Source organism: Aplidium turbinatum, chromosome 15 (genome assembly GCF_918807975.1).
Source record: "Aplidium turbinatum chromosome 15, kaAplTurb1.1, whole genome shotgun sequence".
Lineage (NCBI taxonomy): Eukaryota > Metazoa > Chordata > Ascidiacea > Aplousobranchia > Polyclinidae > Aplidium > Aplidium turbinatum.
The window spans coordinates 7,194,496-7,266,584 of record NC_137486.1 but is presented as its reverse complement, the minus strand read 5'-3'; the positions used below and the strand labels follow the sequence as shown (position 1 = coordinate 7,266,584).

Sequence of the window (72,089 nt, the reverse complement as noted above, 5' to 3'; positions counted from 1 at the left end):
TGAAAAGGATCTATTCGTAGTGGTTTGTTTTTTGACCGAAATAACTTTCTTCTTTCTTTCTGAATGTCTAGTTTGACCATGCTCCTCAGTATTCTATGATCACTTCCAGTATTTACTTTGTTAAGAGTTTGAACGTTTTGGAAGATTTCAGGTTTGTTGGTAATTATGTAGTCTATTTCATTATGTGTTTCATGATTTGGGCTTCTCCATGTCCACTTTTGGTGCGGTTTCTTTTGGAACATGGTGTTTGTGATGCTGAAGTTGTTGCTCAAACAGAAATTGATTAAGTTTTCTCCACGTTCATTTCTTGTTCCGTATGGAAATTTCCCAAAGCAACTTTCTTTTCCTGTACCAATTTTTGCGTTAAAATCTTCCATGATTACATTAAATTGAGTTTTTTGACAGTCTAGAGTTCTTTGCAAATCATCATAAAAAGCCTCAATCTCCTCCTGAGAGCTGAATGTTGTTGGGGCATATACTTGGATAATCCTGAGATCATATCGTTTCGAAATTTTTATAGTTACACTGGCTACCCTGTCCGACTCGCCATGAAATTCTTTTACATTATTGACCAGATTTTTGTGGATAAGAAATCCTACGCCACTCTGCTTAACGTTTTCTCTTCCTTTGTGGTAGAGCAGATGGCCATCCTTGATATTCATTAGTTTTTCTCCTTTTCTTCTGATTTCACAAAGACCAATCACATGCCACTTGATAGTTTTTATTTCTTCCATTAACCTACAACTTATAATGTACGGTATGTATAATATAAGACTAAGTCTGACTAACCTACCATACTCAGCTTGCATTGATGATATTTTGTTTGTTTACAACAGCTGGGTTAATCAATTAGATAGATTTTGTTTTTAAAACTAACAGTAGGCCTATGATACAACAATCTTAACATCTCACATTATAAATATATATAATATTTAAAGTGATCTAAGTAATTTGATTTAATTCACTCTGCTTTGCTTTTTTGCTTAGCATTGAGCACTTTTTGTAGTATTAATAGTTTTTATTGTTTTTAATATTTTAAGTAGATGACATAATTGGCTTATTCAATAGGGTGGCTCGTTTTAGAACTTTATTTTTTTTAATTCTCTTGGGGTAGTGGGGAAATGGTGCCAATGAGTGAGAAAACAATCATGACAAAATTTGAGATTCGTAACACATTGTCTTCAGCCTTCTCATGGGGCCCAAAAATCGAAAATGGGTCAAAAACGCAATTTTTTCCAAAAATATTTTAAATTTGGGTAGATACAATATTGTTTAGATAACTAATTAACCTAAGAAAAAAAATTGGAGTCATTTGAACTATTCCTTCAGCTTCTGAAAATTTCCATTTTGCTAAAAATTTTGCATTTTTGTTTGTGGTTACTGGTTACATAATACATAATTGCATTAGACATTTTGCAAACTACAAAACGTCATTGTGTTTCTCTTGATAGACCTGCCCTGAGCTGTTGCGTCATTTTTTAATGAAATTGGGTTAATTTGGTAGGAAAAAGTTACGTCTTTTGTTTGAAATTACGTCACTGACGAAGTTTGTAGTTATGTAACCACAAACAAAAATGCAAAATTTTCAGCAAAATGGAAATTTTCAGAAGCTGTGAGGAAGCTGAAGGAATAGTTCAAATGACTTCAATTTTTTTTTAGGTTAATTAGATATATATATATATCTAAACAATATTGTAGCCTATCTACCCAAATTTAAAATATTTAAAAAAAATTGCGTTTTTAACCCCATTTTTCGATTTTTAGGCCCCATGAGGAGGCTGAAGACAACTTGTTACGAATCTCAAATTTTGTCATGATTGTTTTCTCACTCATTGACACCATTTCCCCACTACCCCGAGAGAATTAAAAAAAAAGTTCAAAAACGAGCCACCCTATTATTCAATCCAGTTGAACTACCTGTATTGAGGACCATGTTTAGTGGTGTATGCAGGATTTAGTTACTCAAGAGCACCTAACTGACCGGGCATTGCAGCTAAATATCCTGATGTTACGCTGTATACACCTGTTTTTTTTTTTTTTGCTGAGACTTTTCGGTCATTTGTCCAAAATGACTTGAAAAAATTCTGTCATTTTGTATTTATTTCGGTCATTTTTTCTGATGAAAATCTTTCCTTTCAAGTAGGTGACAAACCAAAATTTGCACTTTCTGACTAGCTACAACATTAAGTTTCGCTGAGAAACGTTGTCATGTTTTATCTGAGAAGAGAGGAACTGGGTTGTGAGTTGGCAGTTACCGGTACTTGACATTCTCTAAATTTTCATTCAGTGTCCCAAGCGAGACAAAGGGGCCCTCCTCCCCAAAGTCAAGGACCTCAGCTGTTTGAAGACACGAGTCAAGCTCCCCCTCCTCCTGGTGGGTATGGAGGTCCGCAACCACCAATTCAACAAGGTGTGTATATGCAACCAGGAGGCAATTTCCCTGGCGCTAACCTTATAAACGACCCTGTGATGGCTAATATGGCTATGCAATATGGACAATCATTAGCTGGTCAAGGAAAAGAAATGTTGGAAAAAAATGTAAGTTTTGATTTGTTCGCTTTAATGCATCATTGTTGTCGGCAATGTATTAATGTGATTGAGAAACCTTCTAAAGATATATTTAATTCCATAAAATAGCCATAACTTTTTTTTACAAAATTCAATTACACAGAAGAATAATTACTTACAATTTTACACATTAAAAGCTTGTTGTTGAATTTTTTGTATATATACCAAGTTTTTTAATATGCAGCATTCTGTGCTTATTAAACTTGTTAATAAGGTCTGGTGTTGTTCATAGAAAAGAAATGATCTCTCGTTGCAGTTGTCTGTGCTAATGTGTTACTAACCTTTTCTTGTTTTACCATTGTATATCATATATAATGCTTTCTGCAAAATAATGTTTGGTAGCATATGCTATTTTTCGATGTAATATTTTCAACCTTATTTTTGCTTCCAGGTGGACAAGTACATCTCTGTGTCCAAGTTAAAGTATTACTTTGCAGTTGATACAAATTACGTAGCTAAGAAGCTTGCTCTTATTTCTTTTCCATTTACACATCAGGTGAGATTCTTTTCCTTGTTTACACTGTCACATCGACAGGTTATCATGTCCAATAGGAATGGAGAGATTTTGTGTGTGTGGCGAGTGTTTTGCCAACATAATGATATATATATACCCACTGCAATGTTAAGTTTTAATACTGTTGAGATCTTGAAAGAGGAAAGCTGGCTCAATTTTTTTCCATAAGCTGCACAGTGCACATAACTTTGAGACAATCTGTTCACATATTCACCCTCAGTTCATAGTTGAGATATTTCTCGCTTTTTACTGATTTAAAGCTAATTCATTCTGGGACATTGGCTACAATTAAACACTGTACCGGTATTATTATTGCAGGAGTGGAGTGTAAGTTACCACCAAGATTCCCCTGTTGCTCCAAGGTTTGACGTGAATGCCCCAGATTTGTATATTCCTTGTAAGTTTTTTTTTGTGTCACAAGTGTTTGACATGTATATATATATATATATATATGTTCAACAAAGCAAACTCTCTACCAAAGCTTTATATATACTATTACAACATGTAGCTCCACAGGAAGTTAAATTTGTATGACTTTTCACTCGTTTTATTTCTTTAAAAATAATGTCTAAAAAGACATTATTAAAAGTAACTACGGACAGTGGCCAGTGTTTCGATCTTCCGGTATATATTGTACAATGTACAATTGTACACAGTGCATCAAATATACATTATATAGGTTTTACTTTCTAAAACCTCTACTCTACAGCCTTTTCCACCCTAAAAAGGAGATCATCAGACGTCCTTATAATTATTCATATAGAATCTATTTTCCAATCTGATGATTCTCCTTTGGGGCGAAACAGGCTGTATAGGTTTTAGAAAGTAATAACTATGTTTGATGTAATTTGCTCTGCTTGGCATTGAGCACTTTTTGTAGTTTTAATAGCATTTATTGTTTATTGTACACAGTATTATATTGATCCTTTTTTAATGACAAATTGGACTTGTCATTATTTCGGGGTTCTTTGATAACAATAGAATGCAACAGTGGTAATTATGTCTCTTTTGAAAATAAGTCATCTTTCTAAAAATATTTTCATCATTTTATTAGCAGTAAAGTTAGTTATTATTTCAGCAGTTTTTTGCCCTCCACTTTATATATTTTGGTATAGTTGATAGTGCTCATTGTTATGTAGAAGTCTTCTACATTTAACATAAGGTTTGTTGCAGTGATGGCGTATGTGACATACATTCTACTATCTGGTATTTCTCTTGGATTGAAAGACAAGTAAGCCAATTCAGCATAGATATGACTTCATCTTAAAATAAGCTAATTGTATAGTGGCAGTTATTGTCTTCAACCATGAAGTGACAACTCATCAGATTGATTTTTGTTGTTGCGTGAGCTTTTTATATGTAATTTCTAAGAACTAAATTTGAATGACGAATTTGCTATGTTGGAATGATTTTTAGATAACCAATCAAACACATTGTCATTACAGTCAGGCGTAACCAACCAAGCTAGGTCATTGTATTTGATAACTATTTTTGTATTTCGACCTTAATTTGGCCATTGGTGATTCTCAAACTCTTATTTATCACAATCGAATGTTCCGCGAGCACAGAGTTGAATTACAATAGCATTTCTTTCTATAGGCCTACTATCAGAAAGGTTGAAACGATACGCTCTCGGGTTTTTTTGAAATTTGACAGAATTTCCATCACTTGGATGCAATTGGATTGCTTGAACTTGTTTCTATTACACACAGCTCCAGGCAGGGGTGAATCCAGCGTTGTTTATTGAGCGCAGTAGATCAAAAACTATAATATTGAACAAGAAATGTGGAGACGGGTCTCCGACGCATGTAAAAGCTCATAAATTTTATTTTATGAGTTTACGTCGGATGAGTTCACCGCTGCCCTACAATCTACTAAGACCCGTAAGGCCCCTGGTCCCGATAACATCTGCCCCGAACTTGTACTCCATGCTGGCACCGCCATGAAGTCTTGGCTGCGAAAATTCCTGTCTTCCTGCTTATGCCAACTCAAGATCCCCAAAATTTGGAGACGAGCCAAAGTAGTCGCGATCCCTAAGCCTCATAAGCCACAAGAGGATCCGAAGAGCTATCGACCTATATCTCTTCTCTGCATCCCTTTTAAAATCTTCGAACGTCTTATCTACACTCGAGTCGAACCAATTATAGACCCACTCTTGCCCCGGGAGCAAGCTGGTTTTCGACATGGAAGATCTACTGTGGACCAAGTCACTCTCTTGACTCAAGACATCGAAGACTGCTTTGAGGCAAAGAAGAAGGCTGGTGCTGTGTTTCTCGACCTCACAGCTGCATACGACACTGTATGGCACCAAGGCCTCACCTGCAAACTGCTCCGCCTGCTCCCGGACAGGCACATGGTCCGCATGATCATGGAGCTCGTTTACAACAGAAGCTTTACTCTCACCACCGGAAGTGGTAAACCAAGCAGGTTACGACGCCTTAAAAATGGCGTCCCTCAGGGATCTGTCCTGGCCCCCCTTCTGTTTAACATCTACACCCACGACTTGCCAATCACGGTATCCGCAAAGTATGCCTATGCCGATGATTTGGCCATTCTACACTTGTCGAATCATTGGGAAACATTAGAAGGGACTCTAAACCAGGACATGTCGACACTTTCGGCATACCTCCAGAGATGGAGACTGAAGCTCAGCGAAACCAAAACAGTGACGACAGCCTTCCACTTAAACAACCGGGAAGCAAAGCGTGAGCTCAAGATCAGCACCAATGGAAAAACCCTGCCCTTCTGCCCAAACCCTAAATATCTAGGGGTAGTCCTGGACAGGTCGCTCACTTACCGTCAACATTTGGAGTCACTACGCAAAAAGATCTCAACACGCACAGCTTTGCTAAGGCGTCTGGCCGGCTCTGGCTGGGGAGCCGGAGTTGATACCCTGCGCATTGCCACCATCGCGCTAGTTTACGCTCCAGCAGAATACTGTGCACCTGTCTGGAGCCGCAGTGCCCACTGCCATCAAATCGACACTGCCATAAACGACGCCCTGCGTATCGTGACAGGATGCCTGCGACCTACACCATCGGAAAATCTCCCTGTCCTTGCAGGCATCCAACCAGCTGAGCTTCGTCGTGAAGAAGCCATCCTGTCTCTCTCTCGTCGAGCTACGAACCCCAACCACTTACTCTACTCAAGTCTCTACGAGTCTGTGAACGAGAAACCTCGGCGACTGAAATCGAGACACCCATTTGTACGTGCCGCACAACTCCTGATGAAAAGTGCTGAAGACCAATCCATCAGTGCGGCAACCTGGGCGGACCACCAATGGAGCTCGGAGTGGAAAAAGAACTCCTCAAGACTCCAAAGTTTCATCTCCGACACCAGCCACCATCCAACCGGAATGCATTTGCCCAGGAAGGCCTGGGTGCGGCTCAACCGCCTTCGTACTGGCGTCGGACTATTTCGCTTCAACATGCACAAATGGGGGATGGCTCCATCCGCGATCTGTGAGTGTGGCATGGAGGAACAAACCGCAGACCACACCATCTGTAACTGCGCCATCTACCATGCGCCAAATGGTGTGCGTGGACTGCGTGAACTGGATGACGAATCAATTCAATGGCTGCTCGACACCTGCCCAAACATTTAAACCGCGTCGCCGCCACTGCCCAAGGGTGGTAAAAGGCAGAGCCCCTCGACCCTTGAAGTGGCGAAGAACAAGGTTCAAACGAAGAAGAAGAAGAAGAATTTTATTTTGTCGAAAATATTCTTATGTATGATACAAAGAATATTTACACGCGGTTTCCGCGCCACTCTTCTGGATCTTGCAACTGTTGCCAGATCACATTATTGTAGACCTGTTCTCAGACTGAATTGATATTTAATAGAAAAATCTTGTGCTCCCTCGATAGTTTACATTGGGTGTTTGGGATACATCGCCCCCTATTTAAGTATCATATATTGGAATATTTCAGAAATATACGCTGTGTCTGGTGAAGTCATTACACATTTTGTAGGAACTGTAACATGGATTTCAAAGCAGTAAAACGGCCTAGATCAAAATAGAAATACCGTATAAACCAATTTATTTGTAGAATACTGAAAACTACCTATATCCCCGCTTGGTCGCTACAGCGATTTCAAGTGAAGCAAATGAATAGAGATAATGCAGTCCGTGTCCGAATTGGCATATCTTATAAAATTTCAGGTTTACTCCCGAAGAGCTCGGCATACAAGCAAGCAGTGCCCTGGTGTGGTTGGCCATAGAAGTCGCCATCGTCATGTTCAGCTTGTACCTTGTCAACGCCCGCACCGACCTTTCAACGTTAGACGTCGTCGCTTATTCTGGTTACAAGTATGTGGGGTAAGTCGATGCACACTCGCACCTTACATGCAACTTCCCGCTGCAACAGAAAAATTTATCATTTTTAAAATGTATTTTCAAACGATTTATGATGAAGTGAATAAAAAGTAACAGTAACCTCTCAAGTACATGTAGCTCCACAGGAAGTTAAATTTGTATGACTTTTCACTCTTTTTATTTCTTTAAAAATAATGTCTAAAAAGACATTATTAAAAGTAACTACGGACAGTGGCCAGTGTTTCGATCTTCCGATCTCTTCAGCGCAGTAAAATGAAAGTAGAAAGTAGATTTATGATGAGTCTAGTTTTAGGGGTAATTTTTGTTTCCTGAAATTACCTCACGCTGGCCCAAGGATCAACATGTTCATCTCTGCTATGGCTGTTTATTTGTTTTCGCTATAAAGTTTATATGAATAAAAAGTATTTAGCGGGTATTTGAAGCCGTCCCCTATTGAACGTGATATCATTATTCTACCAATAACCTGGCAGATGAATAAAATATAGTTTGCAAAAGTTAATGTATCATCCTCATGCAAGTAATTGACCATTTAGATGACTACGTTTGTCTTGGTCAAGCATTAGCTTTTGATTTGTTGAAGCGTTTGGTGTCCTGCCGTGCACCTATTCACTGCTTAATGGATTGAAAATAATATTTTGTGGTATTATTAAAATGTATAACTAGAAAAAAAGAAAGAAAACACCATCGTGGTGTAGTTGTTTCAATTAGTTTATGAACAAGAACTGGGGTGTGCTGGAAAGATAATTTAAGGTCATTTATTGGCGGTTTTCTTACATTCTGACACAGTTTGATGATAAAATGTTTACAAGAAACGTTTCAAGATATCTAGAATTTAGCCTTTCACCGATCTTGTTTTCAACTCTGTCAATCTGTGTGCAGAATGATAGCGATCCTTTCCGGCGGCCTTTTCTTTAGCTCCACTGGCTATTGGATTGCTCTCGCTTACATGAGTGCCACTACTGGCTATTTCCTGGTGAGAAGTTTTTTTAAAATTATATGGTTAACTAGAGTTATGTATAGAGTATAGACTAACTTTGATTCAATATTCATTATCGTGTAATTGCGTCGTATATTTTGTGAGTTTTGTTCTGAAAAATTTACCAAAATTTTTTGAATGTAAAGCAATCACAGATAGCTTTTGAATTTGTGTATGTCTTTACTTTTCTTTGTATTTGAGTGCTAAAAAACATGTAAACTGGCCAAGTGCACACTTCGAACAGAATTATCAACCTTAAGCTTACTCACTGCTGCCACCTACGGGATGCGCATAGTTGGTGGAAACATTCGTGTGGTGTCGTCTTTTATCATTAATCTATGGTGTAATCTTTTCAGTAGTTTGGTTGATACACTCGCAGTAAGTTCTGACTCGGCCGACCTGACACGAGACATCTCATCGCGAGGCTATTTGACACGAATTCTACTTTGCCCGAAGAACATTTCTTGCATTGTAGAGATACTTTTGTTCACCGGTGTTTAATTTCCATAATTCCATCACAATCTTTTCACTTGATTCTTGCTGTGATGCAAAAATTATCCAACATATAGTTAAAACAAGAAAACACCAGCTACCAACACACTCGTGACTAAAGCATCAGCAATTCTAGTTCATGTTTGTTTGTGGCTTGTATTGTCTTGTTTATTTTGCGTCACAAGTGTCTAGTGCAACATTTTTTGATGACAATTCAACACTGGTAAACAAACTATTTGCACAATGCAAGAAAGGATAGAGTTTCCATCAAATAGTGTTGCGGTGATATTTACCCTGAAGTAAGATGTCTGCAGAAGGTCGGCCGCGGTCAGAATGTCATGTTTCTCGGCAGTGATAACCATGTTCTCTAAACAAAACAAAAATACACAGGGCCACCGTCATAGCGTTCTACAATACTCCGACGCTTTGTGGTGTCCCTGTCTAGATCGAAAAACTATCAATACCTATCCAGAAACTTACAGTGTTGCCAACAGAAGAAATTGATTTCATTTATATTTTACTTTTTGTATTACCAAAGAGATACCTACAGTTGAACAAATAGAGTAAAACGTAATCATGAAGTCTAAGAAGCACTTAACAAAATCTCAAAACTTTATACTACTTACGTAGCACGTATTGACAGCGTCTTACACGCAAAACGTGAAAATGTGTCGTTATGCGAAGCTACACTCTAGACATCTAGTGAAAAGGCGGTTTTGGTGAGAAAAATGCGGCTGCTTTAAGGTGGCAGATTGTGTTTAACTTACGGTGCAAAATTGTCGAGTGCATTCCACCACAGGAAATTGATTATCCAATTTGTTTCTTCAAACTTGTTCTTGTAACAGTCTAACAGATGTGTTGCGAACAGGATGCAATCAAGTTTTTGAAAGTGCTCAGCAAGTCGAATGGTCCAGCTGTAATAGTTAGATTGTTATCCAAGTTACTGTGAAAATATACATCAGTATGTGTATTGCTGGCATCTGGACTACTGGAGCAAAGTCTGGAATCATACCATTAGTTTTGTTCCAGTTCTAACGCGGCAGTCTTCCAGGAACTAATAGCTCATCTATTAGAGACGGTTCACTTTTCCTTGAAGCCATATGTTGTAAGCTTCACTTCTCGGTAACCGCTTCATGCTATCAATCATACAACTTTGTTGAAACGCTTGATGCTTTTGACATTTCCAGGTCAAAACGCTGCGTTTGAAAATCCTCCCACATTCATCCACGGATGGCTTCGGGCAAGGCAGCACCAGACGAATGTATTTGACAATCTTCATTGCGCTCGTACAACCTCTCTTCATGTTTTGGCTGACTCGCCATTTAGTCGGAGAAGAAGCGCAACCAAATTCAAGTGTTTCCAACTAAATTTCCCATAAAAAGCTATCACCGGTAACGTTTCGAACTACTTTTTCGGGCTCTTCAGATCACGCGGGAAAAACGTAGCAGATCAAAAAAGCACTTCAACTATCTTGTTGAGTATTAAATTTTACCAACGAATTTACATTTTACGCTCGTGTATTATAATATACCGTAGAACCATATGCGATCTAATCTTGAAACTTGCCTTTGTTGCAAATAGTATTAGCATAGATTATATGACAGCTCTTTTCGAAACGTTTGGTATTTTAGGCAATTCAGTAGCATCAACGTGGTCTAAAGCAGTTGAGCACTTGGCTTTGTCATTTCTCGTTACTATTTTGTTGCTAAGTTTTTACCTTGATTCAATGTGTTGCGATGTTGATTTTGTGAACAATTCTTTTAATAAAAACGTGATTTGCTTATGATATAAAGTGAAAGAGTTGCTCTCATAAAATATAAAAGTAATTTCACCAATACATTTTTGCCCCCTTAATAAATTTACTTTTCTTTCAAATTATATTTGGGCTATAAATGGTAATTTTTATGTTGGAAAATTAACCTCGCAGCAATGGGGTCAATAGATGTTTGTTCTGGTTTGCTAGTTTTAAAATTTCTTTGATTATAGTCGGCAACAAAATGCTTGAAACCTTTTTCGATTGTGTGTGAGCTTAAAATGGTTGCTGTTCAAGCATTCAACACATAATTTAGTGCAATGATGCATCATTTTAAATCAAAGACTTGTTTGAGTATTCAGTGTTTAACTTTTTGGTGGACTGAATACCAACAAGCCATCAAATAAATGTCCTATTATGTGGTTTTAAATGAGTTTGTAATGTCTTCTGTTTGTACAAATAAACCTGCTGCTTGCTACCAAATGTCTTATCCTACACGAAAGAACGACTAGCTTTGATGTTGCCACCTTATTTCCAATCAAGTTTTTGAACACTGTTTTGTTCGCAGCGTTTGATCTCCTAAAGAATGATCTATTACCGCGTTTATTATCCTGTTATATCCACCATTGGTTTGAAGGGTGGGATTGATGCAATGTAAGTTCCGCAATGCAATCGATATATTGAGCAAGAGGTCAAAATTTAGATTATAAAACTCTTATTTTTGTGAACGGTTGTTCTTACCAGCTTGGCGCAAAGCTACAAAGTACAATGTGAGACTGAATCATTCAAAATGACAAAATTTTCATCTTTAAATCACCATAAAAAAAACGATCAGATAAAAAGCTTTCATTTCATTACGCATTGCAGCGAATTGAAATTAAAGCCAAACCAAATTAAAGCACCAACGATACTTGTATCTTATGCGTTTGTGAGACTTTATAGCCTAAAACTGTATAATGCTTTGCTTAAAAACATTGTTTTGTGTACGGTAGTGTTAAAATTTCACCTATTAATTATTGTTACAGCGTCATTTTGAAAACTATTGGTATCTTTGTGGTGTCGCTGTAGCTACCGTAAGCTTGTTTGTAAATACAAAAAGCGTCGACATTGTATTTAGTTTTGTCAAATCATGTTGAAGTGAAAGTGCGCTGGATCATAACCCGGAGGTCTGGCGTTCGATTCCCCGTCCCAACAGTGCTCGTTATGTGAGCAAGATATCTTGCTGCTGTTTGAGCATCATGTGACCCCGTCTTTTTGCTTTTTTTCCCTCCCAAGGGCTTTATAACAGTAAAACTGTTCCTAAATTATCCACCGGCACGCGAAGTAGATTTGTTCATCGGATAATCTCCAATGGGTATGTGCGATAGCGTTGACAGGGGGTGATCAGGAGATACTTTTTGTCCTGTGCCCGAAATGATTTTAGGGGCCCGAAACTTAAAGAAACCACCGCGTATTTTTTTGGATACATTGCGTTCTTCTTGAAATTGTTTTGATGTAGAGCACAAGGATCTCGTTAGCAGCCTACCGGGCCCAAATTATCCTCTCAACGGCCTGGTATTCTGGATATATGATTCTTACTCTTCGGGAATTGTTTATGTCCGCAATTTGAAGCCAAGCCAGATCTTAAACGTCAACTAACGTTCCAAAGGTCCCACACTTTTTTTCATACCTCGCAATAGGCGACATCTACATGGTTTTATGAAGTAAAACACTTTCAAAGCAACGCGAAAAAGCCGTGATCTGTTGCAATCAACCAACGCAAATGAGTTTAAATTAACAGCTGATGTCTTATGATCGGTGTATTTGCATTCCAAGCAAAACACCAAATTTGTCATTGTCAAAAAGGAGCGATTTTCCTGGCGTCAGCACTACCTGACTAACTATAGAACAGCGAGTATTGTGTTTCGCTAACCATACCGGTGTAGCCTCCACACTAGCCATCAAGATCTTTCCAAAAACATGTGTTTCTCGGCAGTCGAGTGGAGCAAGAATTGGCAGCGATAGACACGTATTTCGCGTCTGGCAGCTGCTGCTGTGGAACGTGTTCTAATGCGGCAACGTGCACCCATGGCAAAAGGAATGCATGGCATGTTTAAATAAAGTATATATTTTTGATGTGTATCGTTAAATACTGTATGTCTTAGGTATTCCAATAGCCTCTGAGTCTTCATTAAAGTCGCCATTGCCAACACAAATTTCGAAAGGCATATTGAAAAACCTTTAGGTCCGCTGCTGTAGCCTACACTGGTAATTCTGTTTGAAGGAATAGTTTGCACTTGGGTGATTGAATTGTCAGATTGTCGCAATCTTCAACAAATTTAGCTTACGTCGTGTGATTTGTTTTCGAAATCAACCATCCAAGTGCTTTTCATGTCTGACTTAGAATTTCGCACTTTTTTAGCCGCTAGATGTCAGTAGAGGCCATCAATCAACCCCCATTCGGACCAAGCTGTTTTTGGGAGCTAATGGCCTGACGAGTGAACTTATTCCACCCACTGTCATTTTCTAATAACTTTTGATATAAAAACGTTACGAGGTTGCTTTTTTCACAAAGTTAGCGCAAAATTATTGACAAACTGGGTAAAATTTTAAGTGGACACACATAGCCTACTCTACCATTTTTTTTGCTAAAAGTAAATTTTTGCTAAAGGTATGAATGGAACCCGTCAGTCCGAATAGGGTTAATGGGAAAAAATATGTGCAAATGAGTTTTCCACTCTACTTTCGAAAGCAAAAATGTTTGTAGACAAAAAGCAATAACTTACCTATTTCTGCAAAAACGTTTTTCCTTTGTTTCAAAAAGATACGTTTTCAAATAATGGCTGAAGTGGCCTACTTTTCTACATTTAACAAGCTAAAAAAGCTGTTTTCTCCGCTTCCTCTCAATTATGCCCCTGTCAATAAGCTACTGATGAGTAGGCCTATATTTGACTATGCGTGGGCTGCATGAAATTAAATGTATGCTACAGTTTCATACCCATGTATGTTGTGCCTCCGTTATTGTGAGGAGTGGCCTAAGATAATACTTTTGCTGCACTCGAAAGATAAGTGCTTTGTTATTTAACCATTTTTTATCGCAAGTCTATTTCTTTGAACCGAGAAAACCTTCCTCTGAAGATTGGTTATTCTATTAAAGTTTTTCATGGATAAAAAGGGTTGTAGCAGCTAGGTTACTATTGATAGAAACTGGCGTAATTGGAAGTTTCCACTTACAAAATGTATGCATTTCCGGTTTATGTGAAACTTTGTGTGGCGGACTGGCGGTGCACTCAAAACAATTATTGTGTTTTTACATGCTTAGAACTACTGTGATACTTTTGTCTTTTTAAACACAAACTTACAACAGGGGATATGTTTTTTCTAGCAAGGTCAATCAATTCAACCACCAGTCAATCTTTTCAACCAACAAGCAGATCCAGAAAACAGGTTGATGCATAACCACATTTAAGTCTCATCAAATCGTATATAGACCGAATAGAGTAAGGTCATCAACGCAGTTGAAAAACGCAAGGAGTCGTGATCTATAGGCTATAGCAGGGGTTCCCAAACTTTCTGTTCATCAATACCCTTTGGTCAATTTATAGATTCGCTTGTGTACCCCCAAAATTTTCTCATATTTTTGGCTTTAGAAAGTTTAGATATTGCAACAAATTAACAGTAGAGCTGCATTAGAAGACTGCATGCATGATATTTTGTACCAATCAAAACACACAAAGTTATTCATAACAATGTAATCCAAGGTTAGACAAACACTACAATCAATCAAACAAACAATATATCGGCTGAATAAGCCCAGCAATCCTAGCTAATGTGATAGATCAGCCTGCTTTTTAGCAACAAGCTCATTAATACGAGGTGAAACATTAGCAATAGCACAATGAAGATCATGTTCAGGTGTTTTGAGCTGTGATCTGTTTTTTGATTTGATTCCAAGCAGCACTGAAAATGTTGACTTTTTGTAAACCTTTGTACGGTAATTACGGTTCTCATAGCAATCAATCAGCTGTTTTGTCTTGTGTGCTGTGATTGGACAAAATAAGTCATGTGAACTTGGTAGTTACTGTAGTTGTAGTTAAAGCTTCTACTGGGGTGAAAATGTGACTTACTAAGGAGTTCTTAATCTCAGGTCTTCAAAGGTGATAAAAAATATTTTAAGGCAGATTAGAAGTTATGGAAAGAATATCCTTATACTTAATCTAATGTACCCCTTGAAAAGTCGAAATGTACCCCTGGGGGTACATGTACCCCAGTTTGGGAACCCCTGGGCTATAGCCATGTCATGCAACTTAGTAGGTAACGAATAGACTACACTTTTTGGCTGAGTCTTCGCACATGTAGGTTGTGTAATGCAATCTCGGCATCCAATAGGCTACCTGAAGTTGTATTTTCACACAAACTCATAACAGGTTTTGCGATAATGTCAAGCAAAGTCAATTTTTATCCTTTAAAAATGAACAGATTAAGACTAAAAACTCAACTTGTAACCTGTCATGAATCTGAAATCATCATGCTTTTTTTTTCGGCCATCAAAGTAAAAAAAAAATATCAGTTGTCATAACATAGCCTAGCATGGGTCTGGAAAAAAGTAGAAGCGACAAAACGCGAGCGTTAAAGCGTGCTCGCGAGAGAAATGATTTACTAAATAGCTTACAAGGATTTTGGCACGGTCGCTATGGTGTAGAGATCCAAATTTCAGTCATAAAAGAGTATTGTGATCATATTAAAAAAAGAGCTAAATTTCACCCCGTTGCAATAAAAAAGCATTAGCCTAAATAGGCTACTTAACAACATCCTGTAAGATGGTCTTCGCTATGAACCTCATTATATCAAAGGACATGGTTTGCTTAAGCCAAATTTGTAATTACGTTTTGGCAACACATCGGTACCCACTTTTCGTATGTGAAGGACACGATCCTACCGATAGGCCTACTTGCTGCATAATTATCAGCTTATCATTACCGCTTGCACGGGATCTGTGTTGTTTGTCCATGGCCTGCAAGGTAGTTAGGCTGTGAATTTCACCGATTCTGTTTATAAGTCCCAATGACTTTCTTCTAATTTAAATTTTGTTTTGAAAATTCATTACAAAATTCTAAAATTTTCTCTGTTTGATACCACAGACAATGCAAAGCCAACATTTAAATCAGAGGTGACGAACCTGCGGCCAGCGGACCACATGCGGCCCGTCAAATAATTTTGTGCGGCCCGCAAAACAATTTGACAATCGCTCATGCATTAAAGACAAATAACATCTCAAAGTGCCTTCACTTTTATGCCTTCACTGGTGACGGCGTGTTCGCGTAAGACGACACCCAGCGGCGGGGGGTCTGGGGGGCCTCCCAGATAATTTTGAAAAATTACTTTGAATTTGGTGCATTCTGAGAGCATTTTCAACAAAAATGTGGGTATGAATATTTTTGTAAAATAGTGCTGTCCGGTGGCATAGCAAAAGGTTAAGATCATGCTTTTTTTGGCATTTTTCGGAAATAAAGCTAAGTCTCCATGTTTTCTTGTTGTTAATTCCTGGCTGAGATGTTTGGTATTGGCAAAACTCGCTCTTTTAATGCAGTTTCGCTTAAAATTAGGCAAACTTTCTTTTAGACTGAAAGCATCATTCTCAAGCATAAAGAGACTGAAAGCATTATTCTCAAGCATAAAGAGACTGAAAGCATCATTCTCAATATCGTGACGTCACATGCGTGCCAAAGATGGGGGGGGTTGTAACCCCCCCCCCCCCCTTGGCTACGCCACTGCATAGGCCTATGCTGCTTAAATGTTATTGGCAATAAACTGTTGTAGTGCGATTAGTTTTGAAACTTGCAAGTAAATATCAATATATAGCCTTGTGCTGCAACAGCAATAGAAACTTTACAATGTGTGGACGTTTATTAGGCCTTACATCAAATTGTGGCCGTTTCATTGAATTGTTTTCCTCACCATTCCTGACAAATTACTTTGATTCTAAACGTGATGACTCATGACAGTGGAAAACGAGACGAAATATGTCTGTGCTTATGATTTTTTATGATACAATGTTTCATGCAATACAATGTTTGTATGATACAATACCAGTCGCTATATTAGGTTTCTCAGAAGTCTTTTTATAACCTAAGTATAATTCGTTAATTAATGATTTTTGGCTGTGAGGATTTTCTGGTAATAGCCTATACGACGACTGGAAACAGGTTTCATGCTCACTATAGACGCAACATGAAATGCCAGAACCAGTAGCCTAATATAACCGCATGACTCATCAAAACCAATGAGATGTGATATGTCCGACGACAAGCGATACAATTTTGCAAAAGTAATAAACATGTTGCTTTCATATAGCTTGGTAACCCGCGTTAAATATAGATTTGGCTATCTAATACTAAGTAAATGTAATGCAATGCTTATAGCCTATACATAATCCGTCTAGGACTAGGTTATGTGTTTTTATATTATAGGCTACCGATGTGGTAGCAGTCGCGTTATTCTATCCTGGCACTGTTGGGGAGATGTGTCACCTATGGAACATTACTTCTAATAAAACATTTTTTTTTTCAAATTATAAATTAAAACAATTGCGCTGTAAAGTTTAGTTTCATAACAAGAAATCAAAACCGTAATTAATGTAATACTTTTTTATGCATTTTTGATTATTAGAAATCTTCACGCAACTTCTTAGGCTATAAGTTATCCTACATAGCCTAAGTGACCAATGAAACAAGGATGTATCCTTTGGTACACTTTGTTTCATATGGCAATGTGCTGTATAACGTATTGTGATAAAAGATAATGTCAACCTTCAACTTTTACTGTTTCGAGAACAATAGCCTACTTTGGCATGGCGCAGAGGATAAGATTCTCGCTTGCTGTAACTTATTACGAACTGGGTGTTGGAGTATTTGCAATAATACGCTGGAAACACTGCTGGTTGCAATCAACGCAAGAAATGTTTGATTCTGCCAAGCTACATTCTTGCACTGACTGCAACGTTTAAAACGTTTAGTGATTTCAGCTCAGGCTAAGCATGCTTTGGTTCACCCCTTTCTTGTTTCTCTCTTTTTGCTTTGCAATAAAAGTATTAAAACACTAGGTTCGACACCCTCTTTAAACAGGGTGTTGAAAAAACACTGCTCACCTCTACCCTGGGTGTAATAAATTGGGTGGGCGTAGTCCCTGATAGAAAGGCTCCTACTTTCGTTGGTAACGTAGGCTTAGTAGCCTATAGTGAAAACGTTACAGCACTATACAACTGATGATGAGCTAACCGCATCAAGAGTGTTTCCTTCATGACCATCAGCACTATCAATAACGCACCAAGGTTGATCAACATAGCAATTGTTTATATTTCGTTTTTTTTAATCATATAAGTTTTGAAAATTATACCAAGGCGTACTAATTGTTCTCTTCGTTTTCTAAAATAAATTGATACAAAGTTGGTCACAGCGGTAAACCATAATCTCTTCGTGGGAAAATTTTAACATAAAGTTCCCGAATCCGTTCGTCTGTATATAATGACCGAAGAAACACACACTTGAACTTCTTTTCAAACAGTGTATTTCTGTAAAATTAGCCCGCGGGTATCGAAATGGGGTGCAACGCGATACACCTCTAAAACTGTCACTACGATACAGATTACTTGGATAAAAGACGGAGAATTTGTCCAGCTAGCAAGCACCAAATAAACCAGTTAAATGTGCGACCGACTTCCAACAAACAACTTCGAGAATGAATCAGAAAAATTTGTGATAACTCAAAGGCACGCCAGCAGTAGCGCGACGCAACATTTCATGTTCAAACAGGTTTCAACTGAAACAGGTTTAAACCGGTTTGACAGGTCTTACGAACGATGGTGCAATTGTGGCTCATGTTTTAGGAATTTCCATGACGTAATATTCAGTAGACCCGAACGGTTTCTACATGACGTTTGACCAGGCGAACAACCGTCTGGAACATAGCGGCCCCTAGTTATGACAGTCTGACATGGCATAACTAAAAAAGAATTGACGACAATTGTGAGCCAATGAATAAAAACACAGGATACACAAATTGTTTGAATCACTCACGTTTAAGTTAATATGCAAATACAAAGGGCATGCAAAGAATGAACAGCAATAAGAATAAACACGACGATACATGAAATTGGTACCATAGGTAGTAGGTACACGCAAAAAATGATGCTATATACAATGATTGCGATAATAACCGACTGTTCTGGGCTCAGACAAGTGTCGGCCACCGCAGACAAAACCAGGCTCAAACCCTAACACTTAGGTGTTCTTTACGGGGGCGAGGCACGAAATATCCCTCAACACATAGTCTACTTTCACTTTCCCCGTACTCTCATCATGGTTGCAGACGGCAACTTTAGCTCTACGAACCACAGGCTTCCCTTTCCTAATTTGTGGAACTACCTCATGCACCCTCCCAAGTTGATACTTCCCACGTTTACCAATGTCCTGGAGAGAACCTACCACTACAAGTTGACCAGGCTCCAAATTCTCGGCCATTTTTAGCCATTTTTTCCGGCCCTGAAGACCTGGCAAGCAAAAATCGATCCATTTACTCCAAAACTGCTGAGAAAGTGACAAAGTGAACCGATAATCCCTTCTTAATTGGTCACGATCATGTGGTTGCCCAACAGCACAGTATGGGTTTAAGTATGGGGTCAAAAGTGAGGCAGGGGTGATTACAGTAAAATCCCTAGGATCGTCACTCAAAGGTACCAAAGGGCGTTCGTTCACGATCCGAACGGCACTACTGGTGTACGTAAGCAGTTCAATAAAATTGGGCTTACGAATTGAAGAGTCCAAAATGTGAAAAAATGCAATTTTAAATTGTTTTACCATTGCCTCCCAGGCGCCACCTTGATTCGAAGCATCACTAAACCCATGCAATTGATATGAAACAATATCATCCGGACTGCACACACCAGAGTTTGCAAAATACCATCTCGGTAACGAAAAATCCTTAAGCGGGTCCAAAGAGCGAAGCCACGACTCCCACTCTTTAACAAAGCTATCAGGGACCTCGGTGTCCCAATCAAACTTGTCTATCGCCAATTGCTGAAGTATAAGGCGTGCTTTTAGAAAAAATGGCGTTCCAAAGCCTAGCGGATCAAAATTTTGTCCAAGCTGACTGAGCATACTTCGGCGCGTGTGTTTAGCTAAGGGCTTTAAGGGAACATGCGATACGCATCTCGTCAGACTCGGTTTGCCACACACAACCCAATGTCTTCGCTGATGGCAAAGTCATATTTTCAGTCTGAAAGTCAATGTCACGAATCAAAGGTGAAAGCATCTCATTATCCAAATTTGACAAGACAATCATAGCCTCCTTGTTAGCACTCCACTTACCAAGTTTAAACCCACGGCTATCAAACAAAGCAATTGATTCATGAGTGATTTGCTGAGCTTCCTCTAAGCTATCAGCCGAAAATATAAAATCATCTATGTACATATTATTTGCAATATTGCAGAGAGTCAATTCACCAGCACTGCTGGGATTCTGCTCGATCATTTTCTTTATAGCCAAGCAAGCGATATACGGGCTACTCTTTATTCCCCAAGGGTGTACACAAAAACGAAATGGTACCATCCTACCATTTTCAAGGTCATCATCTTCAAACCACAATATACGAAACAAATCCCTTTGCGACTCAGGTAACTTTATTTGAAAGAAGCATTTAGTCACATCAGCCATGAGACCAAATCTACCAAGCCGAAATCTAGCCAAGACATCTACCAGAGGGTTTAACAAGTCAGGACCCGAAAACATTACATCATTAACACAAGTTCCTCGAAATTCAGACTTGCCATCGTAAACAATGCGCTTTTTTAATTGTGACGTAACAAAGTATGGTAAATACCATTCAAATCCCTTGACATTTCCTGCTTCACCAGTACGCTCAATATAGCCATTTGATTTAAGATCTTTCATGGTGTCAGTAAGGAAATCACGAAGTTCAGGTTGTTTTAAAGCCTTCTTCCTTAAAGCAGCAGCTCTATCTGACGCCAACACAAAATTGTTAGGTAGATCAATATCTTCCTTCAACGGAACAGGTATCTCAAATCGACCATCTTTCAACTCAATATTCGGTTCAACAAGTTCTCTAGCCAACTTATCATTGCGAGACAATTCACAGGTTTCATTTTGCAACGTCAAATCCTGAATGACTTTATTCAGGTCTGCTATTTCCATATCACGAGACTCAATTTTACGCTGAAAGCCAGAGATGACATCCGACTCTGAAGACGTCTGCACTCTGCACACTTTAGCAACGCTTTCTTCTAAGGGTGACTTACCACCACAAGCCAACCAACCGAGAGGAGTGAGTAAAGCATGCGGTTCACTACAATTTTCACCAACACGTTCTTCTTTTGCCCACATCAAATAAGCGTTGTCGTTGCCAATCAGTACATCTACAGTACTACAATCATTCAAATGAAACATATTCACGTCATGAAAATGACGGAAACCATTTAAATCTTGTTTATGCGGTAAAGTTTTAACATCGTCAGCCCAAGCTGGGTTAACCACCGAAGTTATATCACAAAACAGTTCATCCGTCTCTAACGACTGGATGTTGAGTTTGACAAGGTCAGCACAAGTAGCTTTCTGACCAGCCAGGGTATCCATTTTAAACGACGCTTTATCGTACGGTTTAAGATCAAGTTCACACACCAAATCACTCGAAACAAACGTCAACTGCGAACCAGGATCATGCTGACAATACACCAACTTCGATTTGCCAGTCATTGGATTCAAAACACGAGCAGCAGTAACGCGGTTAAAGGCTGCTTTAACATTTCCAATCTTAACATTACGCACAGGAACTCTGGCACGAGCATCATCTTTCCCAACCGAATCCAGAGAATCATGTGACGTCACATAAAAATCATGCAGAAGAAAATAGTGTTTCCTATCGTTGTTAGGCCCACACTTACGACAGTTATTTGCATGAACGCAATCCCTAACCATATGCTGGCGCAAACAATTCAAGCATTTGCCAGCTTTCACAATGACATCTCTCCGATCTTTAGGTGTCAAGCGCAAAAATTCTTTACAATTAGACAAAAAATGATATTCAACTTGACCACGTGACGAACAACAAATGCATGCCGGTAGGTTTTTACGTCTGGCTTCACCACCGCGCGGTGCGCTAACAACAGTCGAGTACTGCGAACTCCCTGACATCACATCATCATGGGGTTTTACGGACGTCTGCCTAACCGGACATGAAGGCAATTTTCCTTTGCCAAAGTTTTTAAATTGCTGCGACTCACCAGAATCGCCCATTAGCATAATGCTAAAATCAGTCGACTTACGCGTTTCCTCCCGTACTACAAATTCAAACAAACTCCGAAAAGTAGGCTCATCAGTGCCACCATACTGATCACCTAAAAAGTCAAGATAACGCTGCTTAGCGTCAAACGGGAGTCGCTTAGCCAAATCCAACACAAAACGTCCTTCCAATTTGTCACGCTGACCATAAGCTTGCGCGTAAAGCAAACACTGCGATAATTCATCTTTAAACTCTTTCAGATCACTGGAAGAGGTCGAAGTCAATTTGCTACCATAGCGATACTTTCTAATTTCCGGTTCTGCAAAAAGACCTCCACGAACCCCAAAACGCTGGGACAAGCGAGCTAACGACATTTCTATCCTGTCTTCCTCTGACAAGCCAGGGGTGTCAGAAACCAAATTAGCAATCGTTTGCGCAGCTGTCCTAACACAAGCTGCTTGTAACAAAGTCAAACGAGTCCCCTTAAAGGGCGAAGCTGCCATTAAGGCCGTAACACGATTTTTAAAGAAGATAAATGGCATATTATTACCATCGTAACCAATCAAGGCCGCCTTATCGAAAAACGTCCTACTATTTTGGTATTCAAAAAAGCAATCCTGCTGTTGAGAACTCGATTTAGCGGGAGAAGACAAGCTATATCCCTTAAGGGGCTGAGTGGGCTCAGTCACGTGCACAGCCCGATCACGATCCTTACACACGTTAAAATCAGGAGACGCGATACGCCTCTCACAACCACCCAAATTACGTGTAGCTGGGCGATCAAAACCTAGCGGCGCAGAAAACTGTGAAGGGGGCAAAGCATTACTACTAATGGCGGCCCCGTGACCTGTACGCTCTGGGGGAGGAGTTCGGTTGTAATTCGCAGACCTTGGCTCTACAGCATTCGGAAGACCCTTAGCCGCGGCCCCGAGACCTCCTGAAACAGCTGGAAAACGTGTGGATTGCCCTGGTCCACTCACAGGTTGAACGGGCGTTTGGAAAAGGTTATGTAAATTAAACTGCGATTGATGTTCATTTCTGGAATGCCTAGAAGAGCCCTTCTTAGAGCTACGCCGAGAGCCCACCTCTGATCGATATTCAGCTAAAACTACCTCTTTACGTTGTTCAGCCCTCAACTGAGCGTCTTTGAGTGCGAACTCAGCAGCTCTCGCGGCGGCCTCAGCTGCTCTCGCTTCGGCCTCAGCTCTCGCGGCAGCCTCAGCTCGAATGGCCTCAGCTCTCGCGGCAGCCTCAGCAGCTCTCGCTTCGGCCTCAGCTCTCGCGGCAGCCTCAGCTCGAATGGCCTCAGCTCTCGCGGCAGCCTCAGCAGCTCTCGCTTCGGCCTCAGCTTGTATCTGGAGCTCCTCTCGTCTTAGCTGCAGGTTAATTTGTGCCACTATCCGAGACGAAGTCCTAGACATCCTAGTGCTTACATTTGAGGCGCTATCCTCAGGATGTATGTCAGCATCCAACATATCTGAGAACTCACTTTCTTTTTGTTCAAAGTTATTTTTTAACGAGTTAAATTCGGGATCTACCCTATCACGAAGTTCTGCCAAGATTTCAGAGTTAAAGATTTTAGTCAAAAGAGCATGGAAATGCCGTAATTCCTCTTCTAAAGTAGATAACTTAGATCTAAAAATTAACAGTTCCTGCTTATCACTCAAAGAACCTAGGGCTACAGAAAGATCCCCAATTTGAGTCAAAATATCCCGTCTAAGATGCCGGGCCTCTCGAACTGACTTAGCCTCATCGTTAATGGGTCCCTCCCCAGAATGGCCTGCCCGACCGCAAAGAACATCATCAGGCTTAAACTCAGTCGAGTCTACGGCGGTCGAGTCCTTGTCGCCACCGAGTGTAGACATATTAAATGTTGGGGCTAAATTTAACAATTAAAAAAATTAAGTTACACAAACACACAAAATTATTAGGCTACAGTAGTTATAAAAAACTTAACTGCAAAGACCGTAAAAATACAAAAAAGAATTTAAATGCACGATACCGTAGCTGTACGAGTATGAAGTCCTAAAGTCCACAAAACTTGCTTGGATTCTTCCACTTGAATCTACAAGCACAGATGGATTGTCTTTTAATCTTCTTTCTTGCCAATGAATGTCAAAGTTATTTTTCTTCAGTACCAAACTGAGAAGAAATGTCTTTACTTTTCTTTGCTTCTGTAAGAGTGTAGACTACCAACCAACAAATCTTCTTTTATTATTTCTTGTACTTCTAAGTAGTTCTTCTGCACTAGCTGACAACAAACACGTCGTTTATTTTTATTTTTGCTTTAATTTCTTCTTGACCTACCAACTGACAAGAACTCGTCTTTTATTTTTCTTGCTTTAATTTCTTCTTGACCTACCAACTGACAAGAACTCGTCTTTTATTTTATTTTTTTGTGCTTCTAGTGCTTCTTGGCCTACCAGCTAACAAGAACTCGTCTTTTATTTTTTATGGTCACAGCGGTAAACCATAATCTCTTCGTGGGAAAATTTTAACATAAAGTTTCCGAATCCGTTCGTCTGTATATAATGACCGAAGAAACACACACTTGAACTTCTTTTCAAACAGTGTATTTCTGTAAAATTAGCCCGCGGGTATCGAAATGGGGTGCAACGCGATACACCTCTAAAACTGTCACTACGATACAGATTACTTGGATAAAAGACGGAGAATTTGTCCAGCTAGCAAGCACCAAATAAACCAGTTAAATGTGCGACCGACTTCCAACAAACAACTTCGAGAATGAATCAGAAAAATTTGTGATAACTCAAAGGCACGCCAGCAGTAGCGCGACGCAACATTTCATGTCCAAACAAGTTTCAACTGAAACAGGTTTAAACCGGTTTGACAGGTCTTACGAACGATGGTGCAATTTTGGCTCATGTTTTAGGAATTTCCATGACGTAATATTCAGTAGACCCGAACGGTTTCTACATGACGTTTGACCAGGCGAACAACCGTCTGGAACAAAAGTGTTGCGACCAGGGCTGTGGAGTCGCAATCAGAGAACAAAAACAGCGGAAGATTTGTGGAAACAATTGAGAGGTAATCTTCGACTCGAAGACTGCCCTTGATGCGTGCAACACGCTATTTGCCGTTAGGTGCGTAATCAAAGTAGGCCTACTCTGCAACTCGAGTTGCTGTGCATATTCTTATTGCGTATTTTTACTTTCAGTCTTTTTGTCGCATTGTTACTTTGTAGAGTGTTATAGAACCCGCAGCGCCATCAGCTTTTGTTTTGAAGTTTTTACTTCATTTCGTCGTTTTGACTGTTCCGGAGAAGTCAACATTGAACTGTTGTTTTCTGATGTAATCACATTATCATCGCATTATTTCTATCAGACTGCAATTGTCATTGGAAACAACGTTTCTCATTTTTTTTCACACGCTGCAGTATGCCCATTGCCCAATAGCAGCGTGGACGTCGCTATAACCATGCTAGGGCCTATATAGCCTAACACCATCTCAATTGAGGGCCAAACGCTAGGGCTCATCTTGCACGGCAAACAGGATTGACAGATTGACGGTTTAAACGCCAAATTTTAGAAGTTTAAGGGTTTTTTAGTGCGTTTGACAGGCTACTTTGAATTTAGCATTTTGATAACTTATATTTTTGGCGATTTTTACTCTGTTTTATCAATGCGCAGTAGCCTATTTACAAAACATGAGGTTTGAAAAGCCAAATTTTCCGAATCTTTATGATGCTTTTCATATTGCATCTTGGCCTGATTTTGTCAACAGCATGATTAGGCTACTACCATAGCCTAAGGTGTTGCGACCGTGCCATGTGTTAATCTGAAAATGTATTAAAAAAGCGTCAAGTTTTTAAAATCTGGCTTTAAAACTGTCAATATGGCAAACCTGTTTGCCGTGCAAGAGACCTAGCGTTTGGCTTCAAGTCCAGATGCAATTATAGCTACGTCCACGAATAGCACCGTCCTGAAGAGCACAAAGCGTAATTAGGCTAACTGCTCCATGAAAGGCCGTGCTAGCGAAATCGACTATTGTCTTGTTGTGCACAGTAAGAACGACTGGCCCGAACAATAATTGTCGTGATGCGCACAACAGATCAAAGACTACCAAGTTCAACTTCAATATCAAACTTAAAGATTCATGCTAAACATGCAATAAAAGCAACATGAGAAACCTTACGTATGCAAGTGTGTATAATATGTACGTATGCAGCCTATGTATAGGCTATCATATTTGGTGCGGCTTTTGATAAACGAGATGCTCGTTCGTAGATTTTTCTGGCGTTCCCCATGTGTGATGCAGTGTGATGTGAACGCTCAAGCAGGACTTCTATTATCTCCACATGTTTTTCGCAAAAAATATCGCTCTTGTGAACTTGACGTAGTGCAATTCGATCACTTTCGTCAATAAAAAGACTTCTTCTCTAATATGCTCAAACAAGAAACAAAGCTTCAACAAATTGCAACTTAAAAAAATGTAGGCCTACCTTTAGCTTGCTATGATCAGGGATAGCCTATCTATAACTACGGGATTGGAAACTTTGTTCGGTGCTATACATTAGAGATGCAGCGAACCCAAAATTTTTATCCGCACACCGCACCGCAACTGACTCATCTATCCGCGCACCGCACCGCACACCGCAATTTATCTGGAACTTTGACACTGCACCGCACACCGCAAATTACAAAATTGTCAAAAAATATTTTAATGCGTTATTTTTTAGAAAGTCAATTGTGGCAAAAAGCACCCATGTCATATAACTGGTAACCTACCAGTACAGTTGTGCACTAATTGACTAGGCTAACCAGATCATATTCTCTTATCAGCAATGCATCTAAGTTCTAAGACATAATACAAACTAAGACAAATAGAATGTTCCTGGATGCAGTATCAGGACTTTTGAACACTTTTTGTAAGCAATAATGCAATTTTAATGTTAGTGGCTACAGTAGAATTCTCCTATAGTGACTTTGGCTATAGTGACACTTCGTCTGTAGTGACACCTGTTGCAAAGTCCCGTTTGCAAACCATTATGTTTTGCATAGCAATGACTTCGCCTATAGTGACTTCGTGTATAAGAACACTTTGCTTACAGTGACACCACATTTATGTCCCTTGGGCTCAAAAATTTCCGTATAAGAACACTTTACGGTGTATTTCCAGTTTAAGTTGGAATCATATTTTGTCCTTATCAGCATTCGCCAGTTCCCAGCCAGCAAATCCATCTTTTTACATTGATTTAACGTATGCAGAGGTTGAACCATAAAGGATTGATTTGCTGACTGGGTTTGAATTAAACCAACATGGGATGCGCATGCGCAGATACTGCACAAGTGACGTTATCAACGACGTCATCATTCGTCTATAGTGACACTTCGGTTATAGTGACACTTTTTCCGCGGTCCCTTCAGGTGTCACTATAGGCGAATTCTACTGTATATGAATACACATACAGGAGTAAAACGTATAGCCTGAACTCACTGGGCTAACTGTTATAGTAACTAATAGGGTAGTTGCGCTAGGCCTATAGCCTGGTAACTGGGAGCTGAGCTTATCAGCTAGGCTATTAACCAAAAACATTCGTACAGCTTCCCTCACAAGACAGCCCCAAAAACCCTGTCAACTGCAAGCTATTTGCAATTTGCATAGCTTTCCAGCTTAGGGTTTCCGAAGAAAAAAAAACTGATCCGTGTTTCCAATTTAAATTTAAAGTTTCATAACTGATTTTCATGAAAAGTTGAAAGTTTACGTTTACAAAAGTTTAATTTATTGAAAGTTTACGCGGCAAGCGGCGCGCCGGCTTTGTCAGTTCAACCTTCCACGGGGCGCGGCACGCGGCGAAAAATTCAAAAGCGGCCGCGTACGCGGCGGCTTACATCACTACTATACATCAGTTTGGTCGTCACATTACTACGACTAGGCCTACAGAAGGATTCGCAAAATAAAAACCTCGATTTCACAAAAATATATAGCCTGAAATGTACTCTCACATCAAAACTTACTTGATGTATGAAAGTATGTTTAGGCTACTAGGAAAAAAAGCGACAAATCCAAAACATGAATGAATGCAAATAATCCAAAACTCGCCTATTGCTGCTCTTTAGAATTTTGCCTACTGCAAACTCGAACAGGAGTAAATGAAGAGTGTTCAGCAATCAGTGAAATGTGATATCATGCCATCAACTTGTTCACAGACCAATCCAGCACGAAACCAATACGTTTACGATGTTATAAGAGTAAAACCAATACTCATTCTGGAATTTTTTAAGCAGCAAACAAAATACAACATGACTGCACTCATGGATTACAAACAAACAAACAAACCAGGCAAGCATAGACCTTATAGTTTATAGCATGTGAATTGGTTGTTACACTTTCCTTGTTCGTTTAGCCTACTATTTGCTTTGCTGCTTTTTGAAGTTAATTTATGTAAGCATTTGCAACAACGGCGCACAAAGAACAGTGACCCTATTGATGCATAAAGTTGTTTTCAGTTCCACATAGTTTCCAACCAGGTAGTTATAGATATCCCTGGTTATGACCTACAGAAAAGTTCAATATACCGTAGCATAATAAGATGATTGATTGATTGAATATTTATCCTCGGACTGGGAAAGCTTCTTGCAGAGCTTAATCCTCGCAGTTTAGCATACTTGTAGAGGCTTTGGATCACTGACGCAGGCCCGGTCACCGAAATTGACAGAGTGAAGTTTCCGATTTTTAAAGTGTTCTTGCCGAGGAAATATTCCATCCATTAGGTGCTGCTGAATGGAGAGCAGTCTTTAATGTGCGCTGCTCAAGCGCACACCTCGAGAGTGCGAGCCAGCGCCACTTGATCTTGAAGCTTCTTCGTTCTAGAAGTCACACGCTAACCAACCAAGCTATCGAGATATTTCAGGATTTTTGAAAATAAAGCAGTAGCCTACCCTAGATTCTAAGCGGAAAAACGTTTTAAATGAAAACAATTTTTAATTAGTTGCAGCCATAGCCATAAATGACATTGATAGGGCGCTGGTATGCAGTGAGAAGTGTGGGGTTCACAATCTACATCCAGGATGGTAAATCAACAAGACCCCATTAAAACGTACTGTTGTTAATTTTAAAGTCATAATTTCTCACAACATTTTGCCAACACAAGTGGCCTGCTTGCTGAAAATTCCTGCATTAAAGAAACAAAAAACAAAACTGAAATAATACCCCTGCAATAGGCTAACGTTCTTTGTAGGTTCTGTGATGATTTTCTATTTTTTTCTTCCTGGTAGCCAACTTATTGAATACGACAAATTCATCAACTAGATAAAATAGAGTAGCCCACGGTAGATCTTAGAGTCGTCGAGAGTCCGCCCCGTTAGCTCAGTGGTTATGCGCATGGCTCAAGATCACCCGGCGCTGGTTCGACTCTCGGGGTGTGCGCTTGAGCAACGCATTTCAGGACTGCTCTCCATTGAGCGGCACCTAGTGAATGAAATAATTCCCAGGCAACAACACTTCAACAATCGGAAAACTTCATTCTGCCAATCTCGGTAACTGGCCCTGTGTCAAGAGCCTCTACAAGTATGCGAAACTACCAGGAATAACCTATCAAGGCTTTGCCAGTCCGAGGATAAACATTCAAAAACCAAACCAGAGTAGCCTACGGTAGTCCGCCCCGTTAGCTCAGTGGTTACGCGCTCGACTCAAGATCACGCGGCGCTGGTTCGACTCTCGGGGTGTGCGCTTGAGCGACGCATTTCAGGACTGCTCTCCATTGAGCGGAACCTAGTGAATGGAATCTCGGTAACTGGCCCTGCGTCAAGAGCCTCTACAAGTATGCGAAACTACCAGGAATAACCTATAAGGCTTTGTCAGTCCGAGGATAAAGATTCATACCAACCAACCAAGACCAAGATTATTTGCATCCTGAAATTTATTTTCATATTCTCGTGTAGGCTATTACCTCACACCTCAACAATGAGAAGGGGGAGTGCCTTTATGACTTTATGAATTCAAGCTTCTTACATAGAGCTTAAATTTATTATTAAAAAATGTTGATTTTTAAATTGTCATGATCTATGAATTGATAAAGTTCTATATGCTTACCATTCTACTTATGGCATGACACCTCTCTTTTCTTACCTTATGCCCATCAACTATTGTAGGCTGCCATCTTTAAGCCATCTAACGGAGTGGAAGGTCTGAGTGACTTGAAAGATGAAATCAAAGACTGGCTGTTCTTTCTTCGTCTTCCAGTAGGCTATAGTTCGAAAATATCGTGAATCTGGGATGGTAAAAGGATAGATACTCGGCCCCAGAGGCTCACACGACAAAGATCTCTTACCACATTATCTGGACAGATTCCCTTTATAATTCAATGTGGTTCAACAAGAATTTTTATTTTATCGAATTTTACTTGAGGAGCGTATAATCAGTGCTTTTCTTTAGATTCCTTATCGTGTAACAGTGCGCCAAACTATAACAACCCACAACCATACAACAAAGCCGAATCTGCTCAACGACGTCGGTTGATCACATCCCCTCCCTTTTTTCAGTGTTTACATTTGGAGGACAAAACAAACGAACCCCTAGACTTTGCGAAATGAATTTTTAAGAGTCTGCTTCTAAGTTTAAAAAAGTGATGACTGGAGGGCAGCCTGTCTCTCCCTGCAGGTCGTTCATGACAAGATAAAAACAGAGGAACGTTGCAAATCAATTTAAAATACGACTTCCTCATTTCATTCTTTTTAAGATTTGCTACAATGACTTGCTATTACACGTTTGATCTCCAGAAAAAGTAGCTAGCTCGTTTTTTGTTTTGTAAATCCATATCTATAACTTCTGCTGGACAGGAACTCAACTACTGACAATGATAAGATGATTTACTTGCTATAATCGGCAGTTGTTCTGCACCAATACAATAAAATTCCAGCACATCTCAAGTTTCTGTCTGTTCAAGCTATTGTCGCAGACTAGCTCTGAATGTATGCGAATGAACACGCTCTTCATTTCCAGAAGTCTCGTTATCCTGTAGTTAGTAGATGGCACAACGTTTCATGTATGTCAATCACACAAACGTGTCTTGTGGTCCAACTCTTGTCAGAAATCTTCTCCGATTGGTGAAGTAACATCTTGAGTCATTGCTTTCACTGGGATACAACTTCCTCTTGATCAAAACGATCTTGGGTACAATTATTTTATGTTTTATTCTAAAGTGATTGATGGCATTTTTTGCATATTCTCTAAAAGAGCATTCAAGAAACTATAATTGATATTACCTCGTTTGGTGAAAAAGGGCAAATAACATTTTCAAAACGCTATACGATGTTTTTGGACATTTTGCAGCTATAATAACAGCAGCTTTGCAGCATTTGTTTTTGTTAAATATTTTTTGCATACGTCGCGCTGTGAAGCAGCTGCTTCTGCTTTAACGCTATGAGTTATGTCAGTTTTCCCTTTTGCTGGGCCCAGCACGCACTACGCTCACGACTGACAGCTCAGTCGATAGTTTTGAGGCGTGAAGAGAGAGAGAACGATTTCATGCAGTTGGTAATGCTAAGATTAAAATTCAAAGCATCTTTTTATCGATTTCTTGTTCAAAGACGTTAAAGCAATGTGAAAATACGTATCAACACAGCAGTATAATGGCATGATTATTTTGAATGATGAGTTGAAAAACGAAAATGAGAAAATACAGTGAAATGTTGCAAAGCCGCATATGCTACTTTCCTTGTTGTAAAATGACGTGTTTAGCAATAGCTTTGAACGTATTGCTAATAAAACATTTTGAATAACAAAGATATAATTCAAAATTAAAAAAAAATTGTTTTTAGTGTTGATAAAATAAAATATAAATTAAACCCATTGGTGGAATCTTCTACGCTTCAATTCTAAAGATTTTTTTTCATCACTAGAGTATTATTATTGTATTTCTTCTATTCTGAATTACTTTTGGTGATGTCATTAACTCATTATGCTTAGATGTTTTTACTAGTAGCCAACATACTTAGATTGGAGAATTAACATTTCAACTTCTAGGCCTACTGTTAAAAGTTGCATTATGGCGACGTGCTGTAAAAGTCTACTTTATTAGGAGCAGCCATTTTGAATGGGAGAGCGCTGCAGAGGGTTAGGTGTTGTCAACCAACTATAACAACTTAACTCAAAGGGATCTTAACTATTGCCAAAACGCCTGTAACTTTCACGAAGGACACCAAAATAGTAAATTATTTGAAGCTTGTATCAGCTTGTATTGCGGATTACAGCATCTGTATAACTTGTTATCCGACAAATGCAAAATAATCCTCATTGAATCTAGGCTACTGAAATCTAAACAAAATGTTTTTGAACTTTGAAAACGTTCAGAACGACACCAACGAAGCTTATCATACTTTAAATTCTCTGGAACAACGGCATTTTATAAACTTATGGTATAAAACTTAACTCGATAATGTAGAAGTTGAAACAAGAAGCATAGATTTGTCGGAGAAGACTAGAATTACTTTCAATGGTTCCGCCAATTGTAGAACAATTTGTCGTTCTTTTTTTTGCATCAAAATTCCGTGAAAAGTAGTAGAGAAAAATGAATTAAAATTGAGTGTTACAAACTAAATTTTATCGAGATCCGACCAAAAGTAAAACTTCTGCTCGATATTAACATAATACTAAGTAAACCATAGAAAATGCATTATAAAAATTTTAGATAGAAAAAAAAACAAAAAAACTTGTTGTTTCTTTACCTTTAGAATATACGTGGTTATTCTTTTGGAAGTGAATCTGTCATTTAAGCGTTTACAATTTCTCTCCAACTACTTTACGGAAAAAACTAAAAAGACAGCAAAACTAAACTATTCTTTTGTATGACCACTCGGAAATAGGTTAATGAATATAGTTTCAGGAAGATGTCGATATTTACTTTAACGCAAGTTTTATAACTTAGTAAAATTTATAGATCTGCTAATTGCAGTGTAAGTATAAATCGGCATTTGAGATTGTAAAAAAACTAAAAAAATTGAAAACAGTGTTTTTTATGGAAGGCTTTAGAGTAGACATCATAACAATTTTGCCTTAGGCTTACATGAGGAAAAATTTGAACTTACTTCTTGTGACAAAATAATTTGATTTTATTAATGTAAAATAGATGTCACGTTGAAGAGGAAGCTTGTTTGTCTTTTCAACTTGAGCTATTGGCGTTATAACAAAACTACAAGCAGGGGTCACCAATTGGTTGTTAAACTCATTGATACGTTATTTTACGCTACCACAGGATGAACGTGAGCGGGAATTGTAGTTTGTAGTAGGCTTGCACCGCTGAATGCTCTTTTTTATCAATGAATTTCGCTATTTAGAGAAATTCGTTATTGTTTTATTGCACGCATTTACAACAACGTGATCCAGCTTCATGCATTACAAGCATTCCTAACATCTTAGACAGTCCCTTTCACGTTTCTTAACTGCCAAAGGTTAAAAAGTCTCACTTTAGGGGATTGTTTGTGTAGTTGTTGGCACTTTCCCTGCTTACATTCAAGTCTATTTGTGGGATTTTGAGGTGTTATCAAATGGGTGTTACAATCGTGCTTTAGTACATTTAAACAAAGTTATTTGTTAAGTTCCTTTATTTGAAATGAAACAAAAATCGAAAAAGCGATGATTGGCTTCACTAATAAATTAATGTCGATTCTCCCTAGCTTGCAAAACGTGCTAATTAAACATAAAGTGTACGGTAACTACTTGCTTGGTTGGTTTTGAATCTTTATCCTCGGACTGACAAAGCCTTGATAGATTATTCCTGGTAGTTTCGCATACTTGTGAAGGCTTTTGACGCAGGGCCGGTTACCGAGATTGACAGAGTGAAATTTCCGATTGTTGAAGTGTTGTTGCCGAGGAATTATTCCTTTCATTATGTGCGGCGGAGTGGAGAGCAATCCTTAACGTGCGTTGCTCAAGTGCACACCCCGAGAGTCAAAGCAGCGCCGCTTGATCATCAAGCAAATTTGTTCATGATGTCACGCGCTAAGGTACTGAGCTATTTTGTTGACTAATTCCCTATATTCAAATTAATGATGAGATATTGTTTTATAACTTATTAGGCTAATTTTATTTTCAGTTTCAGATTCTTTATTTAAAACGTTGGTTGCTAGAAAGTAGCCAGAAAGTATTTTGCCTATCCTCGCTTTTGAGGACTGCAACATAAGGAAGTTCATCAGCTATTTTTTGCTTATCTCTCATTATAAACGTTAGTATTTTGTCGATATTCTAATATGTTTGTTTTTATAACTAAACACGTTAGTGGTCTTCACGTTTTTTACCTATCTATCAGTTAGTTTGACCTGCAAGCTAAAGTAAGCCACAATGTAATGCTATAGTTTTTACTTCTCATTAAAACAAATCACGCTTTGATTCTTGTAGCGGTTTGGCTCTGTATCAAAGTGACATTTTTTTAGGTTGTATTTGAACATAAACGAATGTTTTATATAAAAATTAAAGACTAGTGTTTGCTTCAATTCAATAGGCTTAACTTTTTTTAATCAGTGTCGGTTTAGAACTTTTACATTTAAATTGGCTATAAAAAAAATGCTTGGCTCGCACCGATAGCTTAAAAACAAACTTTTGAAAGCATAGTGACTGTTTTCAAATTCAATATCGTGATAGGTTTGACTTGCTGTGTGTTGTAGCCTTGTAGGTTATATGATTGGACAATTAAAAATCGCATGGCTATTGTGAAAATGTGGCAGAGTCGTTTTTATATTTAACCGAAAAGCATAGGCTAATCGGTTAGTAAGTTCTTTTCTGATTGCACCATACTGCTGTATGCTCAACCGTAGGCTACTCATGTTTGTTAGGTACTTGCTTCCAATCTGATTACAAGTGACATTTTAGTGTATTGCACTGAAATTAAAAATTAAGATATTACCTACTGTAAATGTTAAAACGACGCATGCCCCATCTTAGGACATAAAACCTAATTACAAAAATATATTTTAAAAGTAGTTTTTTTTTTATACTTCAGAAGCAGTAATATCAAGAACCACAGCTGACTTCTTTCTTCACTTTTTCAACCGGTTCCAACCAGTTAGAACAGGAAGTCTGACATCCCGGAAACGTACGTCTTCATTTATCACTTTCTGCCGATAATGTTTTTTTTTTTTTAACGTAAAGTTCTGTCAAGATAATATTAACGAGCTAAACGGTTGGTCCCTATTTTTCTTTGTTTAGAAGTTTTCCTTTAAAAGTTTTTGATTGATGATGGTTCTGAGACAAAGTGTCTGATGCAATTACTTCATACTTTTGTAGTAAGTCGGTATTATGCGTACGGATCCAACAGGAAATGCGTTTTTACAAAAAAGCCCTTTCGCTGCTGCTGTGTTTTAGGTTTTCAGTAAGCGCAGCCTCGGAGTCAAACAGTGAACAAGTATCCAGTCACAAAATCATATGTTAAAGACATTTGATGCCATATGCAAATTTTTTTCAGCCAATGTTTTCCCGCGCTACCCCTTGACGGATTGATTAAGGTCACATTGATCACGACTTTCCTTGCTGACTTCACAGACACGGCAGCAGCAACTCTTCTATTGTATCTATATTATATAAGATACATTGAAAGATACTAAACGCTGCTCAGTCTCGGCTTTCAGATAAAAGCGCAATGAATTGAAAGCACATCTGTAGCAAAGTGCAAAAAAGAAAATGCAAGAGAAGTGATGCACACGTGTTTTTACAATTGATTTATCACATTTTTAACTAGAAGTTGGCACACTTTTTGACTCAAAGGCTAAAAATTTATTGAAGTTAACAGACGGGTCAAGTCAGTAAAACAAAGAGCGTTTAAATTAATTCTATAAGCGAGCCTAATTTGTGTGCAATAATTTGTATTTGAAAGCTGTAACTGAAAAGCAAAAAAAAAAACTCGAACGAAAACTGAATTTAGTTTTCGTATAAACTGTGTTCTTATGTGACTTTTTTACCAAACCTTCATGTTTTGTGTTAATTTGGTGGTGGTAATTCTCAAAACAGATCTAAGGGGTATATCAGTTAACTGAGATCATTGGCTACACTTGCTGGTGTACATTAGGGCTGAATTAATTTGTTCGTATTTGCGTTTTATATTTGGACACAACAGACCGTCCTACTGTCTCTTTCTACCATGCACTGCTTGAAAAAAAGTTCATCGGAAACAGAATTTTTGGCTTTTACTAATTTGAAAACTAGCAATGAGCATGCCTTGAGAATTAACTTTTAAGTGGTAAAATGTTGAATATGAGTATTTCACTGCATCCAAATATTTGCCAATTTCTGGGTAGTACCTTTTCGTTGTTAACTTGTCTAAGTGTAGTTAAGACGATGGGTGCCAAAATGGTGTTTGATGTTGTATTATTTCGATATGGCAACATTTCTAGGCATGTAAGAACTGCAGCAGCAAGCAACTGATGCGATTCTAGTGAAAGGGAAAAGATATTTAGCTGTTCCGCCTGGTACGTTCTTCGATCACCACCGACTTTCGGTTCTGGAAGCTAGCAAGAATAAGCCTGTTATAATGTAGGCTTACCACAGATTTTGCCATGCCACGTAAACACAAAGTTTTCAGGCTCGAAATTTACACAGTTTACACAAGTTTATCAAACGAACTTCTCTGCAAATTGGAACATTAACTACCTTTGAATTTGGCTACCTAAGCCAGCCGGGAAGCTTGGTTCAACTGCGCTAGTGAAATGAATTTTCAATTGAGGAATGGCAACATTGTTTGAGTTGTCTTATAGTATATACAAGAATAAAAAAAATATGTATATATTGGTCTGATACACTAATTAATACCAACATCTGGAGAGTCATATTAGAAGATCCAACGGGTTAGATTTGGCGTGTTGGCCGCAGTTTGCCCATGTCTGCTTTAATATAAGACGCATGCTTATGGAAAATGAGACGTACTGTAGGGTAAAGGACTTTTAATTTTGGCTGCCAGTAAATTAACTCATGTTTCCTTAAAGCTGAGATGCCAATATTATCAGATTAAAAGCATGCTCGAAACAAGTTATGTTGTTTCAACTTAAGTTGATTTGTAGTTCTCATCCTCGCATTACCAAGGCTACTTTGATTTTCAGTTTTTATTGGTTGTTGTTAAATCAAGCAAAACTTATTTGCCTACTCTACACGTAATCAATTGGACATTACTAAGCCAGAACTATGATTCTTCATATAGTTTTCACTCAGTAATAGAGACCCAATGTTTGCAAGCAAATAATTTAGTGACTGTCCGTAAAACTTGTGCTTTTTCCCCATGAGACTCAGTTGTTTGTGTGATTCAATCCAATTTTTGATGAAAATTAGCTTACGTCACGACACTCCGGAAACAACAAACTTTCGGCTCCAAATTTTATCCAATCAAACCGTTCCTTTTGCTTTTTTATCTCTAGATGACAGGTTAGTTTCACGCAGTGTCATGCATCGGAGGAAAACAAGCACTGTGCCTGCTTTGAAACGTGTGGATGTAGTTGCGTGCAAGCAAATATGTCTCTATTAATTTCTCCTAATCTTCGTAATGAAACCTTTTTTTGGTTTTCTTTTGTTTTCTAAAATTGTATCAACATCTAAAAGTTTGTTCAATGATTTTGAAGCAACATATTACAGACTTTTTAATATTTATTTACTTTCTGTTTTTTAACACATTAATGTATAAAGCATAAAGGTTAACCAAACGGACAAAGTTAATATCAACATTTTGCAAAATGCTTCGCAATTTCTAGTCACAGTAAGCCAATTTGTTTGACTTTTTACGGAGAAAATGCTGTAGCCTATTGTACGTATAGGCCTAGAAGAAAGCACATGCTTTGATAACGGAAATGACGTAACGTACTTTTTTCAAAATTGCAAAAACATTTTGCAACTTTTTTGTTGTAGCAACATCAGGTCTGTTTTCAGAGCCAACTTCTTAGGCACTTTCCAAACAAAAACTCTAATTAGTTTTATTAAGAAAATAAGTTTTACTTTGTGTATTAGTCTACTCTGTTCTGGCAATAGACGTTCTGGATGTCAATAGTAGTGTTGCCATATTTTTTCACAAAACAGAAAGACGTAGCTAAATTGCTTGTGGTTCGGTTTCGCCTGTGGCCTAGATTACTACTAGCCTATACACAAGAAAAATGACAGCAACAAATAATAAGCCGAATTTCACTCATTAAAATAATTAGCCTGCTACAAGAGTCTACAACTCTAAAAGGTAGAAGCTTCAGTCAGAACGACACACTGACAGTCACTGACTCCAACATCATTCGTCGTAGCACATGACTAGGGAACTGTGTTTTGAAAGGAAAGCTATCGTGCAAACCGATACTACTACAACGAACTCGCAGCATCAAACTAAAACAAGTTGTTAGTATCTAAATTGTGAAGTTTCAAAAAGAAATTTTCCATAAACAAACACAGGATTCATATTTTTCTCTATAACATGAAATTGGTTCCGTACAAGGTAACAAAATATTTTTCATTGAAAAGAAAGACATGTCCTCTGAACAAAATACGTATGGTAACTCTATAGTATTAGTCCATGAGTGAGCAAACTTATTCAATAAACGAGTCACCAGCCGAAAACTACAACCACCCGCAAGCCACAAAATGTGTAGTGTCAGTAAAACAGGTAAACAATACAAGCTTTACGTAAAATTACTAAACATAAATGAAAAATTACAAACACAATATTAGGTTTTGGTGTGATTTGCTAATCTTTGAAAATATGGATGATGTGTTGTTAAAGCTGCACGGATTAATTCTCCCAAGTGATCATTTGTTGGAAATGCACTATGTTTTAATTTTACTAACATTATTTCAGAACAAAAATATGCACAACAATATGTCCTGCTAAATACAGAATAAGTTACTAATACTAAATACAATGTCATATATTGGTCGTTTACACTATGGAACCAATCAGGGAGGGATCCGTTTCCAAAAACCCAACTGTAGAATGGCATTAAGTGAATTTTTTCAGAACCATGCTTTTTACATTTCAATCAGTTCCATGTCTACAGCAGACCTGTTTGTATCAAACTAGACAACCATATCACTGACCGCCCCGTTAACTCAGTGGTTACGCGTCGGGCTCAAGATCACGCGGCGCTGGTTCGACTCTCGGGGTGTGCGCTTGAGCAATGCATTTCAAGACTGCTCTCCATTTAGCAGCACCTAGTGAATGAAATAATTCCCCGTCAAGAACACTTCAACACTTAAACAATTGGAAAACTTCAATCTGCCAATCTCGGTAACCGGCTCTGCGTCAAGAGCCTCTACAACAGTGGTTCTCAAACTTTTTCAAAAAATTTGTTGAACGGTCCCCTTGCAATTTTTTCAACGGCTCACGGTCCACCAAAAACTTAAGGCAAATTAGAGCAAAAACGGTAAATAATTATTTATTTGTTACATGCAATTAAAAATGCACACTTCAATAAAATGGGTGCACCTGCTTGGGTGTTAACAGTTCTATGTTAGGTTCCGTTTGGTTCAATACGATCTTGATATTATGCATTAGCCTACATCCAACATGTTTTGAGCTAGGTATCAACGTGAAATTGACTTCTGTATCTTTGACACCACCTGCGACAAAATATTTTCCGATATATAGCTCAGATATTCTCCTACTCACAGTGTCGTTTGACAGAGACACTTGCTTCAGCTTTTGAGCTTCAGATTCTCATAACGTTTAATACAATAACTTGGCAACAAGACAAGATCAATTGTTCTCCGATGGTGTGAGGCTTCTTAGCGATAACTATTTTTCTTGCAACTTCGTAGGAGGCCCTTAACCCTGCAGCATTTTCCTTCCATTGATCACTAGTGCTATCAAATCTTGACCTAATAACTAAACTATTAGCTTGCCGTTTAAAAAACTCTGCATCTTTGTTTGATAATCTGGATGATGTGTTACCAAATGTTTTTTCAGCTTGCTAGGTTTTAGAGTAGAACTTGCTAAAACTTCACAGCATAGCACGCACTGCGGCTTTTCTTCTCCTCCAGAATGTATCACAGTGAAACCAAATTGAACATAGGAATCATTGAATCTTAATTTTTTTCGAGGCTGAGCCATTTTCACGTTTTGTTCTCAAATTTAAGTTAAAAATTCAATTAGTAAAGTTAAACGGTTATTAATGTTTGGCTAATTTGACCAAGGCTAAAAAAGCTAAAAGTTCGGAGAGGCATTCAATTCAAAATTTAAATCAGTAAAAATAACCAGCCTTAATCAACTTCGCCTAGCCAGGCTTAAAAACCTGTGTGGAGGGATGCCAAGCCAGCTTACTATATATTATATCTTTTAACTTTGGTTTGGAAAATAACTTGTCTGAAAATTTTTACTTTCAAAAATTTTTTTTCTTTGGGATCATGTTAATTTTTTTGGAAGGTGTTCGCGGTCCCAGAAAATTGTCTCGCGGACCCCAAAAGGACCGCGGACCCCAGTTTGAGAACCACTGCTCTACAAGTATGCGAAACTACCAGGAATAACCTATCAGGACTTTGTCAGTCCGAGGATAAAGATTCAAAACCAACCAACCAGCTTTTGCGACAGTAGGCTACAGTATAGAAATGACGTATTTTAAGAACAAAGATGATTGTAGTTTTGAGCATCTGATTCATTCTACGAGAAAAGGACCCGTATTGAATGCAGCGAACAAGTAAACAAGTAAAAAATAAAATCTCTGCTACTTCTGAAGACATGTAGCCTTACACCTTACACATGTCAAGTGGAAAATAAGCACAGAGGCGTAATGCTTTTAATCTTTATAATTGGTTCATGGTTTGCAACACATGAAATGTATAGTCTCTTACAAACGTTTTCAATAATGTGTGCATGTGCTTATGCAACAACAACGGTAGGCCTATCCTGAAAGTGGTTTTGATAGTTGTCTGAGAGATAACTGGAAAGATAGTGACGAAGAGCTTTAACATTCTAACGCTTTTCCACTAAGCCAGCTAATTTTTTCCATATTGAAAACTGGAAAAATCCGGATTTCCGTATTATTTCTTCCCATGTATTATCCAGTCGACATCTACGAACAGGCTTTTCCTGTCAAGGGCTTGAAACCGCAGACGGTAATTCAACATCTTTTAACAGGGTTACAACATTAAGCAATAAGTTTTTAACAATGTAGGCAACCTTAAAAGAGCGTTGTGGCCCATAGTTAACCTCTGCCTTATGCAAAACTTATCAAGTCTTATCAAGTTTATCGTATGCTATTAGAAGTAGGGCACTATCTCAACTTGCAGAAACCTTCTTGTTTCTTTGATTTTAAGGTTAGTAAGATTCATATAAAAAGGGGTAATTTGTTAGCTAGGATCGTAAAATGGTTTGGCTGTGGACGGGTTGACAAATTGAAGATTGAGAATTTCAGTGAGTCTGTTTTTTTAACTCAAACGAAAATAGTCTTTCGTTTTCAATACTCAACTAGGAAACAATCGTAGCTACTTGCAGTGAGTTTCATACAATGATGATCTAAGAAAGTTTACTTTAATACCAACCTATGCTTTCGGCTAGTGTAACACTTTTATAATTAGTAGTGGTAAAAAATTATGTTTTAAGGCAATTTAACTAGCATTGAACTGGAAAATGCTCTTAGGGTTTGTTCATCATGTGTACAATATTTGGTTAAATGTATTCACTTTTCAATAGAATGATCTTTACAAAATCGTCTCAGTGATGATCATTGTGCTATAATGTATTTTTGTTGCACTACAAAGTTAAAGACTTACAGCAACTCTTCATGTTTATTGCATTTTTTTATTGGCAATTCCACGGTGATCGGCAATTCGCTCATACTTCTCCACTCTTTTCTGTTGGAAGGTTAGCCAGAAAAATTTCTGTTTAAAGACGAAAATTAGAATTCTCGTGTGTTTGACTGAAGTAACAAAAAAGCAATTAGCCGTTAGAAGAAGTAGGCTACATCTTTTTTAGACTGTTGGTTGCTCAGCAGGCACATGCAGCAGTGCAGTTCTCGCAATGAAACAGATATGCCCTTTGTTGATAACATCGTGGTTGGTTGATGATTGATTTTTATTTTAGGAAAATTGTAATCCATTGATTTGTTTTTGTGGTGGTAGGGTACTTAAATTTATAATTTTCATTGCTGTGTGCCTGAAGTTTGTAAGCTTTTTATAGTCTCTGAATCTCAATTCTATGCAAATTGTCTTCTAATAGCACTGAGTTGACGATTGATCTATAAATATTGTGCAAGGATATAGCTTATAACGTACAGTAGTGTTATTATCTTCCTTAATGACTTTGAAAATTTTGTAATGAATGTGGTATAATGTGCATATGATAATGTCGAACGCGAAAATTATAATGAAAACAACAATTTGAACAAAAAAAATGCATATAGCTATATGGAATAAATCTTAATTGTTTAATTTCGTTAGCTTGGGCACAGTACACTTTATAAATTAAGATTAAGACATGAAAGTTTTTAGTTATTATATTTTGCGTTGATCGGCTGTTTAAAATTGCTTTTGGCGCAAATACTTCAGTAAAAATACTGCCAGCAACCCGTCAAACCGGCTGAAGAAAATTATATATTAATTTCACCTATGCAATGGAAACACTGCCAAACAAACGTCACGATCCTTCATGTTTTTAATTATATTGTCGTTAGTAGACTGGGCGAGTGAAAACTAATTTTCAAATATTGTGGTTATCAGTTGTAGAGATTTCTGACATCTAGAGGACCTGTCTTAATTTTGCATTAAGCATTTGTAAACAGGTAGTAATCGGAAGCAAACGCAGACTGACCTTCTCAGCCAAAAATACAACTATATTCACTTCAGTGTGGTAAGGCTACGCCAGCCTTAACTAACATCCCAAGCAATGTGTATCCCAGACAAGAATATCTTCTTTGTGCTTAAATAATTCCATAGAACTTTTATAGAATGTTAAAAAAATTATATTTTAATAATAATAATTAAGGCGTACCGCGCAGTCTATTTCAATATTTGTTAACAACACAAGAAACAAACAAAGCTGTTTATTTCTTTTTCAACAACAATTGATATATAAATATAGTTTAAAATTGTGTTAAATTAAGCCAACTTGCTCCTTGTATAAAAATTTTGACAAATGCAATAAGCAAAGCTCATGATATAGAATCATATCTCGTTGGTGGATGTCACTCTATTGAGTGTAGTTGGGTTATCAAGTGCCAACATTATGAGATCAAATAAGAAACTACCTATAATATTTGTCATGAGAATGCAAATCGTCTATAAAACAAAGACTTAAGAAAATAATAATCATTAAATGCGTGCAACAAAGGATACGTTTCATTTTAATGCAGTAAAATCTATTTGGTGACACATTGCATGCAGTGACGTCGTGTTCTTGCTTTCCCAAGATTTGCATTCTAGTTTTAAAGCGAATCATTAAGTGGTTTGTGCGGTTGTGCCTGTATGCATCCCTTTATTTTATCGAATTCCAAGCAATTGCTTCTTTTAAAAGAGTCACGCCTGGATATGGTTTGTGTTTTTTGTTTAACAAGCACTGCGCCACCTAGTTGAGTTATGTCACGAAAAACGACCGATGTAATTTTATGCCTTTTTCTTTTAAAATCTCTTACCATAAGATTGATTGCTAATTTGGCTCAGGGAATTCGCTTTCGTTGTATTTTCGTGAGAGACGTAAAATCTCTATGGGAAATTGCAGCCGAGTCTAAAAATTAGCAAATCAACGGAGATCGCGTGTTAATAAATAAAGGTTTTGCACACAGTACGACTTTAAGAAGAATATTAGTCTGCAATTAAACTGGGTAGACATAACATAATGCTAATTGAGAAAAACGCTTTTGGGAAGTGGAGTTTCACATAAAGTAAAGATAAAAAAATGAAGGCAGCAGTTGTGAGTTTATTAAAAGAAAAAAACTAGTTGTAGTGTTTGATTAGTTTCGTATTTTAATAAAAGTTTCTTTCTCCAAAGTTTTGTTTAATTTTTGCCTTTTAAATACAATAAAGGTAAGCTTAGTCTTGTCATAAAATCTTTCACATGGGGCTTAGCAATGCTTGATAAAAAATGACTAGCAAACTTATTTAGCTGGTGTTATTAAAGGCATACCACAGTGAAATCTCACAAAGTGACACACGCAATAAAACCACTTGATAAAAAAATTATTATTGAAAATATGAAAGGATTCACTGAGGTATTTTTAGAGACAATTTGAAAGTTTATACGAGTTTGGAAAATTGTGTAATGTTTGTATAGAATTTTTAAATAAATTATTATTATCCCTCGATTAAAAGGTCAAAAATGTTCATTATTCTCAATATAAACCGTACGAAGAATCGCGTGACAACAAAATTCCTTTTGCCAAATCAATATTTTAAAATTTCGAATTTTGCCTATTTATCGTAAAAATTTGACCCTTTCAAAAACACATATTTGAATAATGAATATGAACAATGTTATTGCTGAAATTTAGCTAAGTCATTGCGCCGCTTCCAAAGGTTGAAGCAACGCATGATATTTAATCTACGTATCGCGTGAGAGTTGTGTCGTGTTGGAAAAATTTGCATTCAAAAATGCAACAGATAGTTGGCACAGACAGATTTCTAACCCCGTGCCCTTTGGTATTTAAGTTGCTTTAATCACACAAGAAATATCTTTTCTTGGAACAACTTGCACTATTACGATATAACGATCCACGCTTGCACGGAAGGCGGGGTTTGTTAATTACAGTCTAGTCATTCTTATACAACCTGGTGCGACACTGGGAAGTGATATATTTTTATTAATCGCCAGGTGTCGCTCCGTAGCTGGTTTTTCCCAGCTACATATCGCCATTAAGTCTAAGTATTTGAAAAAACATCAATTGAAATGGAACCACATGACATAGATAGATAGTGAACTCAAACTTGCTTGCATCTTGCTGATGTGCTGATGAGTACAATACCTGTATGTCTTTGTGTTTCTTATCTGTGTTGTTATTGTTGTATAATAATAAAAAAAAAGTTGAACCTCAAAAAAAAATTGAAAGTCGGTGTGCGCTCCTTCCTTCGCTATGACCGTCTGCTTATAATTTTCCCCCAAAATAAACACGACAACAGTGTGATAAAAATTACTATAAGCTACGCAAAAGAACCCATTGAAAAAAATAGATTAAAAATTCGCAAGCAATAGCAATGCAAATCTTTGTAACTTTACATTCCCCAGGCAATATTATGTCAATTAATTTTGTTATTACTGGTTTTAAAAAAAATTGAAACTGTTTAAACTGCAATCTGCAAGTTGTAAGAGAATTTATTTGAATGAACAAAAAGTTATTTCGTCTGACTTTGTTGTTGAGCATTTTGCGTGACATGAGTTGCATGACTTGACAGCTTTGAAGTTTCGGCTTTGTCACGCTGGTTTTGCAACTTGAAGATCACAATAAAAGTTAATATTTGAAGCATTTGCGTATAACTTTTCGATACTGTTTTGAGATGCTACTGTATAGTAATTCAATAAAATAAAGTCTGCGACTAAAAACAGTTTCTTATTATCATGAGTATAAGTATAAAGAAAACATAATTTACAATCTCTAAAAATGACAACGACATATTTTGTTTATTTGTTGGTGAAAAAATAGAGTTTTTTTTTTAATCTTGAAATTGAAACACGCTGTCGAAAAGTTATCTTTATCTCTCCTTTTAGCGCTTTCTCTCAGATTTTATAGTTTACGTTTGATTGTTGGGTTCGAAATTTTGTTTTATGTTTTAATTGGACAGATTCCAAACGGGATGTTGTCAGAAAATTACTTGCAGTCTACACGTTAGATAATTTTATATTTTATGTAAAGTTTGGATATAACATTTAAAACACGAAAACAACAAATATGTTTTGATGTCACCAGTCACGAAAGCGTGTTATGTTCTGGTCATATTAATTATCATCACATGACACGAAACGGAATAGAAATGCAATCTATGAGCTAATTCTTAATCAGGTAAAAATGTCAAGCGTCTTTACAGGAAAACTGCTCAGTTTATGAGATGAAAACTTTGATTCTTGCGTAATTTGATGTTACCCAATGTTATTACGGTGTAAGCAGGTAGTTTCTTCATTTACTACCAGAGTTTTGAATGATAAACATTCAAATATCATCCGTCTTAGCTGACTACTTGGAAATGCGTCTGTCAAATGTGGAATTTATCGGTGTCATGTATACTGAACAAAGTATATTTAGAATCAAATAACAACCAATCACTTTATATAAAACATTAGTCTGAATTCCATATCACGAAATGAAATCGGCCCAACAATGTTGCCATGACTTTATCTGGAAACAGTAATCACAAATGTTTTGAAGGAGCAATGTACAAGCTGACTGTTTACTATAGAACAGCGGCTAAATGCTCTATGGAATGAATTAGTGTTGAGATACTAATGAACCCAGCCTCACTGGCGAAACACGTGTTAGCAATTGCAATACTTTGCGATATATCAAGGAGAGTATCAGTTTTTTTTTTATCTTATTTATAAGTCGAATTTTTTCGATTGTTTTTTTCATTGTTTGTAGAATACAAAACTTTTAGGATCCGACATTCTCATGGAAGTTTGAATAAAACATAAAAACAGCGCAGACAGAAAAATCCATTATTTTTACATTGGTTCAACGTCTGGAGGTGCTGAATCAATGCAAAGAACGACTGATTGGCTTTCTGAGAGTGAGCCCATTCCTTTGTATTCGTGTAGACGTGATGACGAGGTTCTTTCATAGGAGGTTAATAACTGCTCCCTTCCATTACTTAGAATATATTTCCCATTTTGCTGTCATGAAAAATCGAAGCACTTTGAGTAGTCGAAGTTTTCAATTAATATGATGAATAGAAAAGAGTAACAAGGTGAAAGAAAAAATCAACGGTTTTGACAGAAAATCTCTTTCATATCTGCTTCAGTTTGTTTGTTCAATTAAATGTTTTTTCTTTACGTAATGTTGATTTGTAGATTTGAAAGGGAAATATCTGAAAGCGACAATGCATTATCGTTTCCGCATATTTTTGACAACTATTCACCAACAAAAGGAAATAGACTACATCCTTCCACAAATTTCCTGTTATGAAATACGCACTTCTCAATGCATTCACAACAAAAACCATTGACAACGAGAGCTTTATTGAAGTCTGCCAAGGTTTTCAATGATGCAATTGTGGTCTTCTTTTACTTTTCGCTTGGCATGCAATCCCCTACTTCCTTAAGGTATAATTGTAGAAATTAGCGCTTTGTCATATCCTGGTTCTTACTCTGCTAAATGTGTGTCATTGATTTTAAACAGTTTACTTTACGACAGAGACTTCACTTGTTTCACTTAGCAGAGTACATATGCTTAAACCCCATTCCATGGAGTCCCTTTTGCTTTTTTTCTGCCACAAACTTACAAGTCCACTGTGAAACACTGTAAAATGTTAAAGAAGGGAAAGGCATGCAAATCAGACCATCGCCTTTTGCTGTCAGCTTGATTGCGTCATTCAATGTTGTTGCATAACGTGTTGCTTTCAATATCCTGTTGATGCCGACTTGTGTCAATGTTGCCGACGAAATAAGAAATTTACTTGCTCTATTATTATGGTCATCTCGTTTTTGAAAATAACGGTAGGCTAAAAACCTCGCGACAAATCAAGATCACCCCTTTTACAAAACCGACCCATCCCCAATTAATATTACAACGTAGTGGCAGAACTTCTGGAATAACAAAATCCCTTCTGGTGAAGAATTACTCACAGACCTAACAAAAGCTCTCCCATGATTTGACACGGCTGCCAGAGAATTATAGTCGACTGCAAACCTCATAAGAACAAAACAAGTGACAACCTTTATCGATGGGGGATGACAACTCAACCAAACTGCCCAACATGCAACGCACCAAATCAGTCCACAGATCATCTCATATTTGAGTGCCCAGTAACCAAGCTTTAAGGAGGATACTTCACAGCCACCAATGCAACAACGTTCTCATGGATTGGCTAAACGAAAACTGCTTGGACAAAAAGCATCACACGAAACAACAACAAAATAGGTATATAGCGCCATTTTTTTGTGATCGGTTGTAGCATCGTCACATAAAACTTTTGTTTTTATCAGTTCAAGGGTCTAGGTTAGGGACTTTAACTTAAAAACTGTGGCATTGTTTGAAACATTTCTTCCCTTATTTGTGACAATGTCACTTATTGATTGTGGGAATCTTTAACTTTGCACTAAAAACACCATTTTTACACCTAATTTACACCTTTTTTACACCTAATTTACACCTTTTTTACACTAACACCATTTTTATATTGTACAAGTTCTTGGTGGTATTGAGAATCTTTGATAAAAGACGGCGATTGACAGTGTCATGCGCTCTGATAAATCCACAAGCAGCTCCGGGTATGGAGTCATTTTCAAAATATGTCTGACTTTGACTGCTGCAGTATCACGAAATAAAAATAACTTCCAATGTATTTTAAATGGGAACTTATATTATAAAAGTGACGTCTCTCCAAGGTTTATACGACAGAGTTGTTGATAAAAAGTCTTTCCTGTCTGGTTCAATCGTTTCGAGTGTAAACTGGAATTTAACATTTGAGCTAGGACGTGGTATACGAATTGAAAGTAACCTTCTATAGTTGGAAAATGTACCTGTCGCCTTATGCTTGCATTGAAGTCTACTTTGTCATCATCATCATTTTGATTCTTCCTCGTATTGAGAGTTGGATACAATGCGTCATTGCTCTCATTTATTATCTGTTCATACTGCACTTTCGTAATTTAATTTTGTCCATTTAGAGGTGCTTGTTGTCCAAATCATTCTTCGTCTGCCTTTGTTTCTTTTACCATTTATTTTCCATTCTATTAACGATCTTTGTACCTAGTTTTGCCTTAATTGTGTCCGAAGGATTTCAATTTCCTTGATTGACTATTTGAAAGAGAATTTTGCTTGAATTAAATTTGGATAATACTTCATCGTTAATGATCTTTTGTTTCCATGAAGTTTTTAACATTCGCCTGTATGTCTAATGTCTTTAACATTTCGCGTGTAAGTTTCTGCAGACGTTGAATCCAAGTAAAATATGACTGATTTGCTGTCTGGGTAAAAAATGTTTAGGTTTCATCATTAAAAAAATGCTATTTTGAAAATTGAACCCCCTAGAAAAAAAATTGAATGTTATGCGACACTTGATTTCTTTCACCAACTTGTTACATTCTGTTTCCTCAGGGAAATTGATTTCAAATAATTAAAATCAACTGAATGAGGCTTGTAGTTGCAGTCTACTATGTTTTTAAATTGCTTTCTCAAAAAATGACGTTGGGATATAAAACGTTGCCGAAGTATGACGTGTAAAAACATTTTCTTTATACATGAGTCAAGGATGCCGGCGTTTTCGTAACAAACCATGGCGGCCTGGAAACGAATGGTAGATGTATCTGCAGGTAGTTGTAAATAATACTAAACTTTTGCTAATTGTTCTAAGCATAACACATTGACCGACAGTTTAAAAGCGTGCAGGATTATTGATTTCTCCTGAAATGCTTAAAATTTAATAACAGCTGCAAAAAGATTGGATCCTGAAAAATATCTTTTACGAAAAAAAAATTGAATTCAATTCGTAAACTTTGAAGACATAACCAGTTGCTGAGTTGCTGACCGCTGAGTTTGATGAGTCTTGACCAGTATTTTGTCACATAACCGCTACATACCTATGATCAATATATATCGACAACTTGCCCTTAAGCTTTTTTAAAATTTGGGTTTTACGCCGACATTCCTTCAAAGTAACGATTTTTCGGACTTGGTTTGATAGTGCAGCAGAGCATATCACGCTAGGCCTACTTGAATGCCGAAAAAAAGTAATTCGGATCAAAAGTGATGATTTATGTGTTTTTGCCACATTTGTTAAGAAATATCTCCAGTTTCCGAATAAATGTAAGTGTCTACAACAAAAAATAAAAATAACAACTTATAAAAAATGTACTGACATTTCGTTAGCCTTTCAATGTATTAGTGTTTAACGACTAATTTCCTGGTAATTTTCTAACTTTGAAAGCTTTTATTGGATTTTTCGGAATTTTTGTAATCGCTGAGTTTAATTGATTGATTTTACCACGCAAACGAGTAATTATGTTTCGTGTTTTTCCCCATCTAGTCTAACGCAATACGTATAGACACAATTTTATTACCGTCCTGTTGCATTTATAGAGTATAGGTTACTAATGTATTGCTTGGTTGGGCGTAATAAAAGAAAGGCATCCAAAAATGACATTTAAAAAACTGCTCGGTTTACTCAGCAGAAATGCTGCGTTCTTCGAAGCTGGCGAAACGCTTGGCTAAAAATAATTCATTAGATACCAACAATTGGCTAATGGGGCACGTTGGCGAAACATCAAACATCATCGCGTGCGACCAATCAGTTAAATTCAATGCTTTTAGACATGTTTGACTTCCAATAGCCGTACAACGTATATTCGCTTTCATGTGTGCAAATGTGCATATACTGTACCATTTTTTTGAAAATCATCCAAAATCTTTTTGATGATTGAATGGACTGCTAAAGCAAAATGAACATGCCGCCAATAAACAAAAAACGTGAAAGCTGCGACACTACGTCTTAGAATTGGTTTAACAGTCACTAATCATTCGCACGCCATTCTAAAATAAATATTTACAACTTTATCATGCTGTAATTTAGTTCATTTAACAGCAGTTTATTTAGTAAATGAAATACATTCAAATTTTAGATTACATAATGCAACTTTTAAGTAAATATAAACGAGTTTTTAACTACCAGGCTTTTGAAAATCCAAGCCGCCTTTGACAAAGCAAAGAATAGCTTTACAATTTGAAAATGGTAACCGTGATGCAGTAGGTTATAGCCTACACATTTCTCTAGGAAATATTAAAAAGTTAAATAATAATAGACCACAAGGTATTTAGTCTAGAGCACATTTGTTCATTAAACCAGAACTTAAAAAACATTTTAGCAAGTGACGATCTGTGTTACTTTGGAGGTTTGACTAGTCAAACACTATTATGGTTCTGATTCCGGGTACAAAGGTATGAAGATTTTCAGTAACTGTTTCAAATCCTCAAGGATTACAAACAATGTGAAATTTGAGCAATTAACATGATTCGCTTCCAACGTTTTAACAAAAACTAACATTAACCCATATCGCACAACTCACCTGAAAATCACCATCATCATCGGCCATGCCTGAATAAGGCGTCGGCTATCGTGAGTCTCCACAACGATCGATTGTCCATAGTTCTTATTAAGTATTCAAAATTGTGGTTTGTCCATGTTAAGAGATTTTTAAAAATTTCCAAACGTGGACGCTCTCAGTGCCTCTGAAAATACAATGAAGCATATTAATATCATCTAGCCAGGGTGGGACAGTGATAGGAGAAACTAAACAAAAATCTCACCATTCAACGTAAAAGAGTTTTTTGTTAGGTTTGTTGCAGATGAAGTCCTTGTTAGAAATCAAAACGTTAGATGAGAATGAAAACAACTAAAATAACAACATCAGCCCATAATAAAAGTAGCTCAGTTTCTTGAGTTTTTCATTGTTGGTTTGGATCAAGATACAGTATTATCTTGAAAAGTTGGACAAACAGCTGGTCAGCTTCTCCAAAGCGAGACACTGCACAGAACTTTTTTCTCGCATGAAATCTTTTTTCGTGCATATAAAGAAAAAGAAAAAAGGAAAAAATATGAGAAGGAAAATAGGCCTGCGCTAGAAATGCAGGTTCAGCTAAATTGTAGTGCACTTGTCTAAACTGTCAGAGGATAAAAATTGCACGTTAAGGAAAAGAGCATTTGCAGTTGTAAAGTCAAGAAATTTTAGCCATCTATCCGTAAATCATCACGTTAAGTGTCAGCTTGTTGAAGATTTAAAAGTACTTGACCGAAAAGGCAGCAAGTCTAAGACACAAAGTTCAATCAAGCATCCTTATGGCCCCGAACGGAAAGCCTGCGTAAGTTTCTAGTAGCTAAAGCGTTTCGTTTACGCCAATTTGCAATAATCAAATTGAACTTGGCTTCATAAACCGAGCTCAACTGATCACTGAAAGTTTCAGATGTTTGTGGTACCGGATGCTCAAACTCATATATAACACTTTCGCATTTTTTATTGACTGCAATTGCTGGCCACGAGAGCTTTAATATCACACTTCTTATGCCATAATAATCGACTAGTTTTAAATCAAGCAAATTATAATTTGTCATACACATTGTGAAGTGTCTTTCAAAAAGTAAAGTGAAAAGTGTTTCATGAAAAGTGTTTCTTTTTCACAATATCATTTCTTTTGCATTCTGACAAAGAAAAATAAATTGAATTGAATGAACAATAGTTTTATTAGACGTTACTTGGAAAAGCCATATTGCAACATGCAACAGGGCTTGAAATATTGCCTCGGTTGGTTTGCAAAATGATCGAACAGAAATGCCATGTTTCGAAAGATACTAAAATATACAGCAAATTTAATGTCAAGGTGGGATCATATATTGCGGATTTCATTGTATTCACTAAACCATTCCGGCAGATTCGTTTTTTGTTTTAAAATTTTCTTAAACATTTTTCCAACGTCTGGAATATGGTTAGATGACATCTAGACAAAAACGTTGGCAGTATCTCTTTTTTTTATTGTAACATAATCACTGCCTTGTTCATTGGTTTGTTCTGTTTATAGTTGAACAAAGTACTGTAACTTATCTACTAAAATCATGACAGTTTTTTGTTTAGTAAACAAAGTGTCGTTTGACGTCAATCAAATATGACGTTGAATGATTACCTTTATGTTAATTGATGTTTATTTCGCTTAAAGATTTCGAATACTTTACAAAACAAATGTTAATTAACTCATAATTACAGCCAAATATCAACGTGCGCAAATGGTCGAGTAGCAAGGGGGATCTTTTTCGTGCTTTGATGGAAAGCTTCATTTAAGGCGTGTTGTCTTTACAAACCAAAAAACTTGTATTGTTTTTGTCATAACAATTCTATTGTTTAATACCGGCTAAAGCTAAATGGTGTCAGTCGTTTGTGCTTTAATGTTGACGACTTTATGTTGATTTTTTGCTGTACAAAAGGAAGCTAATACACCTCACTCTTTCGATACATTTTTTATGGTTGAAGCGTTTCTTATTTCATCAAAGTTTTTAATCTATGACTTTGAATGCAAAAAAATTGAATTTTTCTTTATAACTTTGTATTTTTTTGTCTTAAATATTTTAAAACAAACTTAATTTTCATCAATAAATTTCAATAAAAAGTATTTTGTTTGAACAAAATCGTGTAATAGATGTAAAGGAATGGAGTTTTGAAACAAATTAATCATCACCACTGGATATATCCCAGTACCACAGTGATTAATCTGTCGCTTCTGCCAACCTGGCCAGAAAATAATATTTCATTTCATGACTTGTCATATGTTGATAATGCTTTATGAATAATCGTTTGTTTGCACGAGATCCTTTACGCTTGACTACGCATTTTACGTCACTTTCTGGAAGCCGTCACAAGCTTTTATTCTGTTTATATATACATTTTCTTTCCCTTGCATACCACGATTTTGTCCAAATCAGTGTAATTAGCTTCATCATTTTTGCACTGTAATTGGTTCATTTGAGGTAAATCGAGATTGGGTAAATTCCTATTGCGCGATGTTAGTGCATGCAAAATATCGAAAAATATTTTCGGAAAAGTTTTACGAGAGTTGTATTATATCACATCCAACACGCAAAACTGTCAACAAAGTTTTTGTTTCCATGATACAGCAGACTTTGAAGAACTGGTTCCTGTTCCTCTTTTCATTTATCTTCTTTATAGTGTGTCATACGGTTGTAACCAAGAGCTTTGAGCCGAGCTCTTTTTTTGTAGTTGAACTCGGTCATTTTTTTTTGCAAGTCACTTTGATTTCAGACCTTTCAGTCATCATAACTAGTAATCGTGGAATTGTTTGTGTATCATCACTTTACTAAGCCAATAATTAGTTAGCGATTTACCATTAGTGTATAATAATGAGTTAATGATTTATCATTGAAATTAGTTTATTTTCTTTTGTAGAAGTTTTGTTATGCAACATCAGAGATCGCCTTTGCAACAAGTACACGAGCAAGTAACTCAAAAAGATCCAAACATCCGAATTAAAAACGAGTGCATCCTTTTCTCGCAGTCTATCATGAGTGGGTAAGAATTCTGAAACAATGCTGTATTGTAACAAATTACGTTACATAACAATGTGAGCATAAACTGTTTGTCAATGCTAAGCATACAAAATACAACTAACTAGAACCCGGAATCACTGAATGACAATTGTATAATTTTAGACGGTGGAATCCTGCAAACAATACACATAATACGGAAGCAACAGCTGCAAGCGCAGATGGACCTGAGCCGAGGATTCTTTCCAAGAAGCGCAGAGATTTGATCAATGCAGAAATTCGTGAGCTTCAAAATCTTCTTCCGCTTAAAAAAAGTGCAAGGGAGCGATTGTCATACCTTGGAATACTCGCTCTGACAAACACTTTCATAAGAAAAGCGACTTTCTTCAAGAAAGGTACATAATTCATTATCCTGTCAATCAGTTAATGTGCAATTTAGCTCAGGTCTAAATACAATGTCTTTCTATTTGTATTGAAATAACGAAGCATTTGAAAAACAAACCGGATTGACACCAGAATAGCGATAATTGAATGATCGGATACTTGAGTGCCAACTTTTGTCATTAACTTAGCCTACCGTTTAGCGATAAACTTTTGAGACATTTTCAAGTAAATAAACTTAATATTGGGTGCGCCATGCGCATACCAGTCTCAAGTGGGATACCCTCTTTGCAGGACATTTCTGGTTGTCCACCATCAAAACTTTATAAAATAAAAGTTTTGCTTTAAGACTTTTCAATTCTCGCATATCAAAAACACAATATTGTCTAATAGGACGCTTAAAAATAGTAATCAAATGTTTTGTTTTTAGAATGCATCAGTTGCGACTCAGCAATGGGCTGTAGTCTTGTGCCAGAATTTTCTTCTTCTCTTTGTGGGTTTTTGCTGGTGTTCAACAGAGATGGAAAAATTTTGTATTCATCTGAGAATATATTAGACTATCTTGGAAATACCGTGGTAAGTTTTTCGTAAAGAATGCAATAGCTTGCTCTATTGTCAGTCATAAAACCCCCCGTCTTTCACAGTTTTGTTTCTGACAGGTGGAGCTTGCTAGTCAAGGCGACAGCATTTATGATTTTGTCGACAAAGAAGACCATGATCAAGTCAGGGCTCAGTTAGATGTTCCTCCTCATGATGACAGAGGAGAAGCAAGAAGATTGTCTTTCTTCTGTAGAATGTCAACATCAAGATATATGAAAACACAAATGCGATCCTGGAAGAATAAGGTGAGTGCCAATAGAAATGATTTTCTCTTGCTTCTCTGCACCGCAAGCTACCCTAAAAAATAAGCGGATCCATACCCGAGTAGTGGTTTCGTCAGCAGGCAGATACCAGAGTTAGGTCAATCTTGGTCTGGCAGCTCATCTGTAACCAAATCAAGTATAATCATTCAATGATCTTGTTTACCTGACACATTTCTCAATGCTCACAGGCCTCCTTACTACAAAAACGTGTTGACTCAGGTCGTGAAGACTTATACCTGCTCTAGGTGTATAGGCTATAACTATAGGCTTAAATGCTACATGTACGCAAAAATGTAAGTAAAACAACATTCATTTTTCAACTGATTTGTTGGTGTAGATTGTTCACGTGACTGGTCGCTACCACCAACCAGAGATGAGCAGTGATTGGAGTGACACAGTTTTCTTTGCCGTTTGCTCTCCCGTCGAGTCCAAACCTGTAACTGACGTTCGACATCATCCCAGTCCAAGAGCAATGGAGTTCAAGGCAGTTCATGGTCCAGACATGAAGTTTCTTGAGGTGAGCTACGTACATTTCAATCGACAAGGAGATATATTTTTGTGTCGTTTTGGCTTTGAAACCAACTCTAGAATTATGTCTCTAGGTTCCAAACACAGTCGAATCTCTTCTTGGCTACAAATCAGAAGAACTTGAAAATACCAGCTGGTATGAATGGATCTATCCTGAAGACATTGAACAAGCAAGGCAACAGCACTTAAAATTTGGTAAGATTCTACGAGGGTTGTAATTCTTTGTTCCTCCCACTTTGTTACTTATACAACCGACAATAACCCAAGTTAGTGCAATAGAATAGTTTTATCATTTAGTTTATCTGATTTGTAGCTAAACTTTAATATCTCAGGGCAAGCAATGAAACATCAGAATACACGTATTTTCCTTTGCATGCTTGCAGAGTTCTGTTTCTTTTAAAGTACATTCTTCTTTATAGTTAAGGAAGATGGATCCACTTTTGCTTGTGTGCTTCGAATGATAAAAAAAGATGGATCCACTGAATGGGTCGACATCACAGCAGAGAAATCGCAAGAGAGCATTGGCAATTCATTTGTTTGCAACTACATTGTCATTAGGTAAGTTTCTGGTTTTTCTCTCATCTTTTTGGAATTACTTTATTACTTTGATAAAGGATTCAAAATTTTACACACAGTTTTATTTTTTTCAGTGAAGAAGATGTTCCATACTTCCGCATCCACCATAATCTTCTCCCGTTTCCCGAGCACTACACCACCGCTCAAAGACAGTATCTTGCTTATCGATCTACTCTTCTTAGTGCAGCAATTAACAGTGACGTCAGTTCTACAGCTACGTCACCGTTGACATCACCAACTGGAATCGGTCACTCAGATGCCCATATATCAAGGTCACAACAAATCTTCGGAGACAATCTTGATACTAAGTCCATTCTTAGACGCCAACTAATCAAACGAAAGATGAGTTCTATTGACAGCACTTCCTCATCCCCATACGGATCAGAGATGTTTACAATGCCACCAAACAAATTGCTTTTACGATCGGCATCTGAAATGCCTTATGCCACAGGAGCATATCATGCGCCTCTACAACACTCCACATCTTTTCCTGACGCCTCCTACCATCCTCATATGCTCTATCGTGGTTTTTCCACTGAAGAGTCATACCTTGCACAACTTCACAATCCTGCCACTCCCACTGGCTATTTATTTGAAGGTGGATACACAACTCTTGCTCCAGTTCGTCAGCACTCTCTCACATTCCGTCCATCTCAACGATCACCTGCACAAACCACTGAAGACCTTTCACCAGTAAATGGGCACAGTCATCACCAAAATCAAAACAATAACGCTCAACTAGGATCTTCACATCAAGAAAGCTCCTATTACAATAAGTCTACGCAAGACTTTGCAAATCAATATTCTACTTCTTTGAACAGAAACCTTGATGCCAAAGCCGCCTACTATCAACAGTCAGACTCTGTTCCCAGCCAAGTGAATCAGTCTCATACCCACTCACCGACACAACATGCCAGACCCGCTTCCCGTGTGTCCACGAAGAGAATTTCTTCCGCGCGACACTCAGTTGATCAATTGTTTCGAGACGCTAACGCTATCACGGATAATCAGATTGTAGAACAAAGTCGCCTTCCTCTCTGCAACAACCTCAAGATGTCACCGGATCATGTTGCTATTCAGCAGCAGCGATCAATTTCATCATCTTATAAAAACGCACAGAGTCCTGGTTCTTATCATGATCAAAGTCCAACTCAATCGCCAAACCAACATTATCCCAGTGAAGAGTCTAACTTAGTACGATGTGAACGTAACTGGAGTCAAACATCTTGTAATGATAATGTAATGCAACCCACCAACCTTTCCACACACCATCCGAAGGAAGGAGCTCATACGTCACCTAAAAATGTCTTCTTAAATGTCCAAAGCTCTCCAGTTCAATCTATTCATTCAGGATCACCGTTTAATCAAGGTGGCTCTCCGGCTAGTCAATCTCCTCCTGAATTTATTGAAAACGACTTTCCTGTATCGTCATGCTCTCATGAAGACCGTGCAGCTCAAGGACATCAGACTTGGTCAAATGATAAGAACTACCACGTCCAATATTCCATTTCATCTGGACATCCTTCGACCATGGAGCAATATCAGGCAGCCGCAGCTGCTGCTTTTTACGCTGCTGCCTCGCAAAATCAGGTTGAAGGTGGACAGGAATGGATGCGAAAATACGGCCACATGTCTGCCACGGTGAGTTGAACAAAATACATCGGTAACCACTTTTTCTTTATGAAGATAGGTTATTTTTTACATTCCAGTACTCACAAAATACCTTATACCATATCGAAACGTGTAGGCTACGAAGTATCAAATAGCATTTTCGTTCAACGAAAAGTTTTATCAACTAAAAGTGTTCAAATTACTTTTTGATTTACAAATGTAGATACAAACGGCCAGTTTTAACCTAACGTTGCGGATCCGCTGTGGTAGTAGCGGTTTGCATTAGCTTTCGGAACACAGTTCCCTAGTGATATGCAATGACGAATCATTACTCTTTGATGGTGTACGTTAAACTAACTATGTTACGCTTTTTTTCTTTAGGAAATGCTTTATTCCGAGACCGAAGGGCCGACATATCGTGCTTGATGAGATCCTTGTCTCCTGCCATCCGGCATCCGGCAAGCGACTCTCGTGCCAAGACTCGTAACCTGTCATTGTTACGGAAAAGTTCTCCTACAATAGGAGATTGTTATTTGTAAATCTGTCATTTTCTTCCATTCTTTTACCAATAGGTTTTAATTATTGATTCAGTCTTGTAGCTTGTAAAAGTTTTAAATTAATTTTTAATGCACGTTGCTTATGAAGTCATGAAAATAATGTTCAGTATCAAAAAATCTTTATTCGACGTATCATGAAACTTTTGATTTGTTACCTGATAGTGTGAACCTACGCACACTGGGCTAATCGCAATTTACCCCAAGACGAATACAAAGAATGATTTTGCTTTTTGCAAACACTTTCAATATTGACACTAAGCAAAGAAACCAAATTGAAAGCTCTGCACAAAACTTCGCATGACATGAATCTTCCAATTGTTGCTTTCAGCGCTATAATTTCACTAACTTATCTTCCTGGGCATAGTTTTTCTTTTTGTTGTCTCCAAAGATGAACTTGGCACAAATGTCGGTGAGACAAAGCACGCAACCGATGTTGGCGAATACCACCGAGCCATGTCTACAGTGCACCACCAATTCTGTAACGGGTTTCCAATCCGCTTTTGTAATTTTATTAAATGCATAATACTTGATGAATCCTTGATTGTTATCGCTTATATTTTACTACTTTTCTTTTTGATTGTTTTAATTAGTTTAATAGTTGACGTTCCACTTATTGCAGTTTACTTACTGAAATATAGTTACATTGAACACTTTTACCTAAAGTTGCTATAGCGCCTTGAAACCATATTCGCTGAAACTTTTAAAACCGTTCCTTTGAAACAAATTCTTTATGCTTTAAAAATTCTTTGTTCGATATTTTTGATAGTTCGATATTTTCAAAACTGTAGATACTAAAAATCTGGCTAAGATTTTACATCGAGTAGAACAGGCTCTTTTGTGGACGTAATTACTTCAAATGAGCCCCTTCTTTTCGGTTTGACGGAAGCTTTGGATTTTTGGTTTAAGATGCAACGCTTAGTTACTATTTGTACATCCGGGTTTTATTTTAAAAATTCGACATAAAAATACAAAAAAGTAACACTGCAAACTGACTACGATTTCATTATGGTACAATATTAGAGACTAGCAAACCAGTTGTCGAGTTGATTGCATTGATGCAGCATCTGTAAATGTTTAACAATAAACAAATTGACAAATGGGTAATTATGTTACAAGCAATCTGATTTCCATTTTTTTGTTTTCGATTTTCTTTTCTTTACGTGTACTCATTTCATCAGTAGTTGTTTATAAAAATGTATTACAAATCCTCGCTTAGAAACATGACATGTTTCTTTGCTTTATGAATAATATTGCAATTCTTCAGGCGATTATTATGGTAACAGTGTGTTACGCGCCTTTCCCTTATTCATTTTTCAGCTGGTAGTTTGTGTAAAACGATACTATAAAAGCGTACTACGAATGAGCTTTATAGTGCATAACACTGAATATCTGGTAAATTAATGGGCTTATTGGGCTGATAAAGGTAAGTTTATCATGCACCCATGTAGACACTAATTTTACATGAACCGATCATTCTCGCAGATGGTTGTCCCAATACGAAACCAAGGACAAACAGATTATGTGTGCAACAACCTGCTTTTTTCCCGATGCTGTTCCTCAAAGCGTTGATATTGACGTGATATGTAAAGAATTCAAATTTTACTTGCATTGTGAGTTGACTGATTAGCTTTTGTTTGTTATTTCACATGCTTTTGTTCGTTTCAATCGCAGTTCTTGTAAATTACCTTTTCCCATGCTTGTAAACGATGTTTTTACTTTTCGAAATTGTCGTCCATCTTTGTTTTTCAAAAGTATGTTTCATTGTGTCAGTGCAACTTTGCTGTAATTCCCGGTAAAGTTGAGAAATTTATGTTGCACGATCTTTTTTTGCAGTTCGATTTTTCTGGTGTGCCAAGAGTCGCCTGTGTATCAGCGCAGCCTTTTCTATTTGTTCAATTATGCATTTCAGTTTTTTGTTGTTGAAAAAATGTGTTTCAGTTTTGACGAGTAGATGTTCAGCTTATGTAGCGAATGTGATTGTAAGCTTCATTGAAGTCGCACAGTATTAACAGGCGACAATATTTTTTGCGATATATTTTTATTGCTCGATTTGAAGAGACGTTTTTGTGATGTTATCTCTTGAGCCCCTTTAGTTTTAACATCAAATAGGCTATTTTCAATTCCTAATTGTGTCTAAAAATCATCAAAACTAACTTTTTATCACCCGAAGAAAAGAACCGACTATTTGATGCATCATCAAAATTTATGAGGAAATGAAACTATGTTTGCCTATTAGTATCGTATTGATTTGTGTTTGAAGAATATTGCATTTTAGCCTCGATTTCCTTGCAATGGCGTCTTTTGTTGCCTTCCCCTTATATTTATTTTTGTGTCGTTTGTACAGGCAAAAGTTTTACAAATCCGAAAGAAAAAGTCATTTGTTGCATTATCACTCTTAACCAGTTGAGAACGAGAACTCCAGAAGTGGAATAAGTTTAGGCTATTTGGTTAGCCTATTATTTTCTGTATTAAAGTTGAAATCAACCCAACTAGTTGCGCATGTGTAGAAGCTACTCGTCAACTGAAAAGGAAGTGCTGACTTTTCACTTAAACTGACAGCTGTTGAGTATTAAGGTTGATTTGTTCTTAATAGCACGTTTGAAATTATTTCAGTGCAAAGCATTCTTAAAATTATTATTAGTTATTGTACAAAGCAGTTTGTAGTATGCAGACAACGCGCAGAATACACAGCTCCTTTCACTACTCGCAACGCAATCCAGAAAACTGATGCTTAGGCCAGTAACGCACACAGAACATTTTTATGAGAGAAAGTTAGAAAAAACTGTTTGCATGAGGCCACGTTAACTGTTTAAGGTCCAAATTGTTTTCCTGTTTTAGTCTTTACAATGAAATCGCTCAAATCTGAAATCGATAAAAAATCTATTTTTGCGCAACAAGCTTCGCCTGGGATGTCTCTGGACCTCGTTGAGCAGTAATATGCAGACATCGTTCCAGAGGTGACGTTGAACTGTATTGCATAATTCAAGGGCTCCGAGAGGGGGGGAAGTCGGGCTACTTTCCCCCTAGCATAACATTGTAAAGGAAATAGGAGTAGTTTTTGGTTTTGTCACTTTTGAGGGGGCCCATTTTTACTACTAAAATAAAAATTTATCAACTTAAAAATAAACAAATTTTTGAATGAAATGCGTAGTTACATGTATTTTTCGATCATTGTAGATGCTACTTCTGATTTTGCTGCAAGTGTAGTCGAGTGATTTTTGTTGATTTTCGTATTGAATAGCATACAGTTTTTTCATATAGGCTACAGTAGATATATACGTTGTTTAAAATCGAAAGTTTAAAGGAATTCAATTTCACGCTGAGGAAATTAGGCAAGTTCAGCTTAAGACACATGATGCACTGCATTATACAAATTCGCTACTTGTATTGTTGTTGAAAAATATTTTTTGGGGCCCATTTTAGGTATCGTTTCCCGACCAGTCATGATTTCTCTCGGAGGCCCTAGAATAATTATATTTGGCATCACAGAGATGTTATTAAATGTTAAAAAAGAGCTTAAAAACAAGCAAAGACATTTTTTATATTAATTAGAGATTATATTTAACTTAATAAAAATCTTTAAGCCAGTTTTTGGTAGAATAAGTGGTGGCAAAATGATGTTGCACTGGAGAGTTTGTGAAGCACTTATAAGGAAATTTATTTGTTGGTGTGCGACAACACTTAGTTCTTCTATTGTAGGCAGAGGTGTACAGAGTTAGGTTATCTCCTGCTCCCCTCCGACTCTGAAGTCTATGACCTCAAAGTGAACTTTTGTTCTAAATATTTTTGGCATATTGATTTCAAACTCCAATCCAGCTCCTAAAACAATTCATAAACCACAATCTAGATTTTTTATACCATAGCACTTATACTTTCCCTGTCTGTCATGAAAAAGAAGCATATTTTGAAAAAAAATATACTGCTTAATAACAACATCTAGCCTGTAGAAGTGTACAAAAATAACAACTGCGTGAACTGCAAAGTAGGCTACAGCGTAAATATCTGTATGTTAAAAATATTATCTCGCAAGAAAATCAGACTCTGGCTCCAGTCCGGTTCCTGTTTTATCCTAAAATTTCAGACTCCTACTCCAGTCCAACTCCGGCAGAAACTGGGAACTGTGACGCCTGAATACTCCAAAACTCCGACTTCTATTTACCTCAGATTGTAGACCCACATTCCATAAGCACACGGACACTACTTGATTTCGTAACTGGAATTTGAATTTGAAACAAGGCTATAGATAGGTTTAGTGTATTTTTCCTCACTTTGTTTTTTATCTCATGTAATTCCATATGAATGTGCAACATGTGTGCATATCGGAAGCAAATAAATAAATGTGGGCCAATAAAACCAGACTGCAGTACTTCGGATTCCAGACTGCTTAGCTTTTTGGATGTTGTGCTATGAAAAATCTATATTTAAAAGATTTTAGATTACATAGCCTACTGTATTTTTTTTGTTTTCTTCCCATACCAATGTATGCTCAGTACAAATAAAGATAAGCATCAATTAATACAAATCCCTGAGCGATATTTTTGATTCAAACAAATAATGTGCTGAATGTGCCTAACAATCAAGTAAATAATATAAGCCTTGTTTATTCCCTCTGCAGTCTGAAATGTGCTTTATTGAACGCTTTCAACTTTCAAATTTGTAGATCACCAAGTTATAGAAAATTTTGACATGAAAAAAATTTACATTTTTTTGATTACAATGAACAAAGAAAAATGGAAAAGTCTTCCCTTCTTTTTTTCGCAGATAAATCTTTCACTTAGCCATTGTAGGGAGGGTAACCTAAAACAAAAATAAATAAGATGCTGTAACCGAATATACATTAAATCAAAATGACTTAGTGTAAATATCAATCACATGTTGCTTTCACCTATCTAGTGAGGAGGTTTAAAACTACACGTCAAACAAGGAGATACATTTAAAATCAGTGTCACTTTTCTGTTTTGAAGAAAAGTTTAAGTTAACTAATTCTTGGTTGATTGAAAACATTTTCTTGTGCTTGTTTAACGCTTGTTCAATTAAAAAAGCTATCTTTGGACTATGAAAACCGTTTTAAACCTTGTTGGCTGTTTATCAGACTTTGTAGAAGCATCGGGCCATTGGTGGTCACTATATGTAGTCTGCTGCATTTACTATAGTAAGAAAATAAGAAGATTATTTTATCTCAAATTTTTGGTCTCATAGGAAGATCACAGGAGTGGTGACACCATAACCAATCTATTACGACAAATCTTTCCATACGCTTTACAATACGTAGATAAGGGTTTCATATAAAAACTACATTTGATCAGAAGTTTACCGAAACAGTGAGTCAAGTAGGCCTACGTAAGCCTGAAGAAAAAGAAAAATGAAACTAAACCACACATAAACCAATTTTCTATTGGCTAGCTTTTTATGGCTTGCTCTTAGACCAAATTACAGTAGAATTTGCCTATAGTGACTTTGGCTATAGTGACACTTCGCCTATAGTGACACCTGTTGCAAAGTCCCGTTTGCATACACAAAGTTGAGTAGAATTCGGCTATAGTAACACTTCGGTTATGGTGACACTTTTTCCGTGGTCCTTTCAGGTGTCACTATAGGCGAATTCTACTGTATATGAACATCAAATAAAATGAATTGACCAATTACAATACTTTACCAGGATATGATGGATTATACGGACGGTTTTGAGGATATCCTGGTTGAGGATACCCAGCATGATGCCGGGGAGGAGGAACATGACCCACTGGATAGGATGCAGCTGGAGGGCGATGATGCTATGAAATAAACAAACTTTTATATTGCAATAAGTCTATTTGAATTTAAGATCATATGAAAAGTGTTTATTTTTTATTGCCGTACTTTGATTGCAAAATTCGTTCTTTTGCAATGATTTACTGTCTTTAAAGATTTAATACATATAAAAAGATGGGATCTTGAAAACTGAGCAATAGTGTTTGAGACACAGAAGTTATCAAACGGTACTGTATTATCAATCAACAATTTAAGCAGTCCACATGCATTTTTTTGATAAACTAACATGTCCTTTTCTATTTAATGCATTAATTCGTTAAAGATGTACAAAATTCCGAATATCAACCGCAATTAAATTAAGTGCATGACAGGCAACACTGTTTGTGTGTCACTAAAATTGACAGACCATTTCAAGGAATAATCCGGTTTTATTCTAGAATGGATTTGGATGCGCATTTCTAGAAAAATTTAATTTATCATTGGGCTATTGAAAGATTAGCTAATTAGTTTGATAATGCTGCAAGTTCTAAGTGAATCAAACCAAAATAAAAAAGAATGATTACATGGACAACATGAATGTCCACTGGAGGACGATGATGATGGACAGGTGCAGGATAGTGAGGTTGGTGATGTGGCACTACAGGAGGATATCCATGGCGAATAGCATTTGCAGTCGATCTAGCTGCAACTTCGCGGTGTGAAGCTTCCTGTGCTCTAGAATCAGTAGAATGAACATTCAATATACGATAATCATTTGGTGAAAAAAGAAGGTTTGTTTAGGGTTGTTTTAAGTTATAGATTTTTAACAAAATGGTTTATCATAGAATTTTAGTAGCTTGCATGCAGTTTTCATAATCTATACAATTTTATCCACCGGTAATCCAGTGAGTCAGTTTGAAATAAACTGAATTATATAGTTGAGAGGTATCAATGAAAGGTCAGGTCTTGTTAATTGTGTGTGTCATAGCTTTGACACAAGTTATAAGTTATAATAAAATGAAGGCGACTTGGTTGTGAAATGTTATTTCTTACCGATGATGTGCAGCATTTGACCTAGACTCCAATTGTATAGCTTTCCCAATGTTCCCGTGTAAAGCCGCATTTACAGCTTTATTGTGAAGCCTCTCTTCTTGTCTCTCAGCTCGCTGTTCTTGCTGAAAAGTAAAAAAATGTTCCGAAAGTTAGGTAGACCAATTTACGTATTACAAGATTTGTTAAAATAAATTATGAGCTGAATTTTTGAAATAGCACACAAACCCCACGAAAGGTTTTATCTAGTCATTTTTCACTATTTATGTCTTTGACAATGGTACTTTTGTTTTTTAATAGGTGCATCCCAAATAGCCCATATATCAAACATAACCTACTTTGCATTATTGGATTCAAACCCTGGCGGTAGCTTGCACTTGTAATATAAGCCATTACATGGACATTTTCTGTGGTTTATTTATCTCGAGCGGACTAACTTCCGTTTTAGTGAAGAAGAAGCTACCCCATATTCACACTGTTCAAACCAAAAATAAATAAAAAAAATTCCGCAGACATGTTGTCGTTTTCTAAAGGTTTTGTTAGAGACCCTAAACTTTTATGCAGGGCCGTTGAGAGAATAATTTTGGCCCGGTATCAATGAAATCTTCGGGCCCTATATCAAGACACTTTTAAAGAAAAATGCATTATATTCAAGGAATACGCTGTAGTTTCTTCTTTTCGCCCCCCTTGGAAAGGTTATGGACCCCTAAAATTCTCCCGGGCCCTGGGCCAAAAGTATCTTCTGGACTCCCTTATGAAGTTCCACTAGACTCCCACTGTTTTAATTAACTCTTGTAACTCATAAAACATTAGCAAAAACATTGTACACAACTTTAAATTTAGGAGTGTTTGAGGCACTATACTGTTCTTATTCAGGTGCGTAATTAAGTTTGCGCAGCTCCAGTTAATGTGCTCATTTGATTTAGAGACTCCCAGCAGTTTTCATCGCATCATTACTTTGTAGAGTGTTGAGAGTTCCCCAACCCACAGCGCGACAAGCTTTTGTTTAATTTTCTTTTGTACTTTTTGCTTCGTTTTGTCGTTTTGACCATTCTGGAGAAGTCTATGTTGGTGGACTGTTGGTGAATTGTATTCTGGTGTAATCGCATTATTGCTGCATTATTTCTGTCAGACAGCATTTGTCACGGGAAACAATGCTCTTCGGTTTCTTTATAGCGCCGTTCAAAGCGCATAGAGGAAAGCGAAATTAAAAGTACCATGAATAGCTTGCGATCACGAAAACGACAATTGTTGTGTTACCCACTTACCAGCAGGGTAAGATCTAAAACAGAGCTCATAGGATAAGTGAGAATAATTTATTGGAAACATGCAAAACCTATTATGACATGGAAGATATTCTACTCGAGAGAGAAACAGTCCAATTTTAAAATAACTTCTGCATCAATGAAGTCCTTTCCAATCCAAATTTATTTACCTTGTGAGCTTGCCTAGCTTCTTGGCGTAAATGTCTTTCCATTTTTATTGCTACAAGAAGCTTCAAATTATGTTTAAGTATATGTTACCACTCTGCACATACAACAAGTACAGTAACATTAAGTCAGCTCTAGTCTTACAGTTTATAATATTTGAAAAGCCTCACTAGCCACCATTTAAGGTAGTGTTTCTTAACCTTTTTAGCGATCGTACCCTTTGAGCTTTCATGAAATTTTCTCGTACCCCCTGTCAGTGATGGTCTTAGGTTATTTCGGGCTTGTGCGGAATATGCTTTGCGGGTCCCAATGACAATGATCCAATTCAGTAGCGTAGCCACGTATTTTGAAAGGATAGGGTTTTTTTTGACGGCCGGCAGGCGAAGCCTGATGGTGTGTTTGCCGAAAGTGACTCCCAGCGGCGGGGGTCTGGGGGGCCTCCCCAAACTTTTTTTGAAGAATTGCTTTGAATTTGGTGCATTCTGAGAGCATGTTCAACAAAAATACCGGTAGGCTATTTGCTTGTGAATCGAATTGAATTTTTTCGATTGGAAATGACAAAAATGACTTCATTTTCTGATAGGGACAGTACATTACAGTATGATCTGCAATCTCTAATTTTCTGACTAAATTGCGGACCCCCTAATTTGCGGACCCCCCAAAGACCGGCACTGTTTACAATGGCCAACGGAAGCAAATAAAATTGTAATAATAGGATTTAAACTCAGTGTATTTATAAATTACGTGTTGAATGTATGCATTAAAAACAGTCTTGTAAGTGCAACAACATTCATGAGTCAATCTACGAATCGCTATTTTGTTGATCAATGAGATGAACACAATGACCAATGATCTTTCTTTGAGATGGACACACGCATATCTCATGGATCCAAACAATTCCTCGGCTTAGTTTTGATGTTTACAGGAGTTGAGAACCCAGTTTTACATAGGTAGGTTGTCGCAAAAGCCACAATGATTTCTAAAGCTTTTTCGCTAACTGGGAAAATGTGCTCCGAGTTGCGCACACCAGAAGGCATCCAACTGCATTGAATCAAACTCCATTTTGCTTTTATTACTAGCTTTCATTTCAATAAGATAGTCTTTCATTTGGTCATTACACATTCTTTACACATATGCCTAAATAGCGTATAATTTCACACTGCATGTTGTACCCCCTGCTTTGGTGCTTCGTACTCCCAAGGGGTACACGTACCCCTGGTTAAGAATCCCTGATTTAAAGTAAAACTTAGGATCTTACTTGAATATTGATCCAAGGGTTTGTCCTGATTTTGATATTTGGAACATTATGAGCTTCACAATCAGAATTTCGTCACAAGTGGTAAATTATTTCTATTCACATTGCGTACTACTTTTTTGTGTTTGTGTCATTGGCTTTCCACTATGTCGTGCCACGCTTAAAATTGTTTATTAATTTTAGTTATCGCAATTTTAATTGCAAAGTTATAAACAGAGTTTGGCACTTGAAATTAGGCAAAAATAGAACTAACAATGTATTGAAACAAAACTAAAGCAGACTGAAAAAACAAAACACAAAATTTACAAATGTTCGATCAGGGCATTCAGTCGGTTTAGTCCTGGTCTGATTTTATTTATTTTTGTTTTATTGTTTTTGTGTTGTTGAGTATTTGTCAGTCAAAAAAGGATTGCCTAGTGTTCTTTTTATTAACTGGAACTTGTTTCAGTTTAAAGACAGCTCACACAAAGCCAGTCGAAAGATGAAAAGACCCTTTTTGATAAGAAATATATCCTATCCTCAATCAATTATACTGTAGCCTACTTATTTTTTCTACGATAGACTATTTATAAACACAAACAGAACTTTCTTGCACTATTTCAGTTTTTGTACAATGGTTTCGTTGTTTTGAAGTTGTAGTTTATGACCGAACCTCGTGCTATAGTCCACTGACCAAACAGTGAATTAAACAAAGATTTCAAGTAGACTATATACTGTATCTGATGGGCTACAGGTAACTGCTTTCATTCCCCTTCAAAATCATGTTAACTCATTCCTAGGGTAAATGTTTTTTCAACCCACTTTTACAGTTGCATACTTCTGTCATATATAGCTTTTAAAAGTATGGCTGTCAATTGCTGTCTTTTGTGTTAAAGTATTGCAAGGCTTTAGTTGCACAGAAAGCTTGTGAATTGACTTACATCACATTTCATATAACTTTAAATGACGAACTGTCACAACATCAAGTGATGTCGCCTGCCCTTGTAATAAGGTTGGTTAGTTAATCATCCGTCCGATTGTCAACATCACAGATTGTTGAAGAGGTACGTCATGATCACGTGATATCACCAATAAAATAGTTTGTTTGCCTTGACCTGCAGTTACGAAATCTCACACAGGAACAGACACATTTTCACAAAACATTAAGGTTTTTATTGTTTGCAGAATCTGTAAATATGAAGTAAGTACTTCCTGGGTTAAAGCGCGGTCTATATGCTTGGGTATTGTCACAAGACGACAGAAACAAGCTTACATTACCTGCTGGAATTAATATTTTCAAAAAATGTTAGCAAAACTAGCAAAACTACCATCTCAATTAATGCATACAACTTTGTGACATTGCTTTGAACTTAATGAGCACAAATGCCGCTTTAATAAGTTTTGCACTATCCCAAAGCTTTGCTAAAATAGGCACTTGAACGTGGGTATTGATAAAATCCATGCGATAATTTGCACACTTTGTCAACACATAGTTAGTACAAAGAGTAGGCTAACCTAAAACAAGAAAACATTTAAGCATTTTTAACTACTGCGGTAGTCTATACTTGAGAATGTAAAAACTAGGTCTTACAATTTAGATTTTAATTTATTTGCAAAGCAATAACAACTTTGCAACAGTTTGCCGATTGCTTGCTAGTAGTTATAGATTAGTATCTCGATTGGCTTCTGTTTTTTTTTTCTCTCAAGAATTTCAGACTCACATTCCACTCAGACCCCGGCGGAAACCTGAGACTTGGGCTTCTAAATACTCCAAAACTCCAGTCCCGTACCGTACACCTGAACCTCACATTAATTTATACATGTTAATGAAACGAAGAGAATAAAGAAATGAAAACGAATGTTGCCATAAACTAATTCTTATACATTAGTGGGAATATATTGTGAAAACGTGTTTTGTGAAAACATAATATTTTCATAATGCAGCAGTAGCCTACCATATATCGTAAAAGTCATTATTATTAATAAACGTGTTTTTATTTTCGCCCACTGCGATCACAGATGCAATACAACAGACGACAAGAAGCAGCGAAGTGATATATAGTCTTCGAGGCAGCTGCTCCCTTTATTTTGGTTGCCAATAACTGTCTTTTGCCGAGATGCAGCCGTGTGCTCTTGAGCAGTGTCGAACCCACATCCTTTCGAACGTCGCGCAGATGTTATCATCATCTGGCTACGCAGCAGCCGACAACTAGAGCCACTAGAAGCTAATACTGCCACTAAAGGCCAATAAAACACTTTCTTAGTAAAACTCTGGTTCTTGCTACTTTATTCATTTCGTCAGTATGGTTTTGTGTTGTACCATTTGCTGCTGAACAGGTTGTGTTTACCTGCTTCAGCCCCCTCGATAAAGTCAATTGTGCAGCCTGACAAAACGTCGGTAATAAAAGCTGGGTATCATTCTTAACATTAAGTGGTGGTCTAGTAGGGGTATAGTCATCTGAAAAACGCAAGTCATTTTATTTGTAGGACAATTTTTCTTACGCAACAGCTGATTGCAGTTATGAGAATGTTGGGTCAAAACATATTACATCGAAAGCATTGTCACAAGGGTATCAAATGAGTACGTTGATGGTTCTGAATGAGTCCGCAAACAAGTCAACTTGAGGAAATAACATCTTTCAATTACTACTTCCTACTCTTGCCGTGTAATGTTTTTTTTTTAAATTGTGTGATAATGTCCACAGCGTTAGTTTACAAGACTTTCAACCAAAAGTGAATTGAACATTTCCAATTATATTTTCTTCATGCCAAAAAAATGCAACCTTGCGCGTTTAGAAAAGGCAAAAGAAGGCTTTTGCTGCTTGTTTTCAAAACTCTACATGATGTCATAGAGTCATTTTTGAAGTTTCGCGGAAGTAGCCTAGTATGTTACAATCACGTGAACCAGCTGAACTAGGCTAGTTTATGGAAAGAAAAAAATTACATCTTACGGAAGGCATTGAGGCATTCAAATGGAAAATAAAATTGCGGATGGATCGATTGGAAAATTAGCTGCGTTTTCGAATGCTTGTTTGTGAAAGTTCTGCAACTCGAATGTACTTTATTTGAGTCTGCAAATATTTATGCTGGTGTTAAAAAAGTCTGCGGTGTAAATAGGTTAAGAACCACTGGATTAAACGTATAAACAAAACTTCAATTAACAGTTAAAATTTCATGAATTTTCATTTAGAAAAATACTGAATTGAATATGAATAACAAAATGTTAGTTCAAAGTAGGTGGTCTTAAAAATATTTCAATTACAAACATTTACTGCAAACATAAAGGTTTGCACTACCTTCTCGCTATCAGTGACAGTAGCATGCAGTTTTGGGCTCTCTTTAAGTAGTGAAGCCGAGCAACCACATTGCAGTGAGTAAATAATCCAATTCAGTTCAATTTATTTTTCTTTGTCGGAAAACAACGGCAATGATAAAGTTACTAATAGTTACAACAAGTTTGAAACGCCCAGTTTATCTAACTTAAACAAAAATTAAAGAGTTCAAAATGAAGAAACTAAACTTATGTTCAGCAATGTTTCTAAAACTAAATCCAGCGCTGCAGACTCCTGAAACAACAATTTTTTTCGATTTAAGAACTCCACAAAGCAAACATGTCGACTTCAATTGATTCCATTTGTAGCCGTGCTGTTTGCAGCACGCTATATGGGATATCTATAAGTGAAGTAGGCTACCATCAAAAATTGTGAAAGCATTTTGTCTTCTTGTATTTGTTTAGTGCGTACTTATTATGAAACAAGAAGCTGGAAAAACAAAACAAATACGCTTTAACCTACAGTAAAAAAGGTTGAGACACCTCTTATCTGAAGTAACAGGTCTGATACGTTACAGTTAGGCCTACAGTATAAACAGAATTGAGGATACGGTTTTGAATAACTAGCACAACAACTGTACAAAGTTGCTTTCCAATTGGCTTCATCATATGTTTGCCGGTCGCGTCCCATTTTCAAACATCAGAACTGACGAATTAGAAAATAGAAGTTTAGCTTTAAAATTTTGTTTGTTTTATTTACAGAAATTTTTTTACCCAAGACGGCTATAGACATCTTGTGATTGAAATTGGTGAAATTATCAAAAAAACTATCTTGTCATCATAGCATCTTTTCACAAAT

General features: G+C 37.2%; 3 protein-coding genes across 3 annotated transcripts in view; 2 read left to right on the top strand and 1 right to left on the bottom strand.

The window, feature by feature from the left end:
- The window catches only part of LOC145784206 (protein YIF1B-like), a 19,870-nt gene extending 8,125 nt beyond the window's left edge, over window positions 1-11,745 (top strand). The window contains exons 2-8 of the mRNA XM_082595981.1: window positions 2,288-2,538; window positions 2,960-3,064; window positions 3,401-3,479; window positions 4,256-4,313; window positions 7,245-7,400; window positions 8,298-8,391; window positions 10,074-11,745. Of these exons, the coding sequence (XP_082452107.1) occupies window positions 2,288-2,538; window positions 2,960-3,064; window positions 3,401-3,479; window positions 4,256-4,313; window positions 7,245-7,400; window positions 8,298-8,391; window positions 10,074-10,253 (923 nt within the window). The 3' untranslated portion in view covers window positions 10,254-11,745. The remainder of the gene's footprint in view (window positions 1-2,287; window positions 2,539-2,959; window positions 3,065-3,400; window positions 3,480-4,255; window positions 4,314-7,244; window positions 7,401-8,297; window positions 8,392-10,073) is intronic.
- A 40,043-nt stretch (window positions 11,746-51,788) lies between these two features.
- On the top strand, window positions 51,789-60,886 carry LOC145784762 (uncharacterized). Its single transcript, XM_082596610.1, has 10 exons — window positions 51,789-51,811; window positions 53,902-54,024; window positions 54,165-54,394; window positions 54,811-54,956; window positions 55,040-55,225; window positions 55,581-55,760; window positions 55,846-55,966; window positions 56,191-56,329; window positions 56,422-57,988; window positions 58,340-60,886. The coding sequence occupies exons 1-10, from the start codon at window positions 51,789-51,791 to the stop codon at window positions 58,382-58,384; spliced, it is 2,760 nt and encodes a 919-aa protein (XP_082452736.1). The 3' UTR covers window positions 58,385-60,886.
- A 2,228-nt stretch (window positions 60,887-63,114) lies between these two features.
- LOC145784866 (uncharacterized) lies at window positions 63,115-66,824 on the bottom strand. The gene is made up of 5 exons (XM_082596704.1): window positions 66,731-66,824; window positions 65,299-65,420; window positions 64,830-64,980; window positions 64,172-64,289; window positions 63,115-63,312 (listed from the first exon to the last, which is right to left on the bottom strand). Exons 1-5 carry the CDS (start codon window positions 66,770-66,772, stop codon window positions 63,290-63,292), a joined length of 456 nt encoding a protein of 151 aa, XP_082452830.1. The 5' UTR covers window positions 66,773-66,824; the 3' UTR covers window positions 63,115-63,289.
- Window positions 66,825-72,089: the final 5,265 nt, after the last annotated feature.

Coding starts and splice junctions, on each gene's coding strand:
- LOC145784866 (XM_082596704.1), bottom strand. CDS start 66,772: ATGGAAAGACATTTACGCCAAGAAGCTAGGCAAGCTCACAAG. Junction 65,421..66,730: donor AAGCTAGGCAAGCTCACAAG/GTAAATAAATTT, acceptor TTTACTTTTCAG/CAAGAACAGCGAGCTGAGAG. Junction 64,981..65,298: donor TCAAATGCTGCACATCATCG/GTAAGAAATAAC, acceptor TACTGATTCTAG/AGCACAGGAAGCTTCACACC.
- LOC145784762 (XM_082596610.1), top strand. CDS start 51,789: ATGGCCCCGAACGGAAAGCCTGC. Junction 51,812..53,901: donor GCCCCGAACGGAAAGCCTGC/GTAAGTTTCTAG, acceptor TTTCTTTTGTAG/AAGTTTTGTTATGCAACATC. Junction 54,957..55,039: donor ACTATCTTGGAAATACCGTG/GTAAGTTTTTCG, acceptor TGTTTCTGACAG/GTGGAGCTTGCTAGTCAAGG.